A 71,457-nucleotide genomic window follows, 5' to 3' on the forward strand; every position below is an offset into this window, starting at 1 on the left:
GATGGAGCTAACAACAACAACAACAATAACAACAACAATAACAACAACAGGGAAATGGGTAGGTGTGATGAAGCTTTGACACTGGCCAGCATTCACCACTCGAGTCCTACCTTTGTCCACTATTTTAAGGGCTTACTGGCATTGCTGTTCCTTTAAGCAGACTGTGCTTTGCAACAGAGGTATATACAGCATTAACAGGCTGTGTTTGCAGTGCAGGCCCTCTGCGGATGTAGAAGAAAGGACTGCATACTGGTCAACTGTCTCGTTATTGTTTCAAGTGCCACTCCAGAAAATGGGCTGTATCACAGCAGGGAAGGGATGGGACAAATTACAGTGAAGAAGGTACTGAGTCAAGGGAGGTTTCAGGATGGCCTCCTAAACGAAGCAAATCCATTTGGTCTGGAACCAAACACGGCCAGGTGAAGCAAGGGGTCACTTACCCTGTAATGCCCGGCAAAGGAATGATGGCCAAGTGGCCACCCTGCGCAGCCTCATCCGAAAGGTGTTGCCGTGTTGTACAGTGAACTTTAACCTGTCTTGGAGAGAAGCCCCAGAAGCCACATAGCCTTTGTTAAACAACTTTCTGCCTATCTTTAGTTAACAACGGCGTGTCTGTTCCAAAACTGAGGCTAAAAAGCCTAACTGCTCTGTTAACATCTAAAGTAGAATGATGGCAAGACTGGATTTTGAGAATGAAGAAACATAAGTCACCTTGGGCTTAGAGCCCAGTTTTGATTAAAGAACAGCTTTATCCTTAGGATCTGTGCACAAGTTGGACAGATCATGGGTGGAATCCAATGAAGTGTGTATGCCTCTGCTGATTCCTTTCCACCCTGCCAACTCCCATTCGCAAGCAGGACCCACCACTTGCGGAATGAAGATTCTGTGCTTCCTGGGCAACCAGAATGTTTTGGAATGGGGCAGGTCCACCACCCTGTCCTAATCGAGGAATCACCTGTCCTAATTGAGAAATGCTCATTTCAAGGCTTCAACTGGAAAGCCCTAAATGCCCACTGTGCAAGTGGTGAGCCCTCCTCACGCAGCAGAAGCAGTAGGACCCACCACGTGCGCAACAGAATCAGTGGAGGTTTAAGCACCCTTTTGGATTCTGCCACAAGCCCACAACTTGGATACCCTCCTACTCATTGTATTGGCAGTGCTGAAGGCTACCTTTCAGTACAGAAAATGTTGCATTACTGAACAAGGTGGCTTATATGTTGAATGGCACAACCACCAGGTGGCAGTGAGGTGTAGCAGAATTGCACAAATACAGCAGGGTTTCATGCTACCATTCACAAGAATACTAGACTTTGTAAAGCACAGGAGAGACCCTGGAGGATGACAACATCATGTAAAGCATCCTCAAACTACTGCGAGTGAAGATACACAGTTGGCTACAGACTCGGACTCAAACAGTGCTTATCAATGATACCTTCTCAAACTGGGGGGAGGTAACGAGCGGGGTACCACAAGGCTCAGTTCTGGGCCCAGTGCTCTTCAACTTTTTTATTAATGATTTGGACAAGGAGGTGCAGGGAACGCGTATCAGATTTGCAGATGACACAAAATTGGGTGGGATAGCTAATACCCTGGAAGTCAGAAACAAACTTCAAAGTGATCTTGATAGGCTGGAGTGCTGGGCTGAAAACAACAGAATGAAATTTAATAGGGATAAATGCCAAGTTCTACATCTAGGAAAAAACCAAATGAACAGTTACAAGATGGGGGATACTTGGCTCAGCAATACTACAAATGAGAAGGATCTTGGAATTGTTGTAGATCACAAGCTGAATATGATCCAACAGTGTGATATGGCTGCAAAAAAGCACAAATGCTATTTTGGGCTGCATTAATAGAAGTATAGCTTCCAAACCATGCAAGAAGGATACAGACAAGCTGGAGAGTGTTCAGAGGAGGGCAACGAGGATGATCAGGGGTCTGGAAACAAAGCCCTATGAGGAGAGACTGAAAGAACTGGGCATGTTTAGCCTGGAGAAGAGAAGTTTGAGGGGAGATATGATAGCACTCTTCAAATACTTGCATCCTGGCCCTCCCCACAGAAGAGGGCCAGGATGTCTTCTCAATAATCCCAGAGTGCAGGACATGGAATAATGGACTCAAGTTACAGGAAGCCAGATTCCAGCTGGACATCAGGAAAAACTTCCTGACTGAGAGCAGTACAACAATGGAACCAGTTACCTAGGAAGGTTGTGGGCTCTCCCACACTAGAGGCATTCAAGAGGCAGCTGGATAGCCACCTTTCAGGTATGCTTTAAGGTGGATTCCTGCACTGAGGACTCAATGGCCTTATAGGCCCCTTCCATTCCAACTCTTCTATTCTATGATTTTATGTTGTCCTCCTTTTTGGTTTCCAAAATATGATCACCCTAAGATAATAAAACCTTGGCTCCTCTCAACTCAATTATCAATATCAAAAGTTCGTATTGACCTAACTGGAAGGCCTGGTGGGCAAGGCCAGCTGAAGCACGTATGGCAGGTTTCTCGTTCTCCCAGGATCTCTTTCCGAAACAGATCAAATCCTGGCCTTTTATAACACACATGAAGCCAATGACCTCATCCTTAATTTTGGACCTGGTCATACCACTATTCCCATTTTTCTCAATCTAGCCACGACTGCCACTGATACCAGTAACACGAAGATGAAGGTATCCCTGCTAAGCTAAGCTCTGTGCTCTTCCAGTGCTTAACCAACCCATTTGTGGCAACCTTTACGGCCGTTCTATTGCCTCTTAGTCTGGTGAGAAGGAGTTGCTCATCTCAGTTCAACCTTTTCTGGAGATGACTGCAGTCCTCCTAAAGAGTCAGGTTCGTAGTTTGGGGGTGGGGTTGCTTTTGGACCCAGAACTGTCACTTGTGAATTTAGTGGCACGGAGCACCTTTTATCATCTTAGGCTAATAGACCAACTACACCCTTTTCCGGTGGGAGAAATCCTAGCTACGGTTATCCATGCTCTGATACCTCTGGTCTGGATTACTGCAATGCATTATAAGTGGGGCTGCCTTTGAAAATGTAGGAAAACTTCAGCTAGTCCAAAACAGGGAAGCAAATTGTTAACGAGGCTGGCCAACAAGATCATATTATGCCAGTACTTTCCCAGCTACACTGGCTGCCAATTCGCTTCCAGGCTTGATTCAAAGTATTTACATTGAAAGCCCTAAATGGCTTGGAGCCTGGTTACCCAAAGGATCATCCCCTCCCATATGTAAGGTCATCTTCAGGGGTCCTTCCCTGGGAACACCTGCCAGAAGTAGTGATGCCGGTGGCTATGAGGAGAAGGGCCTTTTCTGTTGTGGCACCCTAGTTATGGTATGAGCTTCCTAGAGAGGTTTGCCTGGTGCCTATGTTGTGCTCTTTCCGGTGCCAGGTAGCAGCATGCCAGTTTTTTGCTCTGCTGTTTTAAATCTGCTATTGCATTTTACATCTCTTTTACAAAAATATTAATCAGGTTCATCAAAGCTGGAACCGATAACCAGAGTTTTTACATAAAGAGCTAAAGATCATCAGCATAAAGAATAATGTTAAATTCTAAGCCAGCATGCACAAAACCGTGAATACTAATGATTGGTCTAATAGCACCTGCCAGGGGTTCCAAAAGTAAATTGGAGATCAGTGGGGAAAGTGGACATCCTTGCCTGGTGTTCCACCCAAGTAGGAAAAACAGCTAAAAACTAGGGATGTGCTCCACTTCTAATCGGACCGGCGAATTAGAAGCGGAGCGGGGTGCTTCGCCTCCCCTTAAGGCGGAGGCGAAGAGGATTGGGGGGCCAGCAGAACGTGGTGAAGAGGATCGAGGTGAAGGCGGATCCTTTGCCTCGATCCGGAGCTCTGCCGGAAAGGTAAGTGGGGTTTACCGGGCCCTGCCGCTGTCGCTGTCGCCAATGCAGCGACAGCGTCAGGGCCCGGTAAAAAAAACCCTCCTCTCCCTTACCTGTCTCTGTCCGCGGTCCCTTGGCTTCTTCAATTGAGCCCGCGGTTCAACCAGGAAGTTTAGGCCGCACTTGCGGCCCAGACTTCCTGGTTGAACCGCGGGCTCAATTGAAGAAGCCGACGGACTGCGGACGGAGGCAGGTAAGGCCCCCCTCCCCCTTGGTCCCTTACCGGGCTCTGCCACCATCGCCACATAGGCGGCGATGGTGCCAGGGCCCGGTAACCGCCCCGCCCTCCTCTCCCTTACCTGCCTCCGTCCGCGGTCCGTCGGCTTCTTCAATTGAGCACGGGCGGCAACGGCGGCAGGGCCCGGTAACCCCCCCGCGCCCTCCTCTCCCGGCCTTACCTGGCGCCACTCCTCTCCACTGCAGAGCTCCGATTCGGAGCTGGAGCTCCGCGGCGAAAAGGAGCGGAGTATGGGCGGAGCGGAGCGGGCCAATCCAAAATTTTCGGATCGGCCCGCGGGGCAGAGCGGGGGGTCCATGCACACCCCTACTAAAAACAAGCAGTTAGTCATTACCCTAGCTCCCAGGGCCGAGTATAAAATTTTAACCCATTTCAAAAATTCTGTATTCGCTCTATGATCAGGATGTAAAATTCTCCAAGCATCAGTAAAACCATATCCCATCATATAAGCCTGGAGTGCCAGTCTCACAGCTGTTTGGGTCTTAGGAGGAGGAGTACTCCTATCCAGCAAAGGATCTAAAACCTCATTAAAATCCCCACCCGCTATCAAATAATCATAAGCAATGTCAACCAATTTACTAAAACAATCATGAAACATAACCGAAGAATCATTATTAGGCCTGTATAAATTAATCATAGCAATCAGTTTTTCCATATACATCCCAACCAGGATCAAAAAATGACCCTCGGTATCAAGAATCGCCCACTGAACAAATCTGGAAAATCGCTTATGAATTAAAACCGTAACAACTTTACATCATGTTGAGTTATCTGTTATATAAACCTCTCTGACCCAGTCTTTTCTCAACATATATTTATTTGCAGTCATTGAATGAGTTTCTTGTAAAAAAAAAAAAGAGAAAAAAGTCAACATTAATTTTTTTAAAAGTAAAAAAGGAAGGAAGATCCTTAGATTTAATTTCGGTGGCAACAAGAAATGATTCCACAGGGTCTGAACTTTGAAGCCTCTTCGTTTGGCCTTCCACTGACTGTCAGGCGCAGAATTCCCATTTGTCTCCTGGTGATCCATTCTTCCCCTCACACTGGGACTACTTTTGGATTGTGCAGCAAACCCTTCCCTCCTTTAAGGGCCATTCCTTCAAGCTGCCTGGCTTCCACCAGCGGATGTGGGAATACAGTGGATTGGATCACCCTGAACATAAACCTGCAATGGAAAGGCCAATAAGATGTGTTGGCATGGATGAAATATGCTTGGGGCAAGTGGCCTTTTGTGGAATAGTACTATTGTGAATGAGGACAGAATAGGCTCTCACTACCCAAGAGGCCATAAAGCTCTTTGTCTCCCTCCCCACCGAGAAACTGGAGTTAGATCACAACTCAAAACTACTTAGTCCCAACAATGCTAGTACCATATCATGCTGAAACCAATTAAAAACTGATGTCCAGATAATGGTTTGGGGGATTATGGATGGTCAAGAATTTATTTATATTCTTCTTACCACATCCTGACTGAAAATGTTCAGGATGTAACAAAATCCTGAGATCCTGGCTAGAGCGCGTTGGCGTAAGACATAGGAAAGCCAAAGGCCAAATCCCTGCAAGCTATAACGTTCTTTGAGTGGCCTTTGGCAAATCTCTCTCCCTCCCTCCCTCCCTTGTAAATAAGGTTTTTTGGAGGAAGGGTCCGATACAAACAGTGGTGTAGTGGAACCAGGGATTGTGGAAATGTAGCCCCAGTATTTCTTAATTAGTAGGAACACTGTTGACATCTGTCATTCACACTCTAAGGCCCGCATTGGTACGGGGTGGGGGGAATGTTCTGGAAATTGCATATTACCCCCTTTTGTGCCAATGGCAGCCACCATGATTGCATCAGGGGAAAGGGTACAATTTAATGAGTGGCTGTGGGCAGCTGCCAAGCACATGCCAGGCCAGATACTAATTGCGACAGAGACAAACCCATGGTTGCCATGACGTCCTGAGCCACTTCCGACAAAAGGGCAATAGAAACTTGACAGACCACTGAGACTCCACCTCCCTGCCCTAGTTGCACTAGTGGGAACCAAAGCTGGTGCACCATGAAGAGCAAGGCATAGGGTGGGTAGGGGACATCCTCTGGAGAGCTGATGTTCTCAGGGCTTCCCAAAGGGAAGCATTGGTCTGCGCTCTGGAGAGTCATGCTGCCTACTCTCCTGCTGTGTCTGGAGAGCACCCAGCATAGCTCTCCAGAGAGCCTGCCTGGTGTACATGACTTGCTCTGAGGGGTCCTTCCTCAGAGCTAGGCATTCCAGCAAAGGAGACCTTTGAGATCCCCTGTGCTGCTGCAGCTCAGGCAGTCTCCAGGGCCACCTCCCTGCCAACACCTCACTCTGAGGAAGGACCCCTCAGAGCAAGCCACTGATGGGGGAGCATGCAGCAGCTGCCCGGGGGCAGGGAAGTAGAGGAGGATAATGGTGGCAATGGGAGGTCATTGTTTCCACTAGTTTATCACCATTACTATTAGCGTAATCCAAGTGTTGAAGTCCAGCCTAACAACTGTGATTTTTCCACCACAGAGCTTCATAGGCTTGTCCTGATTCTAATATTTTGAGATTGGGAGAAAAAGATTTCCCTGTGTCCAGACTAGAATAGGCCTCTTCTTCCTGACACATAGCTTTCTATGCAGAGGGATTGATCCTGGTGTGTAAGAAACTTCAATCATGCGATTCCCCACCTGCAGCCTGAAGTGATATAGGACAGGCAAAGGTTAACCAGCTCCATCAAAGCTAGACTTAACATGAGGAAGGAAATCTTCTTGACTTTGACTGGGATAGCTCTTCCTTACCATGTTTCTGAGTCAAAAGGTCTTGGACATTGAGATGGTCTTTTTAAGTGAACACCTAATGTGAATGTAACAAGCAGGCATTTGAAAAGACATCTATTGCACAGGCACACTTAGCAGATGGCCAGAATTAGCTGTGGCTGCAGCTCCCTCTTGAGTTTATATGTAATGGCAAACTCAGGTTTGCTGTTTCATCATATGTGAAATGTTGCTTGCGCCATAGCATAGTGGGTCCCACAAACATGAATTTCTATCTACCCCAAAATGTTTGGTTCCAGAGAAGGAAAATACCTTGGAAGAAGAGCCACGATAACTGTGATGAAGAAGATCAGATACACCACTGGATTAGACATCTGTCTCTCCATAATCCAGTACGGGTTGGCTGGTGGATTGCAGAGGATGCAGGTAGCTCCAAAAGTCCCATTAATAACGAAGAACAAAAGGACGCTACCAGCTAAAACAACCCAGTGTATCCAGTTCTGAAATAAATTAAAAAACAGAAGAACAAACAGAATGAAATCGAATTCTGATGAACCGAAAAGCAGAGTTTTGGGCTCAGACAGACACACACAATTCCTAACCAGTATTGCTTCTCAACCCTCCTAAGAGCTGAGGACTTGCTTAAAAGCTCAATGTTCACCTGCGGTCCTGCACCACTACTTTCGCCGCTTGTGCTACTGGGAGGAGCCAAGCAGGAGGGAATGGGTTGAGTGCACCAGCACACAGCTTGCGATGCTGGGAAATCCTGGCTCACCATTGTGTAGGCACATGGCCTGTGAGGTGATAAATGGTGGCTCAGCCCTGTTTAAGAATAATTTGTGAATTCAGCTGTAGAATAATAAGCAATTCACTCACCAAAGTTTTACTCTCAATGATGAGGTGTAACGTGATGATAAAGAACATGGAAGTGTTCATTACATTACCAAAAGAGTAGATGTCAATGTCTGAGTTAAGGAAGGTCTGCAAAGGAACAATGATTGAAACTGTTATTTATGTACTCCGCGCCTATCTTTCCAACCAAGTCCATAAAGGAGGCTGCTGTAAGAACACAAAGCCCTGTAAGGCTACTGGTTGGTTTTTCATATACAAAAAACAAATATGATTATTCTTGTGAATATGGAGGAAGTTTAAACATACAAATAAAGAGGGGGAAATTGCTTCACCTTGTTTTTAAAAGAAAGGTAAAAGAACAGAGACAGTGGCAAGAGGGGGGAACTCCTAATACTTACAAAGTAAGGGATAAAAAAGCAAACAAAGCTTTGATAAAAAGCATCTGCTATGTTGCCTGCAAAGGCTGATCTCACGTACGGCTGAAAAGGAAACACAGGAGAAAAAAATACATCTTAGCTTTGGCCATTACGGATTCTAGTAATTTTGAGTTATCTGCATGTTCAAAGGCCTGAACCTCCCCCTGGTGAGCTGTCAAGAGGGGTACTTGGCAGCCATGGACAGCATCACCATCTAAGACTCAGGGCTTCTCTACATTTATTTATTTATTTATTTATTTATTACATTTCTATACCGCCCAATAGCCGGAGCTCTCTGGGCAGTTCACAAACATTAAATAATGAACTACATGTGCTTCTTAGTAGTCTTTCTGGGATTACAATGGGCACAATGCACATGCGTTCCCCATTCCCCCACCTTTTTTGGCTGTTTCCTTTGTGGGGAGTTCCATATATTCCAATTATACAGCCAGCAGATGCTGCTGCAACATTGCAGCAATATAGCTCTATCCTGGAAATACACGAGCCCTTTGATGTTGGTGAGTATTCGTTATTTCATTTTCAAGGAGCTAAATCATGGCGGAATAATTCTATAAAATGGATGACAGCGTCATGAAAAGGACCCGCAAACTTAGGGAGTTATTGATCTTGATTGTACTCCATAAGCTCCATGTGAAGGAGCCTCAGTTCTCAGTCTTCAGTGGGAATCTCAGGCCTTAGCTAGATGGAGCTTTATCCCGGGTGAACCCCGGGATCATCCCTGTGCGTCCATATGACGCACAGGGGATCTCGGGATCAGGGAGCGATCTTCCCTCCCTTGCCCCGGGATAGAGCCCTCCACTTTGGGCCTGGTTTTTCTGCGGTCTTGGGCTGAGCATGTCGCCCATTGCTGCAGGTTGACCCATCTCCGTGTGATTCCTCGCACGGGGTGCAGCACTCCTCAGGAGCGCTGCGCCCATCAGGAGTAGGGTGGGGGGAGTTGGGAGATGAAAGCGTTTTTTTTTTTAAAAAAAAAAACTTAGCTTTCAGTGCTGGAGCACTTGTGTCGCTTTAAAAAAAATGGCAGGTGCAACGCCTGTCCTCCTGAGGTCGTCGTGCCTCACATGTAAACAGACGAGGGATCTCGCGATAATCACATCGTGGGATCTTCCCTCCTCTGTCATGGATTAAAAGGTAGGTCTAGCTAAGGCCTGTGTCAGTTGATCTCCTCTATGCCAAACTGCATCATGAGATATTGAAATGAGAGGATGCAAACCAAGTTATCATACCAAGATTCATTGGTACTTAAATGCAAGTTTTAAGCTGCAAAACAGGAATCAGAAAGAGATATCTTCATTTTGAAGGAACCAATCGAACCGTGGTACTCATAATCAAGAACATCTTGTGAAATTTACTTACGGACACTATGCTGGGAGTTACTAACAGATTCTGTGATCTACGTTGCATTCACACCTCTAAAACAGATCTGCTGTGCCACTTTAGACAAATAATTTCACTTCAGATTTACTTATTTGCCTAGTCTGAAGGCTCTCCTTTAGATTTTCAGGCTGACTTTTACAGCATTTCTTTCTAGCACACAGTCTAGAATGAGGGCCACATTTTGCTGAAGATTCCCTCAACATGGTACAGAAAATAGCAGTCAATGTGGCAGCCAGTGAGAACATCAAATGATGCACCAAATTACTGTCTCATATATAATCTCTCCTACCCTCCTAAGGCCACCAACATTTGTACACTGGCAACTTAGCAAAGATTGATGCCTTTCATCTATCCATCCCAATCAGATTATTGAATAATAGGGAATGCATTTAATGCATCTAATAACAGGGAATACATATTCAAATTCAATTTCAAGTGGCAAGGACTGTGTCACCAAGAGCACAGGAGTCACTTCAATAACTTTCAAGCACTTGTGCCAACCTAAGAAATACCTCATTTCTTTGTCCAGCTGTGTAAAGTTCTGGCCTCCGTAAAAGCATTTCAGCTGAGACATCTTTGTCTAACACCCCATAAATGATGGGGGGTACTGATGTGTACAGGAGGTTGAAGAAAATCAAATTCCAGTAATCAGTCATGGAGCTTCCCGAAAATCCACAGAAGAACTGATACCAGAATAGGAGCCCTACATATGCCTGTTATGATGAGACAGAGAAATTCCAGGTGAGTATTTGTGTAGGAAGTCAAATGATTCTACAGGAGTGTAGCATGTTAATGTTTCAAATCTAACTGTGCCAAGCCCATAGCCCCAAAGCACTGGAAATAATTCTGAGCAGTAAAGATTTCTAATATTTCTCAGCACTGAATTCCTACGGTTCTTTGGAGAAGCCATGACAGCCAAGTTTAATAACAGCTGAGAACAGAAGAGAAGAGCTAACCTTGTAATAGCCTATTAAAAACTCGATACACGGTAGCTCAAACTGCTGTAGCCTCCAGCTACATGTAAGAAGAATCTTATACTGCCCCTGCTTTCCTGGAATTTCATATTCAGGAGTCTTCAACCATTTTGGAACAAAGGACACATGTGACATTTTGAGAGAGTGTCATGGGTGCCCTCAAAAAATGGCTGCCACAGGGGATGTCTCATTCATAAAATGGCTGCCATAATGGGCATGGATGGTCACAAAACACACATTTCCCAGAAGGAATATGGTGAGAAGAAAAGAAAAGGACCTTGACCCAGAACCTAAGTACAAGGCCAAGGTGGGCTCTGAGCTCCAAAACAAGACAAAACCTATCTTTTCAACCTCAAATGCAGAGCTGAAAGCATTTCTTTGATTTGCAGCAGGTGAGCATCCCTGTCAACATATAATAATCAATAACACAGTCTTAAGAAATAAAAGGGGAGTCAGGAGGGGCAGAGAGCCTGGAGGGTACCAAGTGAGGTAAACTGGCACCATGCTGGAGACCCAAGGCGACCAGAACGCAGTAATACTCACCTCATTTCCATTGCCAGCAGTTAGAGACAATAAGCATTCCCTGTGGTTAGAGCTATGAATAGGTATATTTTTGAGGAATTACTAAATGGGGAGTGGTCATTTCCAGCCCAGGTTTGTAACATGCTGAAGCTCTTCCTGAGTTCTTACTGCTCAGAGAAGAAAGCCCAACAGTTCAAGGTCATCACCACAGCTGGCAAGACCAGCCTGTTTCAGGAACTACATAAAACGATCCCTTTGATAATTTGTACATTTCAATACAGAGCCAACCTGTCACAATGTCTCATTAATGCTGAGAGATAGCTTTTTGGCCCAGTCCATGTTTAATAGATTTTAAATGCCTCGGGAGCACTGATCCTTAACCCAAGGCAGATGGGCAGACTCCATTTTTGCTACCGGAATATGAATACAGAACCTACTAGTATCATCCTCATGTTTCTAAGCATTAAGGAACTGTTTTCCCACTCTGTCAAAAGTATTATGGCATCCTTGGGTGGCAACATACCAAATTCTTGTAGAAAAAGTAAAGGACCATATTAGCCAATCGGGTGTAGCACCAGTGGCCATGGACAAAGAGCAGCTTGCTGAGTTGTTTGAACTGAGAAATAGCAAAATCGCTTGCCAACACAGCCTGAAAGCAAACACAAAGGAAGTAAAATAGAGCAACCAAGAAGATAGCTAGAGAATGAAGGCTTCCATGGACTTTTGTAGACTAACAGATTGACTATCACTTGTCTCCCTGCCCCCTGCTACCCACTGATGCCAACTGCACGTGGGAGCATAAAACCCAAGAAGAGCCACATTGGAGCAAAGCATGGGGCAATCTAGTTCAGTGTTCTCTTCACAGTGCCCACCAGATGCTTACGGAAAGCACCCTCCTGCTCATGTTCAGCAACTAGCACATAGAGGCATAATGACCAATGCTGGAGGTAATATAAAGCAATCTTTTCAAGCTATCTTGTGGTAGTAAATCCCATAATCAAACTATTTCCTTTTAGCTATCCTGAATCTCCTACCATGCAGCTTCATGGGATGACCCCAGGTTCTAGTATTAGGAGAGGGAGCAAAACATCATTCTACCCACTTTCTTCCTATCTATTCTGCATAATTTTTTATATCTTGATCTTGTCTCCACATCGTCAGTCACAAAATAAAGCTCCACATAGGCTTCGTACCTGGCAATGAGCCAAGCTTTTCTTCTTTTTGACCTACCCTCTACCCCTCAACCTTCTTCTCAATCAGCTGTCCGTCTTTGTTCTGCCCCAATCTCTCCTCTTTTACTTATATTTCCATCCTTTTTGTTAATCATCACTTATTAATTCTCTATTATTTAATGGCCTATTCATTAACAGTTCATCCACTTCTGTTCTTCTGATTTAACGTCAAGATACATTTCAGTGGCCCTGTTTAGAAGACACCTTAAACCACAGCTTTAACCATGGTGCTTAAGCCAAAATGCCTTAAGCATTGTGGGTAAAGCCATGGTTTAAGGTGTTTTCTGAACAGGGCCACTGCCCCACAAATTAAGAAAATAGCTCAGATGAGTAGATAGCCGCTGAGCACTAAAGCAACCCCAGGAAATCCTCTTTAAGTGTCTTGGATATCTAGCCAAGCCTGCTTTAGTGAAGACACCCCATGAAGATACTCATGTTTGGGGACCCTCTGATTTCCAGGCATGTTCTCCTAACACATACTTTATTTCCTAGGAACCTAAAGCTATGGTAGAACCTGATATAGTATTGTACGAGGACATAGTTCTCAAGACCTTACATTTTTATACCATGGCATTTGTCTTTCCAGTAGATGACGTGTTATTGATGCAAGAGATGCAATTTCCAAAGTATTCAGTATTCAGCTTTCAATGCCACTGAACATATATTATGTGACTTGCAAGCCTACCGGCAGATCTACTGGAAACACTGCTTTCATGTACGGATCCATCAAGCCATCCTACCTGCATGCCTTCTTGGCCAGAGATTCCAATTCCAACATCAGCAACTTGAATCATACTAACGTCGTTGGCACCGTCACCTTCCAAGAGAGGCAAAAGAACAGTCTTGCCATGGAATTGGCCTGGAGGAATATTGCTTTGTACACAGACTCAGAGAGTGGGGGTGGGAGCAGGATTGAGCAGAGAATGATGAGAGGAGGGAAGGGAAAATTCATCTCTTTTCCTGCCCATCCTTTCTCTGCTACCATTCGCTAACTCACAACGGTATTTTCCAAATAAGGGCTGAATCTAGGAATGTACGGGAAATTTGTGTTAGTTCATTTTTGGCTAGAATAACTCAATTTGCTCTCTGACTTGAATGCAGAACAAACACAATCTATGGCCAAAGCCTGTAAATTTCCGAGCTTGTGATGTGATTTGCACAACAAAAGAATGCATTCAGCAATGTGTACTTTGATAAAATGTATACAAAAATGGCATATATTTGAATCAATGGGAGAACTCCTGTACAGTTCAAAAAAGGCACACAATAGGTGCCTACTTTGGAAAAAGTGCACAAAAATATGCACGAAATTTGATGCAAAACCAAAAATCTTGCCACTTGATCTGGATACAAGTCAGAGTATCTGTTCTGACTTGTATCCATGGCCTCATCTACACCAAGCAGGGTATTGCACAATGAAAGTGGTATATAAAAGGCAGGAGCCACACAACTGCTTGATAGTGGTATTGAAGTGCACTGACAACCGTTGGGGCCCATGACACATACCATAAACCACTTTCACACCACTTTCATGGTGTTATATCCTGCTTGGTGTAGATGTGTCATGGGCCCCAACAGATGTCAGTGCACTTCAGTACCACTATAAAGTAGTAGTGTACCTCCTGCAGTGTACTTCAATACAGCTATAAAGCAGTAGTGTGGCTCCTGCCTTTTATATACCGCTTTCATACCACTTCCATAGTGCAATATCTTGCTTGGTGTAGATGAGGCCTATATCACGTGTCCTTAAGTCCACATGCCAAAAAGCTGCATGGGGGAGGGTCAGGTTGGGATGGGAAAGGATGAAGCGCTCCGTCCTGTTCCTCCCCCGACTTCTCTGCTCAAAATCCCTCCCTCAGCTACTTTTGCTTCATATGTCAAAGAATAATGTGCTGTTGGTCCCTTCAGAGAGAGTTCAATTGAACTCAGAAATACTTATCTCTGAGCAAATGTACGCAGGATCAGACTGTAAGTCATTTTACTCATCTACCTAAAACATGCTTTCATAGCTGCATTATGCATTCCCCACCCCCCCAGAAGGCAAAGTGTGCTGGAAGGATGAAATGGGACTGTCCATCTGCCAGGTGCAAGGAGATGCCGTCTTCAAATGTGGAAAGTGTGACATAATCTTTATCCTGCTTGTGCCAAGTACAAGCCTGTGAGGGAGATTATGACTCCTCTGGTGAGGAACTGAGGGTGACTTCACATGTTATCTGGAAACGCAAATAAGCTTCTGCTTTTCACCCTTCTCCCAGTCATGTGTAACTGTGGGCTGGATATGCATGCAAACCCACCCCCTTCTTTGCATTTAAATTAGAGAGGATCTTGGGCAAAGAAAGCGTGATGAATTCACAATTCCTGCTGTGGTGATTCCATATCACATGTGAAGTTGCCTAAGATAGGCCATGTTTGGAAGTCACAATAAGCCACGGCTTCTCTTGACAGGAGCAAGCTACAGCGAGCATTGGGCCGGAAGGTAGAGTTCAGAAGGTTTTACTGTGGTCAACACTAACTTTGGTTAATTTCAAATAGGTCCACAGAATATGGGAAACTGTGGTTAACTAAGAGCAGAAATGTCTGAAGTCTTCCTTTCATTTGTAGGAGAAGAACAGAGGAGGGAGAACAGTGGCTTGTGCATGGCTGCGATTATTCCAAATAAGAATTCTGGAATTATCTTGATGTACATGAAGGTCCCGTGTTTACTTCAAGGGAAAGGGGGGCAATTATAGTCTTGAGTGGAAATCCCTAGCAGATGGTAGTGCCCGCTTTGAACATCAAAATGCTGGTATCTTACATGGACTGGAGCAATTTCTATCCATTAGTTATATTGCACCATCCATGCATGTGTTTTTGTTTTTTAGGGTAACATAAAGGTTTGGGGGTGGGAGGACAGGTTCTTGCCTCCAAATTGCATACAGTCTACACAGCACTCTCTCTCTCTCTCTCTCTCTCTCTCTCTCTCTCTCTCCACCCCTTTTCTCTCTCTGATTCTACAGAGCAGCAAGGATTTTCATCAATCAAGTCCTGCTTGGGATCCCACATATTCTACCTTTAGCCTTCTGTCTGTTGGAGCATACTGGTTTATGTCAATACTTTTTAAAGGAAAAACTAAGGAGCATACTTCAAAGGAAACGCAAAGGTCACACAGCATACGTGCCACTCCGTTCGAAGAGAGAAGCAACTCACCGATGGCGAGTGTCATCACCTTCAGCTCCTTCCGTACCAGCTTCACTAGCTGGCCCTTTTGCAGTGGTGCCACTCTGCAGCAGATGACAGCCTGGACACTTTTGGTGAGCTGCAGGAACTTACTCTGCAGACTCAGATGCAAGGCAAACTCTAAGGTTGGCCCATCAATAACGAGTGCAGAGCTGAACTGGCGAACGGTGGTTTGGGACGCAGTGCTTTGCCTGTCCTTGGAAGGAGCATTTGTCCGGATGTCTTCTAAAATGCTCTCCAGCATCTTTCCACAGGCATCCTGGTTGGAAAAAGGAAGGTGGTGAGATGATGGTTTCGTCTTGGTTCTGTTTCTTGCAAGTGCACAGTAAAACATCGCTTTGAAGGCCACATCTAGATGAATGTTGCGGTCTGTCAGGTAAACATGTGTTGTGTGTCGTTAACAGAACGATGTGTCACTTTTAACTTTCAACAGAAAAATAATGCTCTACTAAGGCTGAGGAGGCTGTAAGGGGGAAAGCAAACATCAAGGAGGTCCGGTTTGAACATGACAATAAAATCACAATACTCCTCCTGCCCCTCCACTTTTGGTGTGGTTGTAAGAGGAGATCGGAACATTGGTACTTACCGAGAAGGTTCCTTCTGGGTTGGTGTGCGGAAGGCATCCCACAATGGGTTAACTCCCCCTATCGCCCAGGAAAAGCAGGGACTCACATGACTGAGTTTTAAGCCCTCTATTGGTCTGAAGCTCCTCCTAGCCAGTTCCGTCCATGGCCAAAGCTCGGAAATTGAGAAAGGAAGCATCTCTTTGTATCATAGGTAAGGAAGAACCACAGAGGAACAGATAACTTATTAGTAAGTACTTAGAAATCAATCTGAGAGTACAAACTTTGAGGATCCTTAGGAAAAGGTCTGGCCGGCTAAATGCAGAGACAAGTGGCCTGATAGACTCGGTGGTGTTTCAGGGTGTGGTTGGGATGCCTTCCGCACACCAACCCAGAAGGAACCTTCTCGGTAAGTACCAATGTTCCGTTCTCCAGGTTGGTGTGAGGAAGGCATCCCACAATGGGATATGCAAAAGCTAAAAACCCCTTATCTGGGTGGGAAAATCTTAAGCCGAGTCTATTGTAGTCCTACAACCTGCTGGAGGACTCTCCTGCCAAAGGAGGCATCCGCTGAGGCATATGTGTCTATTTTGTAATGTCTTATGAAGGAATTAGGACTTGTCCAGGTGGCCGCCTTGCAGATTTCTGCCAGAGGGGCATTAGTACTTAAGGCGGCTGATGTGGCTGCTGCTCTAGTGGAGTGAGCTGTGACTCCTAATGGCTTGGGGAGGCATGAGGCCTCATAGGCCGAAAAAATACATGCTTTTAACCACCTAGCTAGGGTAGATCTGGTAACCTTCTTGCCCATAGCCACAGGGTGAAAGGAAACAAACAGTGAATCAGATTTTCGAAAGGACTCTGTCCTTTTTAAGTAAACTTTAATGGCTCTGCGGACATCCAGCTTGTGCCAGGCCTTCTCCTGTGGATGAGAAGGGTTAGGACAGAAAGATGGCAGAATAAGCTCCTGTGACCTATGGAATAGCGTGTTGACCTTAGGGATAAAGGTCGGGTCTGTTCGAAGGACGACAGAATCCTTATGGAAGGTGATGAGGCCTTTTCTGATTGAAATGGCAGATAACTCTGAGATTCTGCGAGCAGATGTTATGGCCACAAGGAAAAGTACTTTTTGTGACAAAATGCGTAGTGGGATAGAGGCAATTGGTTCGAAGGGAGGTTTAGTCAATGCAGAAAGTACAACATGTAGGCTCCAGGAAGGAAACCTATGGACAATGGGAGGACTCTTGAGTGCGGCTCCACGGAGGAATCTTTTGATGTGAGGGTGTGAACTTAGTGGCTGCCTACCAGGCCTGGAAAGGACTGATGACAGGGCTGACGTTTGCCTGCGCAGGGTACCCGGTTTTAAACCCATCTGAAGGCCTTGTTGGAGAAAGGCTAGGAGTTCCTTGACACCTGTTGCCTGTGGAATAAGCTTCTCCCTTTCACTCCACCTGCAGAAGGACTTCCAGGTTGTTTCGTAAATTCTGGTGGTGGAGTCCTTGCGGGATGCCAGCAGGGTGGATATGACATCCTCAGAATAACCCAGAGTTAAGTAGATGGACCTCTCAGCAGCCAGGCGGCTAGTTTGAGCCAATTTGGGTCTGGGTGCAGTACTGGTCCCTGAGACAAGAGATCTGAGATCTTGGGCAGGAACCATGGACCTTGCACTGCTAGGGCTAGAATCTCGGAGAACCAGGGGCGTCGGGGCCAGAAGGGGGCTACTAGGACTACAGTGGCTTGTTCCTTTCTGATTTTTTGTAGAACTCTGGCTAAGAGGGGGATTGGAGGGAATGCGTAGAGCCTCTCTTTCGGCCAGTTGATATATAGTGCATCTATCCCTTCGGCTCCGTAAGACTGGAATCTGGAGAGAAATCTTGGCAGCTTGTGGTTTTGCCTGGATGCAAACAGGTCCAGTGTTAGTGGGCCGAAATGGTGTATGATTCTCTGGAAGACTGCTGGATGTAGGCTCCATTCCCCTGGGTCTATTTGTTGCCGACTCAGATAGTCTGCTGTATGGTTCAGGGTCCCTTTGATGTGTTGGGCTGATATGGAGGCTAAGTTCTGTTCGGCCCATAATAGCATGCTCTGGGCCTCCAGGTGTAAGGAGAGGGATTTGGAACCCCCTTGACGTGTTATGTGGGCTCGTGTTGTTGTGTTGTCCGGTCTGACTAGGACATGAGAATGTTGCAGATGGCGTGAGAATGCTTTTAGACCCAGGTGTACTGCCCTGAGCTCCAGCCAGTTGATGCTGTGGCATTTTTCCTCTGCATTCCATTTTCCTTGGGCCAGGAGAGAGTTGCAGTGGGCTCCCCACCCTTCGAGGCTGGCATCTGTTGTCAGTAAGATCCTCTGAGGCTCCTGGAAGGGGCTGCCCACCTGCAGATTTTGGAGGTCTTGCCACCACATGAGGGAGTCTCTGACGTGCAGAGGGAGAAGTATTGGGAGGCGATCCCTCCTTGCTATTTGAGCTTGGAAGGGCAATAGGAACCACTGAAGGAGGCGAGAATGCAGCCTGGCCCATGGGAGAATGCCGAGGCATGGGATCATTAAACCCAGAAGATGCGCAGCATCCATTAAGTTGGTTATTCTTTGCCGATGAATTGCCCTTGAGCGGTCCTGAAGCTTGACTATTCTCTCTGGGGAGAGGAATATTAAGCCCTTGGAGGTGTCGATGAGTGCTCCTAGATGAGGGAGGACCTGGGTGGGTGTGAGATGGCTCTTTTTTCTGTTTATGACAAAGCCGTGTCTTTCTAGGCACTCGACAGTTGTCTGTAGATCCTGCGAGGCTTTCTGACTGGAAACAGAACGGATAAGAAGGTCGTCCAAATATGGATAAATATGCACGCCCTTTAGCCGGAGATGAGCTATTACTGTCACCCTGATCTTGGTGAAGATGCGGGGTGCCGAGGATAGGCCAAATGGAAGTGCTTTGTACTGGTAATGATAGTTCTGGTACGTGAAGCATAGGAATTTTCTGTGAGGTAGTGAGATGGGAATATGCAGACATGCCTCTGTGAGGTCTATGGAAGTCAAATATTCTGCTTTGTGAAGGGCTTCTTTGATGGTTTGCAATGTCTCCATACGGAATTTTCGATATTTGACAAACCTGTTCAGATGCTTGAGGTCCAGAATTGGTCTCCAGCCTTTGCCCTTTTTGGCTACTAGAAATAAGATGGAATAAATACCTCCATATTTTTCTATGGATGGTACTGGTTCTATCGCTCCTATTTGAAGTAGACGCTGTATGGCGGTAGATAGGATGTGATTCTTGGTGGCGGATTGTGATGTGGGGGATGGGGTGAACCGAGGGGGAGGTTGTTTCCAAAACTCTATGAGATAACCATGGGAGATGGTGTCCAGGACCCAGCGATCGTCTGTGGATTGTTCCCATGCTGGGAGGAAATGTTGAAGTCTCCCCCCGATGAAGGGTTCCCTGGCGTCAGAACTGCTGTCGTCCAGACCTTGAGGCCTGGAAAGTAGAAGGGGGTTTGGCAGAAGCGCTAGAGGAGTTGGCGCTTCTGGACTGAAAGCGGGATCTGGACCATGCTGGTTTAGGAAACCTGTAGCTTTTGGATCGAAAGGAAGATTGGTTAGTGGTCCGGAATGGGCGAAAGGATGTATAAGACCGGATGAGTTTTTTATCTTCTCGCCGGAAGGATGAAGGCATAACTTTTTTCTTATCCTTAGTCTCTATGAGGACATCTTTTAAGGCCTCTTCTCCAAAAAGGTGTGCACCTGTGAAAGGTACAGTCGCAAGATTTCCCCTTGAGGGAAGATCAACATTCCAGTGCTTAAGCCAAATGGAACGTCTGGCCACATTAGCAGCTGCTATGGAGCGGGCTGAAAACTGAAGCGCATCTTGTGTAGCATCAGCCAGGAAGGCAAAAGATTTAGAGAGTTTGAGCAGTCCTCTGTATAAAGTAGGCTGATCTAATTCCTTATTGTTTATTATGTCTTCCACCCATAAGATGGAAGCTCTAGCGAAAAAAGATGATACTGCTGAGGCCCTTAAAGCTAATGCTGAAGCTTCATGCGCCTTTTTTAAAGCTGTATCTGATCTTCTTTCCCCGTGGTCTTTTAGGGGAAAGTCACCGTCTTTTGGCAATACAGCACCTGAGAGCAAGGCCGCCACAGGGGCATCTACTAATGGAATTTTTAATTCTTCCATCACATTGTGAGGAAGAGTATAAAACCTCTGCGCTGTACTGACTCCCTTTTTCCCCTGGAGGGGAGATTTCCACTCCTCCTTCATTAATTTATTAAAGGAACTGGGAAAAGGTACCTCTCTGGTGGTTGGCTTGGGTTCTGGAAACATCGCTGCCCCTCTAGATAAAGATTGCTGTTTGTCGGGTTGTACTGGCTCACTAGCTAGAGAGACAATTGCTTTGGACAATAAAGGTAAAAAATCCTCTTTGTTAAAGAATCGATCAGCCGAGATATGGTCTGTAATTTCTATGTCTGACCATCCACCCTCCTCTCCTTCTGAAAAGAACTCCTGCAGTGACATTATGGAGGAATCACTGTCATGGTGGGGCTCAGCCAAGGGGGTCTTGGATTTGTTAGAGCGACCTTTGGCTATGGAGTGTGGGTCTGGAGAGTCGTCCCCAGAGCCTGCTGATGAGTACAGACTATGGGAAGAATTGGGCTGTTTTGACCTGAAAGCCTTATTTTTGTTTTTTGTTTTATCATTGTTTTTATTTTTGTTTTCTAATTGTGGAGGAGGAGAGGAGGAAGACTCAGAAGTGTGCAAGCCTCTGGTGCGTTTTGCAGAACGGCTTGATCTCAAGGTTTGCTTGTCTAACAAATGGTCAGACAGATTATCCAGTACTGCCTTAGTGATCTGTGCTAAAACAGATTTATCTATTTGAGCCATGCTTAGGATAGGCGTTGGGGCTATCTCATTATTCTGTGGCTGAGCAATGGAGGAGGTGGAAGGAGGAGGGGCTTCCCTTTGCAAGTTGGAATCAAAACTGCAACTCAAAATGGCCGCCCGCTTTGTTTGGCAGGAAACATCCACGTGGGGGAGAAAGAATGGATTTGATCTCACCCTTCATGCTGTTGGAGCATCCAGCTGCCCCGTTGCTTCCTCCTCTTGTTCTGAGTGGAGAGGGTGGTGTGCTGAGCCCCCGACTCCCTCAGTCTCGGCCGCATCTTTTGAGGCCGGGATCGCACCGTTCCTGGTGTGTAAGAGACTCAGCGAGGGGCCTTGGCCTCCGGGCTGGTGATCTCTTTGATCCTCCGGCTGGGAGACTCAGTAGGCAGCCTAAGCCGGCAAACTGGTTATCTCCTTGACCTTTCTGGCAGGTCATCCTTTTGTCTGCTGATGGCTTCCTAACGACTCTCACATGAGTCGTTGTTTTCTTTTTCTTTTGAGGCTTCGAAATGGTTTTCTTTGCCGGAGGGGTCATAGAGAATGATAGGCAAGCGGCAGAGAAAAGGAAGCAGAAAAGCGTTTTTTGTTTGTTTGTTTGTTTGTTTTTGGTAAGAGAAAGAAAGTCAAAGAGGTAAGAAGTTTAAAAAGTGTTAGAAATAGAGATAAGTATAGGCTTGAGATAGGAGGAGATGAGAAGTAGCTCTGTCCTGGGCGAAAAGCAGGGACGAACTGGCTAGGAGGAGCTTCAGACCAATAGAGGGCTTAAAACTCAGTCATGTGAGTCCCTGCTTTTCCTGGGCGATAGGGGGAGTTAACCCATTGTGGGATGCCTTCCTCACACCAACCTGGAGAACAGAAGCTTTTGCTTTCATTATTTATTAACCACCATTTAGCATCATTTCCAAACTTGGTAATTGAGCATTTAGCTCTTGAAAGCATTTTAAGAACATGTTAGTGTGTCAAGTTTTTACCCAAGGCAGGGAAACAAACACAATGAATTCGAAGCACTTCACTGCGTTCCTGGCTGATGCCAGGTTTCAAGTAAGAACTTACCAGCTCACACTCGTAGGCCACAGCTAGACCTAAGGTTTATCCTGGGATCATCCAGGGTTCGCCCCTGCCTGAGCACTGGATCCCCTGTGTGTCACCTAGATGAACAGGTTTGAGCCCTGGACGATCCAGGGATAAACCTTAGGTCTAGCTATGGCCTTAGCCTCTATGTTACACTAGCTGCCACATTCATTAATCATTTTATTTATGTAATGTCCATGTGTAAAATATTGATTTTACAAAGTTCATCCTACAAACAAATGCAGGGTTGGGGGGGGTTAAGCAAAGAAAACGCATCATCTGCCCCACAACTGAACAGCCCAATGTGGAGGCTTAGGTCAACAAGAAATGGGGCAGCAGCAGTGGGGTGTGATGTGGAGGATGACAGACATCCTCATGTACAAAATGAATTACATCGAAGCCACTGGAACTGGCCCAGTGTGGATATGTTTGTTCTTGGAGTTTCCTGGTACAAAGAGGACCATATCCTAGCTACAGCCAAGTCTATGACCTTGAGCCTTTCAATCATACTACAGCACACTTTTCTCTTAGTAAAATCCTGCTGTGAAAAAAGAAATGTTCCACGCACCAGACTATCAGCCACAAGGGTGAAGACATTATCAGCTGAGTCCATTAATTTACAGGAACAGGCAATATTGACGGCTGTCTCACGCTTATCACCTGTCAGCATCCAGATGCTAATCCCGGCTTTTCGGAGTGCCTCTATGCTTTCCGGGACACCATCTTGCAAGCGATCTTCAATTCCAGTGGCTCCTAGGACAACAAGCAGGTCAATGACGCCATACGAGAGCAGTAGGGATGCCCCCGCCCCAGTGTCATGGAAGATGATTCCCTTGTGTGAGCTCCCACCTGTAGTGTGAAGTGGTTCAGCCCAGATGCAAGTTTTACCATGTCTGTGAGAACTAGGCCTGTGTAGGTCCAATTGACTTGGATATGCAGCTCTGGATTTGCAGCTAGTTTTACTAGGCCACTTCGGGTGTCTCTTCATTAAGGAAAAAATCCTGCACCCTTAACAAAGGATTCATCTAATGGAATATACACATTGTCAATTTTGCAGGTAATATATATATATATCCTGCAAATGCCAAATCCCATTAGTTTGGAAAATCAGATTTTGCTGACATTGATTAGATTTGCATCTATATTTTTTTGTATTTAGTCAACAGTATTCTTCTTGACTCACCAAGTAACGTTAAATTGTTCTCAAGCCTCATTGCAGACTCAAGGAGCATCTGTTCCCTGTTTTCAATACTACTTTCTGCTAAATAATGGCCTTTCAGCCACTCTTGGTATTCCTCACTGCTCAACACCTGCAAAATCGGCAAAAATACACACCGGCCAAAATAATGCATATAGAAAACATTTAAAAATCACAAACGAGTTCCAGTCATTTAAGTCATCTATCCATTCTCAGATGATTGAATTAAAAATGCTGATATATAGATAGATATAGATAGATATTGGTCAGGGTTTATATTATTTGGTGTTTCTCTAAAATCAAAGGTGTTCCAGAACAACTGAATACAGGAAGGTCAACGTCTTATGTCCCCCCTGTCTCCAAGTGGAAGCCACCAAGAATAATAGGAAACAAGTGGGGACTCATAACAAAATGTTGCCATGTGTCCTCATATCAGCTCGTAACAGGAGGAAGAGCTAAAGTCAGCCTGGAAGAGGGGCTTTCTTGTGTTCAGAGGCGTTAAAGGAGGAGAAGCTTCAGAGCTACAAAGGACAGCCTTTCTGCTTTCCCTTCCTCCTGAATATCTTCCCATGTTGTTCTATTCAGGACTAAAGGGCTCCGCTTCAGCGCTACAAATGTGAAACACACTATTTAGCTAGAGTGGAGGTTTATGGAGAACAGGAAAGAGAAATATTTGTCTGAATTTACAGAATAAACTTCTGCATTCTTGTAGAGCTCTCCCAATACACAGAAATGACTCCCTTATTTTTGTGGTGCCCCATTCCACTCACAAACTGAGTTGGGTTTTAGAGATCCTGAAAATGATACTGCCAGGATTAGAAGTGGGATAGTTTATATAAAGCAACAGTAATGCGTGTTATCAAGGGATTCGTTATAGAATAATGCAGTGTGACATGATGAGGAATGTTCAGGCCATGTTATCCTCCAGTGCCACCTCTTGAAAGCCTAGAAGTAAAACAACAGGGCAACTTGCTGTTCTTGCTTAAAATTACTAGAAAATATCTCTTCAAAGTAACAGCCATGTTTCTGGTGTGAAAAAAATAGCTAAAAATCCTTCCTAAGAATTCTGCTTATGCACATGGGAGTCCTTATACATAGAGCACAATTTGTGCGCAATTTGCTGATTCATCTCAGAGGAGGGGCCACCTCCATTTGACCATCCCTTTCTATATGCACAATTTGCCCTTTCTGTGAGGTGAATGGGAAAGGTGAGTGGCGAAGAAAAGTCGTGCTGTCAAAGGTGGAGGCTCTGAGTTTATCTTCAAACTCTACCCCAGGCGTCCAGCCATGGTTTGGGCACAGGTCACAACCATGCGTGCCTAGATATTCTGTGTCTGCTGACTGGTGTTGTGCTCACTTTTTACTAAACCAGAAATCTCATTGATCACATTGAGGTTCCCAGAACCTTATAGAGTTGGAGATAAGGAGCATACCAAGACTGAAAGAGTTCCAAGCTTTATTCCTAGAGATAGCAGGTGGGATGGGACGCCCCACTGTCATGGAGAAATTTGCCCATGGCAATGTCTCAGGACTATACACTAAATTTGGGGAAAGGGACCTGTCTAATACAAATAGTATCCAGCTCTTCTGAGCATGAAACATCATTGTGTTCTCAATTAACTATGATTCATTATTACCTTCATAGCTATACAGAGGGTGCGGAGTCCCTTTGTAGCATACTCATCTAAATGCATCTGCGTTCTTTCCTTTATTCTTTTCCTTTGCAGGTCTATTTTTTCAATACCTGGGTTTAAATAAATAAACAAATATATTCATAAAATACTAAAGGTGTGGATCACGCTTGAAAAAAGATTAAAATCTTGCAAAAAGGTTATGGGTTGGATCCAGAGATAAGCCAGCAAAAGAATTTCTGACAGGGGTGCTGTTCTGCAAACTGCACTGCAACATCTAGCAGAACATTTGCCCTGAGATGTCATGAAGGGAAAGCTGATACGGGGATAAAATTGACCAGGACCATTTCGTGCAACACCAGGAAGTTACCCCACAGACCTATACTTTGCAATGAGATTTAGGCAATGAGATTTGTGCTTAGTAAGAGATTGGAGATAGCAAGAGGATTCTTCTTTGCGCCCGTTCCCCAAGCCCTTGGTAGCCTCTCGGACTGGAGGCAGGGCCTGGGGAGGGGAGCGCACAGTTGGAGTCCAAACCTCTACAGGCCAGCTTAGGGCTGCAGGCCAGAACTTCCCCATCCTAGTTTTAACAGATATTGGAATCGATGTAGAAAAAGGCCATGTCTCTTATGAACTACATCAATAGCCAGATATGAATCAACTTTTAAAAATCTGACTTAGACAAAAGACTTTTGTAGTATCCCTTTGGAAAGTAAAAAAAAAGAAGAAGAAAAAAGGCTTCATCCATACCTGTTGGTTTGGTTGTTAGTAAATCCATAATAACAGAATCTGCCCCCTTTGTGTACACCACAATCTGGTTCAAAATTGGGTGCTTCACCACTACGGACATGCATTTCCGGGTAGAGTCAAAAGGCAAGATGCGTAACATCTGAAAACTTTGTATTCCCAGAGGACCCAGGTCTACCGTCACCTGCTCAGGATTCCTAGCCATCAAAATACATTGGTAAGCCCTGGCGGCATGGACTAGTGCCGCTTCATCAGGACTCTCCGCCTCATAAGACACCTCAAGTGGAGTCAATGTTTCACTGGACGATTCAACTTGAGTTTTTTCAAGTGAACATAAGCTTTCATTGGACAAGCTGGCGTCCGTATTCCTTGAGAAACTAAAGGGCTCCACTTCTTCATCCTGAGATACTACAGTGGTTGATGGGCCTTCAGAAGATGTAGAGGTATCAATGGACAGAGGTGTTGGAAATGTCACATGAAGAACAGGCTTTGGTTGTTTCTTGAGGCTGTCAGACAGAGCACCTTCACCTGAGCTTGTAGTTTCAACAGGTAGAGGGCTAATTTTTCTTGAAAATAACTTTTGAAACATGCTTCTAACATCCACCATGGGCAAAACAACTGAAGACCACCGCCTCTGTAAAAGAATAATGATTTGTCAGTCATTATCCATCATTATTGCACAATCCGTTTACCACTGTAGACTGGGAAATAGGTCGTGTTTGGTTTGAGAACAAGCTAAATTAAAACAAATTACTGCTCTGTAGTAGTTTAGGGACTGCCAACATTTTTTTGCCACCACTACAGAGAGGAAGAGTGAGGATTAAGCAAGTTTTGATAACTGCTCAGCAGATTTTCTTTGTGAACAATGCTCTAGTCTAAGCTGTTAAAAAAAACCATTTATCTAAGACCCCAGTTTGGTTCTCCACACCCCAATTTAAATACATATATAGACACACACACGTGCGTGCACACACACACACACACACACACACACACACACACGGGCAAATCAAATGCCATCATCACTGAATGCCAATGTCCAGACCTATTTTTTCTGATTCAGAGAACCAAATATGTATGTATTTATTTTAAATCATTTTGAGTTTAGAGCGAAACCACAATGCAGGTGTCCTGTGACGCAAAGCAGATTTTTCATGTTATTTCTTAGAAATATTTCTAGACTGCCGTTCATCCTTATGGATACCAGGGTGGTGTACAGAAGATAGAAATATAATTGTACTAAATACAACATAATAAAACAAACAAACCATGGACATAAATAGATAATTACGAGGCAATTAAAAGATCAAAACAAGCTGAAACAAGCTCTCCTTTGACAGCTGACAAGGTCTGGCGTGGCCTATAAAATATGACCAAAAGGGGGTGGAATGTACTTTTCTATGGGGGTGCTACCAGCTCATGGTATCTGTACAGCACCATGTACAGCACCTGTACAGCACCATGTACATTGATGGTGCTATATAAATAAATTAATAATAATAATAATAATAATAATAATAATAATAATAATAATAATAAATGGTGGGGTGGACTAGAGGGGGGCACCCCCAACCATCAGGACAAGACTTTAAATCCTGAGCATTACTGGGCTACCTGGATGTGGTTACTTGGCTAACTGCTGAGAGATCAAGGAGAGGAGAATCCACGGGACCACATTCCTTGTGTCTCTCTCCTCATACTGAAATGGACCAGATAATCCTTTTCATCCAGAAATGCCTTGAGTTGAGCTGCCTCCACCCTCTTGAGTACACTGTCCAAACAGAAGATACTAGCAACGGGGCAATACTATTTTCTGTGTCCAGGGAGAGTTTGTTCAGAGTGGCCGCACAAGCCCTTCCTCCCAGGTGGATAGGACCACTCCTTCTTGCTTGGAGCCAGAATGGGCAAGGCTCAAACCAACAGGTGGTTGGCCAAACCCTGTCAAGCATTTAATTTGCATCAAGTGGAAATGATCCCATAGGACAAGACCAGATAACGGCATCAGGTTCAGAGCAAATAGGGCCGATTGTATCCTCAAAGCAACTTGTAGGAGGCCTCAAATATTACGACCACATACCTGCAACGTTCTAGTTATGTTAATTTGTTTATCACCTTGAAACACAGTGCCATACAGCTGCCCAAGGAGGCAATCACTGTCACGGAATAGGGCCATGAATGTGCTCTTCTTGTGTTCAGTCAGTGCCTGGAAGCGTTGTGTGATCTTCACTCTGGCTCTGCTTGTTTCAAAGCCCACAGCTCCTTGGTCAACCAGGAGCTGACCAGGCTCCACAGTCCCAGAGGGTAGTCCTTCATACTCATGCCGTTACTTAAAAAGACTCCACTCCATTATTCTGCCTTAGACTTCTCCCCCATGTAAACCTGACTCTCAAAAAGAAATGGAAAGCTTCCACGTCAACATTTTGTCTAAGTTTTACTGGCTGTGCTTTAGGTAAGAACTCCATGTACCCTGCAGTTCCATCAGAATCGTGGTTTCTTTTCCCAAGCAAGCCAATGGTGAAGAATCTCATCCATCAATGAGAGCTTCTCTTCTCTCAATGCAAAGAAGACTGCAGAGCACCAAAAAGAGCTTTTGTTCTGCAGCAGACGGAGGTGTGCTACAGATACTTACCTTGAGGACTTACCCGGGGACTTACTCAGGGACTTACCTTGAGACGTGGTTGTTCAGGATCGGAAACAACAACCGTGTTGCAAATGGCAAGAGCAGTGAAGAATTCGCTGATGCACACAACCTCTGGCATAGGCGTTGCCGAGTCAAGCAGGGTGTAATTTTTCAAAGCAATTTGATGGAACTTGTATAGCAGTCGGATGTCTGGCACAACATCTGTCTCCTGTCAGTCAAGCCAAAAAAAGGACAGTCAGATTCTTCCATTTTCATGGCATGTGGTCAAGAAGGACCTTTTGAAAGAGCCACACAGCACTGGAAGGTTCAGGGTTTCAGAGCAGACAGTGATTCGGGGGATCCCTGGCTTTTGTGCAGTTCCCCCCCCCCTTCTAAATGGTTGAAATGCCCCTCCTAAGGCCGAGTTACTGGCAAAGAGGGCTTTCAGCTAAAATATGCTGGCGTTTTTGGCCCCACTCCTTTTGCCTTCAGCCCCACACACCACTGGAGTTCAGCCCCTCCCCCACGGAGCTACTCCGAAAGTGGATTTGGCCCACGGCTGAAAGAGGTTCCTCCCCTGCCCCGCCCCACTGTATGACCAGGCAGCTAAGGGTTACATAAAATGGGTGTCTTTCTTCTCTCTTCTAGAGCAAAAATAGCAAACAAAGACTTGTAATAGCAGGTGAGCTAATAGCTTCAGGAGACTTAGGTGTGAGCTGACTTGGATCTGAGGAACACTTACAAGTGGGCTACTGAAGGCCAGTTGTCTCGTGACCATAGTACTGGTGCTGCGAAATACACGGCTCAGAGATTTGCTCGACAGAAACGCACTCGATTTACGGCTGAAAAAACGTGATCTGGAGAGAGGTGGCAAAGAATCATGGGAAGGATTCCTCTGTGAGTCATCCTCGTCCTCATCCTCATCCCCATCCAGATATGCTTCCAGCCTCTTTGCTGGAGGGAAAACGTGGGGAAGGAGAAAGGGAGGGAAGAGGAGAAAAGACCACAGAGCTGTCAGGAAGAAGAAGATTTGAGTCCATTCGCTATCTAATCTTCTCCAACAATTTACAAGGAATTCAGTGTGTGTGTGTGTGTGTGTGTGTGTGTGTAAAAACTACCACCCTAAGCTCAAGGAGTCTGGCCTACATTTAAACTTCTTCTTTTTTCAAAATTTGTATACCACTCCATCCCTGGAGCAGATTCTACAGTGGTGAACATAAGAATTAGAACAGTAAAGGATACAAAAATTTAAAAACCATAATTATACTAAAAAAAAATCCAGTCATTTATTTAGCCATAAAACATGGTGACTTTATGGTCCAGCAGCCAAGTAAGGAGCAGGCGAGTAGACAGGAAGATACTGAGGACCAGGCTAAGCTTATCAGTGAATACCATATGCACAAATATGCTGCATGGACTTGGAAATCCCATGGGGAGGCATGCAACGCAGAAGAAGAGGCCAGAAGTATAGTATTGTTTGCAGCTCTTCCCCCAGCACACACTCCAAAAAGAAGCTAAAGAAAAACAAAGGAAGAATATGGGAGCTACATGGTAAATCCTCTGCAGAAAGGATTTGTACTAGGGCTGTGCTCGGACGGACACACCCCAGATCCGCTCCAGATCCAGATCCCCAACTTCTGGATCACGTCCGCTCCACCCCGGGTCGATCCGCCTATGGTTTGCTCCGCTCTGCTCTGCTGCGGAGCTCCAGATCCAAATCGGAGCTCTGCGGCAGCCCCCTCAAAACTTACCTGCCTCCGTTGTGGTTTGGCAGCAGCTTCAACTGAAGCTGAGGACTCAAACAGGAAGACCAGGCCACACCCGCAGCCTGGTCTTCCGGTTTGAATCCTCGGCCTCAGTTGAAGCTGCTGGCGGACCGCAATGGAGCCAGGTCAGCCGCCCTCCCCCCTGCCCCTTACCTGGCTCTGCCGCCACCGCACACACTGCAGAGGCAGAAGCACCAGGTAAGGCCCCCTCCCTCCTCCCCTCTTACCTGGCTCCGTCACGGTCCAGCAGCAGCTTCAACTGGGGCCAAGAATTCAAACCGGAAGACCAGGCCTGGTCTTCCGGTTTGAATCCTCGGCCTCAGTTGAAGCTGCTGGCGGACCGCAATGGAGCCAGGTCAGCAGCCCTCCCCCCTGCCCCTTACCTGGCTCTGCTGCCACCGCACACACTGCAGAGGCAGAAGCGCCAGGTAAGGCCCCCTCCCTCCTCCCATCTTACCTGGCTCCGTCACGGTCCGGCAGCAGCTTCAACTGAAGCCGAGGACTCAAACAGGAAGACCAGGCCACACCCGCAGCCTGGTCTTCCGGTTTGAATCCTCGGCCTCAGTTGAAGCTGCTGGCGGACCGCAATGGAACCAGGTAAGCTGCCCTCCCCCCTGCCCCTGTGTTTCATGGAAAACACAATAAAGTGCCATGTACGCCCGCAGAAGCCACAGCATGTTTTCGTCTGCTTTGGAGGAGGCGTGGGAGCCCTGTGCACCTCCTGGCATCCCTCTTCGTTTCTTTTTTAAAACTTGGGGGGGGGGAGCTTTTCCCTGTGGCGGAGAGAGGCAGTGGCCATTCAGCTTGCTGGCCCACCCCTCCCCCCTGTCTGGGCAGGTGGCGACCAATCAGGGCTCGCCGTCCACTCAGACATGTCTCCGAAGCAGCTCCGAAGCAAAGTGACAGAAGGTAAACATGCGTTTGCACCTTGTTGAGAGAGAAATGTCGGGGTAAGTGACCAACTTTTTCAAAGCAGAGCTTCAGGGGTTTGCCCCTGGAATGCTTTGCAATGGTGTCTGCATTATGTAGATGAACTGCCATCACTCCGAATCCACCCCAGGGCAAACACTTCATCAAGTCAAGCCCCTGCTCACAGGGCAAGTGGAGTTAATAACCTCTCGGAGGAAAAGAGGGCCTCAATCCCAGCAGATGAGCAGCAGGCAATGGAGAAGGTGGTGACAACTGTTCGCCCCACTGGCTTCTTCTTACTTAGGTGTAGGATGAGGCTGCTAGTTAGACAGTCCATCTATTTCCACCATACGAAAGCAACGATTCATCATTCTGCCTCAGCTTACCATTCTCCTCATGGCTGTGTTCACGTCCTGCAATGGTGCACCTCCGAAAAACCATTTTGTTTTCAGTGAGTGTTCCGGTCTTATCCGAGAAAATGTATTGTATCTGCCCGAGATTTTCTGCTATATTTAGTGATCCACATTGAATCCTGGTGTCTGTGGCTTCATCATATAAATCAATATCATTCTGGATAAAATAGATATGTCCCAATTTGACAAATTCAATAGAAACATACAGAGAAATTGGGATCAAGACCTGTCAAAGCAAAACAGAAGTGGATTTAGTATGGGTTGCTCATGAGACCAGATCCTGCTCACAATTGTACCTGAAAAGGTCTGGAACACTTCCCACAAATCCAGGTTACTCCAGTTTTACAATGATGTACATTAAGTAGCATAGACTGAGCAAGCTGTGAAATTACCTGTAATAAAATAATCATTGTCCAAAACATTAAAAATCCTCCCCAGGTTGGAGAAAGTTGTTTTCCGGTATGGTAGAGAGGCGGATCTGAATATCTGTTTAACCAAAATCCATGACCTTTAAAAAGGAAACACAGAAATATTTAGCAAAAGAGGACTACAAGTGACACTGTTGATTAATACGATGTTACTAGCCTACTAAGTAAAGTACCAAACAACTTCTAAACTACCCCTGGGTTTTCTTTCATCATCTAAAGACTAAACTGTAATCCAAGCTTTGGCTATAATACTATATAGACTTCCTTGGAAATAGATCACAGTAAACTCAGCAAGATTACTTCTGATTAAACATGCTTAGGATTGTACTTGTCATACTTTCAAAAACGTATCACACAATCAAATATGGTTTTGCATCATCTGGACGACGCTTGTGTTAGAGCACAATCCTATTCATGCTCAGACAGAAATTAGTTTTACAATTCCTTGCATGCTCCAGCCAGACAAACAAACATAGGATTGGAGAAAGTTGTTTTCCAGTACTGTAGAGAGGCAGAACGGAATGGAGGCTTAACCAAAATCCATGACCTTTAAAAAGGAAATACAGAAACATTTAGCAAAAGAGGACTACAAGTGGCATTGTCATCTATACTGGATGTGCTTTTATATTGTATTTTACATCATGGTTTTATACTTTTGAATGGCTTTAACTTTTGTGAACTCCCCAGGGAGCTTTGGCTATTGGGCGGTATAAATGCAATAAATAAATAATCAATAAATAAATTTAATGCAATGATACTAGCCTACTAAGCAAAGTACCAAACAACTTCTAAAGTACCCTGGATTTATGGGTTGTTTGAAGACTAAGGTGTAATCTAAGCTATGGCTGTAAACCTGTACACACTTCCTTGAAAATTAATCACTGAAAATTCAGCAGGACTTACTACTGATTAAACATGCTGATTAAACATGGATTGTACTGTACCATTAACTTGTCATACTTTCAAAAATGTATCACATAATCAGATAAGGTCTCTGGTTTTGCATCATCAGGACAATGCTTGCGTTAGAGCGCAATCCTATTCATGTTCGGACAGAAATTAGTTCTACAACTCCTTGCGTGCTCCAGCCAGACAAACATACATAGGATTGTGCCCCTTTTCACTTAATTCATTCACTAGCAATAGAATGAGATACATGTCAGAAATATTAAGGTAGCTACTACAACTATTCTGATACTGCTATATATACCAATATATCTCATTAACACCCATGGGTTAAAAGGTTATTGAATTTATGATGATAGGAAGGTGCTTTGTACCAGGCGAGAACATATTGCCCATCTACCCCAAAGGTGGGCAGATTGTGGCCCTCCCGATGTTGCTGGACTGTAACTTGCATCAGCATAGTCAATGGTTGGAGATCTTGGGAGTTGTGGCCCAACCACATCTGGAGGCCCACCAGTTGCCCACCCCTGATCTAACCCATTGCTGCCAACTGTCTGGCCACAATTCCCCAGGGTCTCCAGCAGGGCTGTTTCGCATCAGCTGCTACCCAGTCCTTTTAGCTAGAGATGCTAAAAAAGAAAAGGAATTGAGAATAAAACTGTTGGTATTATACTTCCTTTCTAAAAATCTATTTTGCAACCACGCTTAGGATACTGTGTACAGTTCTGGGCACCACACCTAAAAAAAGGATATTATAGAGCTGGAAAAAGGGCAACTAAAGCGATTAACGGGCTGGAGCATCTCCCCTATGAGGGAAGGTTACATCAACTGGGATTGTTTTGCTTGCAAAGAAGGAGGCTAAGGGGAGACCTGATAGAGGCGTATAAAATTGTGCATGGTATGGAGAATGTGGATAGGGAGACATTTTTCTCCCTCTCTCAAAATACTAGAACCAGGGGACATCCCATGAAGCTGATTGGTGGGAGATCCAGGACAAATAAAAGGAAGGACTTCTTCACACAGCACATAGTTAAATTATGGAACTCACTACCACAAGATGTAGTGATGGCCACCAGTTTGGATGGCTTTAAAAGGGGGTTGGATAAATTCCTGGAGGCGAAGGCTATCATTGGCTACTATGCCTGACGATTGTGTGCTATCTCCAGTATTCGAGGCAGTAAGCTTGTGTGCACCAGTTGCTGGGGAACATGGGTGGGAGGGTGCAGTTGCACCATGTCCTGCTTTTGGTCCCTGGCCGATGGCTGGCTGGCCACTGTGTGAAGAGAGTGCTGGACTAGATGGACCCTTGGTCTGATCCAGCCTCAGGGCACTTCTCATGTTCTGATGTTCTGATGCAGAGATCAGTTCCAGGATGAAAGATGTGCTCTGCCATTGAGCTACAGTGGCAAAGGAAATCAGTGATTGGTTCACCACATTAGCCAAACACATGGTGTTTTGCAACTGAGCTCTGTGTAAACAGAACTCAAATAGAGGACATTTAGGCAGCAATCCTATACACACTTACTTGGAAGTAAGTTCCACTGAACTCAGACAAACTTACTTCTGAGTTAACGTGGATAGGATTGTGCTGTAAGGCCTTCAAAACTACCAGCAAGGAGGACTGATAGCTACTTTAACAGAACTACAAGGGAGACTAGTGAGAGAAAGATTATAATACATAAAGAGCAAGCACCCACTGTAAAAAGGAATCGTAGTATATTGACATAAAATATCATGAGAATTAATATAAACATCAAAGACGTAACTGCTTCTTCACTCAATGCATGAATGCAAATAGGAAAGGCTTGTGTGGTATTCTGAAGATCAATAAATCAGGATGGTGGCATGCTACGTTAGGCAAAGAGTGCCAAAATGTGGACCTTTTGGCCAAAGATCTTCAGAATTAATCATCCAGGAATTTCAAGGATCATTAGAGGAGGATGGGAATATATTTGTGAGAAAATTACTATAGTAAAATTAGCCAAAAAACCCCAGCAGAATCTTCCACCTCTAGATGGCGCTGTATCAAAAAAACACAATGGAAGTGAACAGATGAGAAGTATTCAATTTAAACCCTTTGTTGCCCCTCTCCTCCCATGTAATTCAGCCCATAACACCCACCCCAAATAGCCAGGAAGCACAAAAGCCCCAGGAATACAATGCGGTTTTCCTTAATATAGAGACACTCTCAAAGTCAGGCATGTTGCAAGGCCCAGTTCAGGGCTAGTCATTTGGGTGCAAGCAGTGATGCAGTTCAGTCCATACCTGAACAAAAAGTTGCAACAGCAGAGATTGTTGCCTGAACAAAAGGTTGCTAAAACAGAGCGTCTCAGACAAACTTAGGAAGAGAGAATATCCTAGTTTGTTGATTGGATGTTAACTCTTAACTTACCAACTGCCACTATAAGGCACATCACAAATAGAAGCAGAACACTCCAGATGATATCGTGGTTCAACTTCTTCTCTAGTTGGCTCCTCTTGTAACGAAACCCGGAGTTGTTTAACATTGCTTTCGTTTCATGACCTTTGGGTGTACAAAGGACATTGCATCTTTTAATGAAATTGAAAGGCTTAAATATATATCCCACAAAGGTTAAGAACAGTAAACACTTAAGAAAATATTTATAATAAATATTATGATTTTGTGCAATTTGTCCCTGGGACTCTTCACGCTAGCTCAATTAAAATGGCCACCTGAATTGCAAAGATGCCTTTCTTGGTCAGTCATGGCTAGCTCAGATCCCATCAGGCTATACTTGGCATTGGGGGAGGGGTTCCCCGACGTGCATCACTTTACACTTGCTTACCATGAACCACACTTGCCAGTTAGATGCCCACTCTCCCAGTTTGGAGAGAACTTTTTGGAACTCATCACAATCCCTTTTTGTTTGAACTACTCTAAATAATGTGGTATCATTGTCAAACTTGGGCACTTCACTGCTCACTCCTAATTCTAGACGATTGATGAACAAGTTGAAAAGCACTGGTCCCTATACAGATCCCTGTGGAACCCCACTATTTACATGTCATTATTGGGAGAATTTACAGTTGAGTTTTATTCTCTGCTTTCTGATCTTTAACTACTTACGGACCATAACAGGACCTCTCCTCTTACTCCATAATTGCTAAGTTTGCTCAGGAGTCTTTGGTGAGGAAATCGGCCAAAAGCCTTTTGGAAGTCCAAGTAAACAATGTCTCCTGAATTCTCAGGCTCTGCAACCCCCAGCACTATCTATCCACAGTACTGACCTGCATACACCACAATGCCAACGACAGCTTCTGTATTTCTGACAGTGCATCCTCGCATCAGCAAGTTTTCCTTATTCAGTCCCACTCGCTCCTTATTTGAATTCTCACTGTAAAGACAAATCCAGCTGTGACTGTTATCTCTCTGGGATAATCCTCAAGAGTCATTCACTCATGCTATCACACCACACTAGGCTAACACTTCACATATACTTCCAATACCTGTGGGTACACTTTTGAAATGATGCATCATAGAGCATCTTTAAAAATTTGGACTAGTGTGTGTCTGGTGCTGATACTGGATAGAAAATTCGGCTGAGGGCACCTTCAATAGAACTGCTTCCTTTTGTTTCATCGTGGGTGACCCAGTTGGGTGACACATATAGTTGGGAATACCATTTTGCACTTTTTAGGGGCAAAAAGTCAATTTTGGGGTCATAGTTAAGATCCGACTTGTCTGATCTGCCCCAAATTTTGCATGTGGATAGCTATGGGAATTTGCTGGTGGATTAGCTAGCTGTGGTCTATAACAAAGTTTATTGTATGGTGTTATAAAGAAGAAGGATTATCCTCCATGTAGGGCTTTAGGGACGGAGATTAGCATTGCCCTTTGAGATACAGGTCTGTGGGGAGTTCTTTTCTACTAGATAGGCTATGGTAGAAATGTTTTTTAAGTGTGAAAATTGAAGGAAAAAAAGAGTGAAAAGACATGGCCAATGGCCTGTCATGCAAAATATAGATGGAAAGACACCAAAATTGCCAGGCTGGGAGACAATGGGCCATCTAGCAGTGAGGTCGAAATCCAGCAATATTGATCAAACACTGGGGAAGATATGAGTTTCCGGGGGGGGGGGGGGCGCCCCCCAAAAACCCTGTTTGTTTCTATTGAGGGGAGTTGGAGGCATGCAGCCAGAGGGGGAGGATTTCAAGTGGCACCTCTGGAGTCCCATGGCAGAGCAGCGTGGTCCAGCTCAATCAAGATTTAAGGTAGTGAAAGGAAATTGGCTGAACCCCTCCCTTGCGGGAATGGTAGTTGATTCACATGTTTGGTTTATTGAAGTTAACATGCTTTTGAAAGGCTGCAATAGAAAGTGCAGGTGCCCTGCCCTCTTTTAAATCTGGTCACTCTAGTATAGCTCCTGCAGCTTTAACTGCTGTGATGAAGAGGGAATTTCACCAGGTTCTCCATATATACAAATGACACCTGCTGAAATTCCCTTTTCTATGCAACTGTTAAAGATACAGGCACCCTGTCCTCCTTTTCATATGGTCACCCTAGTATCCCATATATAGCCCCCCTGAGGCCCACACCAGCACCAACCCTATAGCCAGAAGAGAAGCAGAAGGAGGCACCAAGGACATGTCTTTACCACATATATGGCAAGTGACAAAGGGCAGGAGCCCACTGGGATCCTCATGTGACTCTTGAACCATAGGACTTTGGGATCTATCACTCAACAGCCTGAGTGCTCAGATTTACTAGGATTGGGGCCTGGGGCTGGGAATTGCTAATCCTTGTTTTAAAATCTTACACCGTTATCAACAGGACACAATTGACAGGGTAAGAACTTATCCCAAGGTACTTACAGAAAGCCCCGGAAGGAGTTGAGATCATTGTTAGGGGGCTCACATTCTATTTTGCCTGAGAAGGTTTCCGGATTAAGTTCAATAGCCTATATGCACATGGGGGAGGAGAAGGAGGAAAGAAGGATGTTCATACATGACATGCAGCAGCTTCAAGAAGTAACGAATTCTCTTGTGGGTAACTGTCCCCACCTTTTCCAAAACTCTCTGAAGTTCCCAGAGACCCAGCAGCTTCAAGGCCGAGAGCGGGGAGTGTGAAAACTACTCCCATGGGAACTTCTTACAGAGATAAGCTTGCAGAGACAGCTGGACATTCTCAAACCCTTTCCCAATAAATCTACCCACTAGGTACAAGGCCAGCCTTGTACCTATACCTGACACCACCAACCAAAAACCACTTCGTAAGGAGGTATCCTGGAATGAAATTGAACAACACACTACTGCTTTAAAGCGCTTTATAACTGTTTTGACCACTGTTGGGGCCCAGGATACACACCATATACCATTGTCAAAACTGTTATAAAGTGCTTTAAAGCAGTAGTGTAGATCCAAGTCCCAAATGAGGCACAAATGGCCCTGTTGCTTTCAAGAACAACTGACTTCTCTAAACGTTTCCTGACATCACAAGCCGAACGTGAGTTATGTCCCCACATGTCTTGCAGCTCTCAGAACAAAGGCAATGCCTACCTGCTCTGCATATCCTTTGACCACCTGCCTCTCTTTGAGATTGGTCTCCCCATCAAGGCTTGATGTCTCCAGGTGGCAGATGCCGTCTCCATCGCTAGAATATATCAGCACCATATCGGCTGGAATCTCCTCATTACAAGACAGACGGATAATATCACCAACATGAACATCTTTCCAGAACTTGGCTTTGTATTGCTTTGCTTTCCTGAAAAATAGGGGATCGGGGGAATCAACTCTGACTTTAAAAATGAAGAATAAAAAGGGAAACTCTATAATTATAAAACAATTACAGCATTAAAAACACTCGTGGTGTTTTTTCTAGATGGACATGATGGACTTTGCCGAGTCATGCTCTGACGATTAAGGATTTTATCCCTGGATTTTTTTGGTAGGCCCAATTTCTGAAGGTTTTCTGTTAAAAAAAACAGAAGTGATGTGATGCCGCTGACTGATGTATCTAATGGAATAATTGTAACCTTTTCCTGTTGCCATAGTTCTTCAAGTTTCATGGCCAGTGGTGTATATTTTTCTCTCTTTTCCTCTTCCTGTTCTACAACATTTTTATCATTAGGTATTGCTATATCAATGAGGTAAATGTGTTTTCTTTTTTGTCTATAAGTGTTCTGTTTGGTCGGTTGCAAGGTATTGTCTTGTCGTTATGAATTGTTCTGTCCCACTATATTTTATGATCTGCGTTTTCCAAGATTGTTTCAGGCAAGTATGTATACTACGGTGTAGGTAGTTCAATGAGGTTGAATTTCAAGGGCAGTTGTTGGCAAATGACTTTTGCAGCTGTATTGTGCCTGCCTGTATAGTCCATTGCCGCCAGTATTTTACATCCTCCTGTTACATAATCTATTGTTTCTTCGAACTGATTACATTTTCAACATGAATCTGTTGTTACACTGTTATCTATTCTTATTCTTATTATTATATTATTATTATTATTTCTTTAACATTTTAAAAATACCAAAGAAAACCCCAAAACAAGTTATAAAATAGGGTCATGGTTAATCCATTCCAGGATATGAAAAATTCAATTTTCCCATTTTTTAATTATTATTTTTTAAATGAAGTCAAGAAGCATGCAGGTTTATATCTTCCTTGCACACAAAAATGCTCTGTTTCGATGAGGCTCTGACTGGGCAGAGACTTGCACATAACAGCAAGCCACTGTGGGTGGATTTCCTCGTAGGGCTTGCCGTCTCCCATTTCAAAAGTTCAAGCCATGGGGGTGGCGTGCTGTAGCTGATCATGACATGTAAACCTGGTGAGGGTGGGTAATCATGGTGGTTAACAAGCCACCCAGATCCCGTGGAGTTTTAGGGTTGTGTGTGGCTTGTTAACAACCCCAGCAACCTACCCAGTGACAAGCAGCAGTGCAGCTCCTCCGCAGCTTGAATTCTTGGAATGGCGGCTGGTGCTACAGTGAGAAATCTTGCAGGGAGGTTCACCCATGGTGGCATCTTGTTATGTGCAAACTGGCTCTGTGTGTCTTTAGGGAGCAGGGCTGTTCACCCAAGACTCTCCTCAGGCATACCTTGACTTGATGCCCCATGTGCACAGTGCAGTATATGCAATTCCAACCTGCATTATCACACTCCCTGTCCTCCATGCAGATGTACTGGTCAGATAGGATCTACCTGCACGGGATTCAATGCCTATAGGTCCCTCTTCAAATGTGATGGCCAACCCACAGCCATCGGCTATGGTGCACTGGGAGGGCAACTGAGATCTCGCAGTAAGAGCCTCAACTAGGACAGCCAGAGGCAAGAGAGGACAGAGCTCGTGCCTCTTTAAAAGATGGGGAGGGGGATTTCAGCAGGTGAAGCTAGTCATGCAGGAGTCATGATGGTTCCTTTACCAGAGAGGAGACAAATCAGGTGTCCAGCAGGGCCAGGGACTTTTTCCATGGTTGGGGGGAGAGTTGCCTGTGCAGTCTTCCTCAGATCCAGAACTATTTTTTCAACAAAGTTCAATTGTGGCACATTTGGAACATTTTCTAGTGTTTTATTTTCTCCAGATAATTTCCCAGATAATTTTGTGAATAATGTATGTAAGCCAATTGCAAATACAGTAATAGGCAAGTGTGGCAGTTTCAGAGATGTGCGAGAGAATACATATATATCACTGAAATAGATATATGTCTCTGAGAGAAATGGAACTAAGAAATAGTGACAGTGAACCTGAAGAGACAGCCAGCATGGCCAATGCGGATGTAAACTGTAGTCCAAACATGTGGAGGGTACCAGGTTGCTTACCCCTGATCAATGGTATGGGAAGCCACTAAGCGGTTCAGGAAAATCAACCAGTATTCAATCCTCTTACTCGTCTCCTGACACAGGTCATCCATAGGATGACCCAATCAATTTCAATTCCAAAACTGAGCTGGAAGCCTGATTGGAATAGATCTAAACATTCAGCTCCAGTAAACACTGGAGCTGAGATGTGACCTCACATTCAAACACTGGTAAGAAAGATTTGACAGAGATTTGGCCATTGTCAGAAACAGATTAGTGGATTGCAAGTACTATTAGTCTCATGAAAAAGTGAAGAGACATCATTATTGTATTGTTAAAGGCAACAGTAAGATTGCATCTGATTTACTTACCTACAGTAGACTTGGGTTACTAAGTTGTTTATCTTTCTATCTAATTTGTATTTTGTGCAATCCTCCAGGGCATCTTTGATTGCAATAATGGAGAGAACCACAACAAGAGGGATCATTGTGATTTCTTTTTTAAAGGCTTCCACCGCTGGAACCCAGTTTAGCAGAACGATAAATAAGAAATATAAATTGGCAGCTCTGAAACAAAGCAAAAACACACAGAGGATACAAGTCTCAGCCACTGCAGGTAACAACCATTTCTACAGCTGGATTTTATTTATTTATTTTATTTACAATATTTATATACCACTCACCATCCAAGGATTTTAGAGAGGTGAACAAATAGAACAAACGAATAAAACCAGAATAAAAACACATTGCACTTTTTTTAAATCAAAATGGCAATAAAACCACAGATGGTCATTCAGAGAAAGCTTCCTAGAACAACATTTTCAGGAGGTGCTGGAAGGAATCCAAGGTTGGCACCTGCCTGACCTCCAAAAGCAGGGAATTGCATAGGATGGGGGCCACCACACTGAAGGCTCTTCTCCTGGTGGATTTTTACTGGACCATAGGTCCATGTGGAACCACCAGGAGCAGGCCCTCGGATGTCCTCAGTGACCGGGCAGGCTGGTAAGGGAGAAGGCGCTCTTTCAGGTATCCTGGTCTCAAGTTATTTAGGGCTTTGTACACTTGTACTAGAACCTTAAACCTGGCCCAGTAGTGAATAGGCAGCCAGTGCAGTTCCCTCAGCAGAGGAATCATATGATGAAAAGGGGGCAGCTCCCAACAACAGAGGAACGGCTGCATTCTGCACTAGCTCCATCTTCTGGAGCAGCTTTCAGGGCAGCCCCACATAGAGCACCTTGCAGTAATCCAGCCTTGAGGCTACTAATGCCTGTACCACCATGGCCAACCTACCCCTGTCCAGGAAAGGCTGTAGCAGGCAAACCAAGGGAAGCTGGTAAAAGGCACTCCGAGCTGCCACGGCCACTTGGGACCCCAGCAACAGAGATAGATCTAAGAGTACTTCCAAATTACAAACCCGATCTTTCAGAGGGAGTGCAAGCCCATCCAGAATAGGCCATGAGCCTATCTCCCAGAGTTGGGATCCACTCACCCACAGGGCTTCCATCTTGCCAGGAATCAGTTTATTGGCCCTCATCCAGCCCATTCCTGAGTCTAGGCACTGGTCCAGGATTTGCACAGCCTCGCCTTATTCATATGTCACAGGGAGACAGAGCTGCATGTCATCAGCATACTGGTGGCATTTGGCTCCAAATCCCCTAATGACCACTCCCAGTGGCTTCATAGAAATGTTAAACAGCACTGAGGACAAGATGGTGCCCTGCGGAACCCCAGGAACCCCAATTTTTGGGTAGGGGTAGATCCCAAAGTAGATCGCCTTGCCTAGGGCGCAAAGTAGTCTGGCACCAGCCCTGTCCATTAGTCTCCTGGAGCGGATCATCTGAATGTGTCTTCCACCCCTGCATGGTCTCACCATGACAATGAGGTTTCCTGGGGGACCCAATCTTCAGACTGCCCATCTCACAACTTGGAGAAAACACCAGATCAAGAGTATGCCCTGCTTCATGTGTTGGGCTGACAACAAACTGAGACAGCACCATGATTGTCATGGAGGCCACGAAGTCCCAAGCTGGAGCTCTAGAGACTCCTCATCATGGAAGTTGAAATTACCCAGAACCTCTGTCTTGGGTTCCTCCAACACCACACTTAAGACCACCTCTGCCAGCTCGGTCTCGGAGGATGGTGGGCAGCAGGGACGGTGGTACACCAGCAGCATCCCCAATCTGCCTCAATGGCCCAACACCAGGTACAACCCCTCAAGGCCTGCTCCAAAGTGGAATGGTTTCCTGGTGATAGAAATGGAGGTTCTATAAATCACGGTGACTCCTCTCACCCAGCCCTCCAATTTATGTTGGTGCTGCACTGGGTACCCATGTGGGCAGAGCTGAGTCAGATCAACCCCACCAGGTACATGAGAGCTGGAGGAAGGGGTTAGAAGAGGAACAGTGAATAGATACCTGCGTTGATGTCCCAAACCCCTCCTCCTACCATATCTCCTTCTGCCCCAAATCACTGGACTAGTGGAACCCCCTCCATGTGTACTTGTGTCAGGGTTTCCCAAGCACATCCCTACCACACCAAGACCACCTACACACTCTCAGCATCCACTCAGCATTCAAACATACCCTCAAACATACACCCCACTCATAGAACAATAACCCCCCACCCAAACTAACACAGTCAGAAGTTGTAGCTTGTGGTTAACCAGCCACTGGTCACATTCAAGACACCAGGCCTGCAACCATCCAAGCAACAAAGAGAATAAAGTGCTTTTTCCTAGCCGTTCAGTCTCCTTCCATTAGTACCTGCTCATTCCATTGACCACCTGGAGTGTGTCCACACTTCTCCCCATGGCTCTCACCCAAGAAATACTCTTACTTCAACTACCACAGGCTCCTACCCTGGTCAGACGAAGCAGCTCTCACACATGAAGCCCCTAACCTCTGCCTCTCACTCAGGGTATAAGCAATAAGACATAACTATAGCTATTGTGAAGAGATCCCTGCTCTCACTCAGGGAAACCCCACTGATCACAAACCAGGTGATCAATAAACAAGCAGAAAGTGAACAACCCGAGAAAGAGAGAGAAAATGTGAGGCACCCTCGCTCTTGTGGCATCCCTGAAGGGGCAAACAAAAGGGGCGTGCCACCTTTGGTGGCGCTGCCTTTGGGGACACCTCTACTGGGGTGGTCCACCAGTGGTGGTCCGCCACCTAGTAGCCAGGCAGTTTAAATCTCTCTCTGGTGAGTCTGCTACAACACACTGACATGGCGATCATTGTGGAAGTTGTAACGCTTCTACTTATTTTCACAATTGCATGCTTTTACCTGTGAAATTGCTGAAACAAATTCTTTGGTATAAAGTTCCATAACCTGTACTTTGTCGTCCGTATCCTGTTGTTCTGATACAGGTTAGAGACTTTGTCGTATTCTTCCTTACAATGCTCCAGGCATGGTATGACTGTCCTGCATCTACTGGGTTTCTCCTGCAAACGGTCCAGTCCTGATGAGGAGGGTCCTGGAGCTGGTTGTGAAAGAATCCTGGACCTGCGATGGCCTCTGCCCACAGCAGACATCAGGCGCCTCCAACGGCTCCTGGCTTTCCCATGTTTCCTGAGTAGCATAATAAAATTCACCACAAAGAAAGGAAGAAAAATAAACTTGGTGATGTGTTAGTTGAAATACACATTACAAGCAAATGCCATTTTGTGTTGAGAAAATCCAATGTATACAAAGGCAGTTTTTAACCTTATGATAAGGAATGATCATCTTTCAACTTCAGTTACTAACCATTTCAAAGAGACTAGAAATCTTTGACTTAATTAATGTAACGGCACAATGACATTAGACAACTATTTACTTGGGTTTTATTTACATTTCACATCAGAGGATAGCTACTTCTCCTTTGTTATGGACATAAAATCAGAAGACCTCACACACAACACACTTTTCGAATGGTTCACTGTCAATTTCTGTGCTGGACTGGAGAGCTCTATGCATCCCCAGGCAGGGTACAGGAGCAGTGGCCTAAAATCCCAACACTAAAATGCTCATATAGCCGAGAGTATCAAGATACACCCAGCCTATAGCTGCCAACCCCCAGAGTGGCCTCTCACACAACTTAGTCTTATATGCAATATCATAGTGACCAGAGATGGGAAAGTGTGAAAAAGAAAAGGAAAAAAGCAGAAAGAAGGCATTCTGTGACACTCAGGTGACCTGAGCCTCAAGTAACAAGATGGCTGTAGCAGAGCCCCCAAGTGATGAACATAACAGTCAGAGGGAAATGTAACCCCTCCAGAACAGGTTGAGAATCCTCCATCTGGTTGGAAGTCCCACCCACTAACAGCATGTTAATGTTGTCTGGATTGAGTTTCAGTTTATTAGCCCTTGTCCAGTCCATTGTCACAGCTGGACACCAAACTAGCGCATACACAGCCTCACCTGTCGAAGGTGAATAGGTGAAATAGGGTGCATGTCATCGTGCATTCCAAAACTCTGAAGGATCACATGCAATGGTTCTACAAGAGACAAAACCAACCCTTGCAGAACCCCATATTGGAGAGACCACAGGGCCATGCAATGTTCCCAAGCACTACGCTCTGGAGCTGCCCATCAAAATAGGAGTGAAACCACTGCAATGCTGTGCCTCCCACTCAACTCAGCAAATCGTCCCAGAAGCGTATCAAAAGCTGCAGAGAGATCAAGGAGAATCAACAGGCTCACACGTCCCCTGTCTCTCTCCTGACATAGATCATCATACAGGGCGACCAAGGCTGTTTACCCACCTGAAGCCCGGAGATGGATCCATTTTCCTCCAAGACTGCTTGCAGCTGCTTGGCAACCACCCGCTCAAAGGCCTTGCCCAGGAACACTTGCCATTATCCTAAAATCATTAAGATTTTCCAGAGATTCTATGGTAAGAAAAATGGTGAAAGCGATGGAAAATATGGAAGGGTTACAAGTGGAGGAGTTTGCCTGGACACCCCATAAAATCCTGTGAATGAGGCAGGACAACTGCACAATAAAAGCCTCGTCTGGAAGCACTCATCCTAAATCAGTGGCATCATATGACAGGGCAACAGTGGGGCACCACTTAAAAAGGAAAATTACTTTCCACGGGGAAGTGTGACACCCTCAAAACAAATCTGCACTGGAACTTTTTGCTCTGATTTTCTCAATCAATCTGTCCCATATGTGCCCCCACCCTGTATTAAAGAACACTGTGGTCTACAGCGCTGCTCCTCAGTGCGCAAAGAGGAACAAGAAAGGCAGCTAGCAATCCTCCTGCTCAGGATGGATTGGCTCCACATGACAAGTGTCACTGTTAATAAGTGCATACAGTTTCCACCTTTCTCCTAATGGCAGCTCTGTGTGCTTAAAAACATAAGAAGCTGCCTATACAGAGTGAGACCAAAGGTTCATCCAGCCCAGTATTGTCAACACTGACTGGCAGCAACTCTCCAGGGGTTCAGACAGGATTTTTTCCTGCCCCACCTGGAGATGCTAGGGCTCGAACCTGGGACCTTCAGCATGCAAAGCTGATATTCTACCATGGAGCTATGACCCCTCCTCTAAGGGCCCCTTCAATTTAAACAGCTCAGCAACAGATAGAAAATCAAGTGCTGCATAAGGAGATGCAATGAGGGCAAGCTGCACCTGTTGAATTTCTGCCAGAAATAAAACTGTTAAATGATCTGGGGCACTGTAAGTGACAGCCACATTTGAATGTGACAACTACTTATTTTTCACCCACTTGATAAATGGAATAAAAGTTTTCTGCTAAAAACCCTCTCGCACAATACAATTTCTAACTAGAGTCCCCAAACAGCCTTAAGCTAAGCCCAAAATGCAGCCTTGTCTACCTTCCTCCACCTTCACTCCACCCCAAAAGGGACAATACTCAGCCCAAATAGGCAATGTGAAGGTTGTTCTTTGATGATGAGACATCTGGGGGTGACAGCTGGGGCAAACAAGGCTTCCCACATACATGTGAAGCAGTCCTACGAGCCCCACAAAAGGTTGGAAGTTTTCCCGATACTTAGATGCCAAGATCAAATGTTACTTCTCCAGACACCCAGTCCTGTTAACTTCTGTAAGAAAAGGTTATCCTACTATTTATTTATTTATTTTAAAAGCAGCATTTTACCTGTTTGGGATCCACTCAGGTATTCCTTGTTTGAGATCCACTCAGTATTATGCCTGGGTATGGATGCCAGTTGAGGTAGGAGAGTGAAAGAAGCAGGAGCAGAGAGGGGGGAGTCCTATGGGAGGCAGGGGAGAAGTGTGGGGGTCTGGTGAAGAAAGAAAGATAACTAGAGAGGGGACTCTGAGGAGATGTAGAAGGAGAAGCAGCAGCAAAGCAGTGACTAGTAACTCTCAACCCTTAAGGGCATGAGGCTGTCACCAAAGCTGGTCACTCGGAACACTGTGCTACAGTCTCCTTTCTTATGACATGCGTTTGATTCTCTTTGCTTGAACATTCTAGAAGAGCTGGAAAGAGAGCCCTGTGGCTGCCCTAGAGTTCCACAGGTCCTGGCTTATGTCAACCCAGTCACACACATCAGACACATGTTCCCTCCCTCTCTCTCTCTCTCTCTCTCTCTGTATCTGGATGGGGACGAGGATGACACACCGAGAAATCCTTCCCATTGCTCTTTGCTGCCTCTCAACAGATTGCATTTTTTCAGCTGTAAATCAAGTGTGTTTCTGTCGAGCAAGTCTCTGAGCCGCGTGTTTTGCAACACCAGTACTGTGGGCACGAGACAACTGGCCTTCAGTAGCCCACTTGTAAGTGTTCCTCAGATCCAAGTCAGCTCGCACCTAAGTCAAAAGGTGATGCATGCATACAATTGACACCTGCTGAAATTCCCTTTTCAATACAACAGCTAAATGTACAGGAGCCCTGTTCTCCATTCTATATTATCACCTTAACTAACAGAATAATTGCAACTTTTTCCCTGTTGTCATAGTTCTTTAACTTCCCAAGCCAGTGATGTATATTTTTCTCTTTTTTCCTCTTCCTTTAATGCACCGTTTTTGTCACTAGGTATTGCTATGTCAGTGAGGTAGTTGTGCTTTTCTTTTTGGTTTATGACTGTTATGTCTGGTCAATTGCAAAGTATTGTCTTGTCCAGAATTGTTCTGTCCCAGCAAGATAATAGGTGAGTGCATAGCGTGGCTCGTCTTGACTTGTCTGAGTATGTCAGGATCTCCTAGGCTCTGAAAGCATCTTTCTGGAGAGCACCTGCTGGTTGCATGATCCAAGAGGCCAGATTCTAGTTAGAGCATAGTTCTTCTTGACAGGAGTGGCTTGCACTTGCTAGAGTAAGGTGAACAGATATGAAAAGGCTGCAATCCTATATTCATTTACATGGGAGTAAGCTTGCTACTGACCATGTTCTTGTTTACACGGCTAATGTTCCAGAGGTATAATGACACATTTTTAGATTAGTTTCTCATTGATAAACCAGAGTTGAATCAAGCTAAGAAGTGCTAGTGAGAAGTGACTGCAACAAGCCTTTAGTCCATTTTGTACCATGGCTAACTTTTGCAGGTTATTTTATGCTCTTTCTGAATGCTAGGTTGCTAGTTTGTTGTACTAGATTTTTTTTTGCATTTGTCAGCTGCTTCATTTGTTCAGTAGTAGCAGTTTGCTGAATCTGTAAGTATGGATATGAGAAAGGTTATGGGGAAAGAGAGTTAAATGTTATGAAAGGGGAGACTATTGACACCCAGTGAAGGATTTGCAGTAAGAAAAGTTATATGAAGGAGGGGGAGCCTCTACCACACGTAGCATAGCAAAAGCTGCAAAGTATAGCCAAAGCTACAAAAGTAGCAGTGAGTTCAGTTCAGTTCAGATATACTGAATGTCTCATTTGTTCTTTATTTCCGTGATTTTTAACATGAAGAAGTTATGTAGAACAGGTGTCTTAATTGTGTGCTGTAAAATCAGACATGCGACCAAGGCTACGTTTGGGTGGGGCGTGCCCCCTGGGGCTTGTCATCCCCCCCTGGGGGGGCAGTGGCCATGTTGTTGGGAATGCCCCCTGGGGGCTGGACATGTGGGTGGGCACGCCCCCTTTGGGAGCGGCCATGTTGTCCTCCTTTTTGGTTTCCAAAATATGGTCACCCTAGTTTCAGTCAAAACCAGCAGGAACTCTGAAGGAGCTAATCAAGGTGTGGAACCTAATTTGGTAGTTCCGGGTTTCAGTCAAAACCAGCCAAAGCACTAAAGGAACTAACCAAAGTGTTGCACAGAATGGATTCATAGACCCGCTGAAATCGGAGGCACTGCTAAATACCCCAAACAAACACACACAGAAAATCGAAATAAAAGCATTTTAAGAGGGAAATAAAAAGAAGCATGAGGAAAATAATCAACAGGAGATAGATATTTTTTCTCTGAGATGATTTTATTTTAGGATGGTGATACCCAAAACAAAAATAAAAAGTAAGAAATTGGGGTGGGGGGGCAAAAATGACCCCCTTGCCAAGCCCCGTGTTGCCTCCATAGTTCTTGGTCAGGGGGTCCTTTTGCACCCCCCGATTTCCCTGAAGGGAAGATTCATGGACCACCAAGCCTCTCCGCTGCCAGTAAGGGCTGCCTTCTCCCTTCTCCCACAAGACATTGAGGGATCATTCACGATACCTTGTCGGACGTGCAGGTGCCGCGCGGCTCCTGAAAGGGGAAGAAAGCCATTACAGGCAGGGTGTGGGCCCAGGTCTAGAGGAGCAGCATGGGGGGACGGGACGGGCTTATGGTCACTCTAACGTTGGCTCAAATTCCAAACAGCCAGGAAATGGGAAGCTGATGCCCTAACAGATGTGCCCCATGGTCAGTGATGATGCGGTGCAGTGTCACAATTTGGGCATGCTTACAACTTACACCCACACTTCCCCTTGGCCTTTCAGGCCCAAATCCAGAATCCAGATGGGAAGGATGGCAGGCCTGGGACCAGCCAAGGTGGCCCATGCCTTGTTCGGCATTCTTACTGCCAGGGAGGGGAAAGAGGCCCTTGTAGGATTTTCTGCTTCAGTTGCAAAAATAATGTTAGTGGTTTTGTGTACTGTGGCTTTTGTAGAGGCAGGTGGGACCTTTTGCTGCTCTGGCACAGGCAGCAAACTGCCTTGGCGGACCCTTTTAGAGGCTACCACCAGCCCAGCATCAAGCTAGATGAAATGATGTACTGTCTCATCCTGTGGTCTTGAATCCAGGTTTGTATGCTGCCCTGCCCTGCAGGCAGGCTGCTTCCCTTGGGGATGTGGGATATAGCTTTAAGAGGAAGAAATGCACAACACCTCTGAGGCCACAATGCTCTGGGTTCCAAGTGATGTCATCACCTCAGTGATGTCATTCCGTATCTAACAGCCGTTAGGACAGCTGAGGAGCCTCAACAGAGGGATGGGTCTAGGATCTGCCTGCTGCTCATGGAAAGCCCCTCTGCCTAATTGGGGGGGGGAAATCTCCACCCCCAGATCGCAGATCACCTCCTTGAGCAGGGGCTTCTGTGCCTCTGTGTAGTATTTCCAGGGGCCTGGAGGACTGTCATGGGAAGGAGGGGCCATGGAAACCCACTTCCCTCAGCGCAGTTGCTCCAGTGTGAATCTGGATCCAACCCAGAGATGGTCACTTTTGAAATATTTCAGTACTGCTTTAATTTGGTTATATATTTGAATGCGTTAGCTGCTGAGGTTCAGAGTTAGTTTAGTTAAGTGTTACATTGACAGATAGGACTTGCTTCATGTTTCATTGAGATATTGATAATGCTATGTAAGAGTATTAAAAAATTGGGTAGAAAGGTTAGGTAGGTTAATATTGTACATTTGACGGTGTTCCTTCATGCAGGCAAAACCATTTGCCAAGTAGGAGGGGTACTTGTAATGATGCTTGTATTGTAGCTTTTCTGTCAAGATGAGGCCTAAAAGCTTTTGGGAGGCTTGGGTCCTCAGACCACCCATCCCAGCTCACGTGGACTGTTCATTTCTCTTGACGTTCATCAGGGAAGGCTTACTTGATCTGCGTAGCAATGTCTCTTCCACCACCGCCCCAGCCGCCCCTGAGACCCTGGCATTACCAGCCCTTTCCACTGGCCCTGTTTATCTTGGGCTCCATATCTGGGCTCGCAACTGGTGGTTCTTGCTCCTTGCCTTCTTTCTCTGTTGCTGATGGACTTCTGAACCACAAGTTTGGTTTTCCTCCATCCCTTCATTTTTGGTTTCAGTAAGGAGTGTGCCTGCCTTCCTGAGTTCCCGCTTGTCTTCTTAGTCTTCTTAGTCTTCTAAGTCTTCTTAGTCTATGTGTTCAATTTAATTTCCTGGGCCGTTCTGACAGTGCAGAGATTTGTCATGAAGTCCTGTGCCCAGTTCCTTTGCTTTTGGGCTCTCCGTGGCACTTCTGTTATGCTGTATCTCCTCCCTTTGAGGTCTTGGAACAAGTGCAATGCAACATTCATAGCGGAGAGGGCCCTGGGCACTCGCCTTCCTGTCTTGAAGCACTCCTGTATCGCCTTGAAGCCTTGAGACTTCATCCTCAAGGAACCATAGCTCCATTCTTTTTCTTTTCGGGTTTCATTTCGCCATGGCAGCTTTGTTACAGACCACAAATAATTTTTCTTGAACCATGAGAATGGAATTTGGGCAATCCTGTTCAGCTATGGCAAATTACAGTTGCCTCCAGGTCATCAGAGGAGAAAACTCTCTATTTCACTACCATTCTTTACTCTCTCATTCTATTCTAACGTCTAACTTCTCTGTCATGAGGTCACTCAAAATCCAAGTCAAAGTGGGCCGATTCACGTCCATCTTACCCCAAATTCGGTACGGGACCCGATTGGGCCAGCTGGCCAGCTGCTGCTCCCCACCTGCTCGCCCGCCAACGGGACTTCCCTGAAGCCTCTGTGCACGCCCAACATCCTAGTGAGCCACTCTGTCCTGCCGTAGATCTACTGTTGTAAACTAAGTGGCCAAAATTGGACATTTCCAGCTGCTGTCGATTACCACAGTAGATCTACAGCAGGTCAGAGTGGCTCTTTAAGAGGACAGGCTGCATGTGGCGGCTTCAGGGAAGTCCCGCGGTGTCAGTGGGCAAGGATGAGGGAGGTGGCAAGCAGGTGGGGAGGGGCCAGCAGCTGGCCATCAGGCCGAATTTGCCATCTGGCTGAATTAGCTGAGTCAGGCCAAGGCGTCCCAATCGGGTCCCATACCGAATTCAGGGTGAGGTGGACTTGAATTTTGACTTGGATTTTGGGTTCAGACCCAAGGCGAAGCACATCCTTGTTCTTCACCCCTGTAACTGACACTACACTTCGGATATGGTTCTGAATTTGAAGCGGCCAATTCAGCCTAATGGGCAGCTGCTGCTCGCCTGCCCACAGGACTTACCTGAAGCCTCTGTGCATGCCCATCATCCTAGTGAGCCGCTCTGTCCTGCCGTAGATCTACTGTTGTAAACTAAGTGGACAAAAATTGACATTTCCAGCTGCTGTCGATTAGCACAGTAGATCTATAGCAGGTCAGAGTGGCTCTCTAAGAGGACAGGTGGCTCACCTGTGCATGTGGAGGCTTCAAGTAAGTCCTGCGGTGTCAATGGGCAAGGACGAGGGAGGAGGGGAGCAGATGGGGAGGGGAGCCCATTGCACTCCTGGTTGGCCTTGCGCCCAGCTTTCCGGAGTGCCTGTGGGCACCCATGGGTGCCTGGGAAACCGCAAATAGCTGGCCCACTTCAAATTCAGAACCAGATCCAAAGTGGGCCGAGTTGCCATGAGATGACAGGTTGGTTGCAGAAACTTCATGTGGCCTGCTGAGAGGAAAGAAGGGCCCAGCCAGATAGTCCCTCATCCTTGTGCTAGTTCTCCCATGTCTGGCACCTGCCCGCTGCCCGCAGAGAACAGTGTGAGCCTGGCTGGTGGCCAATTGTTTGGGGCCTTGTAGGAATTTTTTTCCTGAGTGAGTCCTGATTGGCCAGGAGCCCATGGGTTTTTTTTCCTGCCCACTCTACACTGACCTGGAATTGTGCAGCCTTCCTGGGCAGGCAGCCAATAATAAAACTTGCACCATTGGATTAGGAGGTGCATATATAGGTACGGCATGGGTAAGATGGGTGAAGTGTAAAGGTGTGCTTTACCTGGGGTCTGAGCCCCATATCTGAGTGAAAGTGGGCCGATTCAGCCCGCCATGCTGCGAATCCGGTTCGGGGCCAAAATGAGCTGTCTCGGTCTGACTCAGCTGAAGCACTTTGAGACAATTTGGCCCCATGACCAGCCGCTGCCCCTCGCCTGCCCACGGGATTTACCTGAAGCCTCTCGGCACACCAATGAGCCACCCATCCTCCAAGGGAGTCTGACCTGCTGTAGATCTACTGCTGTAAACTACGATGGCCCAAAATGGCCATTACCAGCTGCTGTAGTTTACCTCAGGGCAGAGCGGCTCTCAATAAGGATGGGTGGCTCCTCTGTGCCTGTGGAGGCTTCAGGGGCGAGCAGGAGGGGAAGGGATGAGTGGAAGGGGAGGGGAGGGGGCAAGCAGCGTCAGATATGCCATTACAATTTAGGAGATTGCAATTCCCAATTCGATTGGCGTTTGCAATCACCATCAACAAAGCTCAGGGCCAATCTTTAGAATTGTGCGGTTTACATCTAGACACGGATTGCTTCTCACATGCACAATTATATGTTGCGTGTTCTAGAGTCGGCCAACCAGACAATTTCTATATCTGCACAGACAATGGAACAACAAAAAATATTGTATACCCACAAGCATTGTGAAATTAAACATATTAGAAACGTGCGCTTTCTTTTCTTTTCTTTCTTTTCCATTTAACCAGACTGAGCCACAGCAACGCATGGCCGGGTACAGCTAGTGGTAAATAAAACAGTAGTCCTTATTCAACTAAAGCAGTGTTGTCTTTTGTCTTCATTTCGGGGTCTGGGCGCATCACCGCCGGCTTACTTTCCTCTATTCAGAGATTTCTATCCCAAACTCAACAGAGCAATAGTCCTGGGAGTGGGGGGGGGGGGCACCATTAAGTGCTTTAAAACACTTAAGACACAACCCGATGCATGTTTAGAGAGAGAAAACATTTTTCAACTCCCGGCATGTCCCAGGCAGTACAGTTGTCTGGGGCATGCTGGGAATTGTAGGACTCTAGTCTGTCTAAACATGCATAGGATTGCGCCCCTAAACGGAATAGTGTACCCACTTGGGGTACAATATGGCGGGCCAGAGAAATCAGAGAAATCTTTCAACTTTGTGTGTGGGGAGCTCCGAGCAAAAATCCCGATGCTTTTTGGAATTTTTGGAAGCCCCAAAATTACGATGGAACACGTAAGTGGGTTGGGGCTTACCTGGCAGCAGGGCCAGGTAGGAGGGGTTGGGGTTTCTTACCTGCTCCGTCCAACACCTTTGGAGGGCACCAGGTTGGGGAAGGGCTGCTCTAAACAAAAAAAGAAGTAGGTGGCTCTAAGTTGTTCATCATCAGTTTTCCACAACCCCACAGTCACCTCTGCATATCCTATTCTCCATCCTGTCCTCATGGTTTATCTGCTTTGGCAGAATGAGAATTTCACTGGTACTTTCTGCCTCCTTAGGGAGGATGTGGCGTTAAGGCTGGCGAGCCTTAACTCCCAATTTCCCCGCTTTTTGGTGCTTGGTGGAAAAGTGTACGTCCTTAACGTTGTTTTATAAACCGTAGGTTTTTTGTTCATTGAATTTCATGGCTTTTTGTAAAGGATGACGAGAGCCCTGCCCTCTTTTAAATGCGGTCACTGTAGTATGGCTCCTGCAGCTTTCACTGTTGTGATGAAGAGGAGATTTCACCAGGTTCTCCATATATTCAAATGACACCTGGTGAAATTATTATTATTATTATTATTATTATTATTATTATTATTATTATTTATATAGCACCAAGAGCTATACTAGAGTAATCAGATACAAAAGAGGTCAGGGCTTCTGCAGCTTACACTGTTGTGATGAAGAGGGGATTTCACCAGGTTCTCCATATATACAAATGACACCTGCTGAAATTCCCTTTTCATCACAACAGTGCAAGCTGCAGGAGCTATACTAGAGTAATCAGATACAAAAGAGGTCAGGGCTTCTGCAGCTTGCACTCCCTCGCCCGCCGCGCGCTCACTTACCTCCCTTCACTCACCGCCCGCTCCAGGCTTCGAAGCCAGGATGCTGGGGTTGGAGGCGGAGGCTTTAGAGTAACGCACCCGCAAAAAGACACTGACAATATTTGCTAGAGGAGGCAGCCATTTTCTCTCAATGTTCCAATATAGCTGATATAGTAAGAATGATGGAGACAAGCTGGAGAGGTTCAGAGGAGGGCACCCAGGATGATCAGGGGTTTGGAAACGAAACTCCATGAAGAGACTGAAACAACTGAGCATGTTTAGCCTGGAGAAGAGAAGACTGATGGAGCCAGTTACTTAGGGAGGTTGTGGCCTCTCCCACACTAGAGGCCTTCAACAGGCAGCTGGAGAACCATCTGTAACGTATGCTTTAGGGTGGATTCCTGCATTGAGTAGGGGTTGGACTCGATGGCCTTATAGGCCCCTTCCAACTCTACTATTCTATGATTAAAAATGAATTGCTGTGATTCAGGGGGCTATGACAGTTTTGTTCGTTTATTTATAAGGGTGGAAACGGTACAGTAATTTTCAGAATTGTATCAAACTTATTCTCAGCAGCTATTCAGTGCCCCAATGTATAGCTGAACACCTAGAAACTTATTCCATTGACAATGTGATCCAGACATCCCATGATAAAAAGTTGGCATGAAATATTTTTTGCAAAACTAGCAATAAATCATTATTTATTATTACATTTATATACCTCCCCATAGACAAAGCTCTCTGGGTGGTTTACAATACATTTACCTCATTACTTGAATATAAGGTTTAAATAATATCTGAACCTGGCCCAATGGTGCAATCCTATGCATTTTTAGACAGAAAAGTAAAAATCCTACAACTCCCAGCATTCCACAGCCAGTCTTGCGGGTTGGGGCATGCTGGCAGTTGTAGGCCTCACCCCATCTCAACATGCATAAGATTACACCCTTATGGACTTAAGAGTATTTCTTCATCTACCCCAGTGATGCTTCCAGTAACAGGATGCAAAAAGAGAAAATATTTTCAATGTATTATTTTAATTATTATTATGCCCAACATGTTTCAGAATGAAGAGCTCATTAACTTTTGTAAACTGCCCAGAGAGCTTTGGCCATGGGGCAGTATGTAAACACAATAAATAAACAAATAAATTAATCAGGGGGTAATCTTTACAATCCCAAATTCTAGGAAGCGGATAAAACAGCTTCTAGAGATGTGATCCAGACCTCTTCAGAAGGGGGAATAGTGTTAATCCAGACCTCTTCAGAAGGGTTTTGGTCTGTCTAAATTGTCTCCAGGGTTCTCTTACTCAGTTCCTCAGATCACAAAGAGCGCTTTGCCATGGATTCCTATGGACAAGTATGGTTCCTCTATGGAGCTCAAACATGTCTAAAGTGTCCTATTTTTAAAGAAAGACTGTATTTTAAAGAAAGCCATCTCAAACCTTAGAGAAACAGCCTTTTTTTTAATCTTTAAAATAAAAAAGGCTGCAAAGGGAGTCTAGAAGGATCACGGTGGTCTATGAAGTAATGTTTCCTGAAGGAAGAATATTGCCACAGTTAAAATTGAAGTTCTTAAATAAATAAATAATAATATTTTAACTTAATTGCTTTTCCTTCACCTAAGCAAAGATGAGGTTCTAATACAATCTCCAGTGGAAAAGAAAGAAACTGCCACTATATTCCTGCATTGAGCAGGGGGTTGGACTCGATGGCCTTGTAGGCCCCTTCCAACTCTGCTATTCTATGCTTCTAAATACTGATATTTCTGCTGCAAACTAATGTCTGCTTTTGTTTGTTTTAAAAAGAAAGTCTGAATCATTTTACTTATAATAGAAAAGGATGGAACTGCAAATAGCCTAAAACTGTTTAAAATTAATATCTAGACACACAGAACCATAGAATAGCAGAGTTGGAAGGGGCCTACAATAGGGTGACCATATTTGGGAAACCAAAAAAGAGGACACCTAGTGTGTGTGTGGGGAAGCAGCTTTCTGAGTCCTGCAGAAAGTATGTTATTAAAGAACCCAATTGGAGTGGAGGAGGGGAAAGGATTTCATTCTGCACCACCACCATCCACTCCAATTGGGGCCTTTTCTATAATGTCCACGAATGACCAACTTTCCCCTTTAAGACCTCAATTGGAGCTCAGGGTGGGGGAATGATGTGCCTCAAGAAAGCATGTCATTCCCTCCTGCCTTGCTAATGGCAGCCTTAAAGGGGAAGGTGTGTCATTCCAGGACATTATTGAAAATTATTGAAAATCCCCCCTGACACCATGGAAAGAACAAAAACCAGGACAAATCCGGGAAAATCCTGACAGTTGGTCACCCTAGCCTACAAGGCCATTGAGTCCAACCCCCCCGCTCAATGCAGGAATCCACCCTAAAGCATCCCTGACAGACATCCCTGACAATGTCTTAAGAGAAATATTTTTACAGAGTTTTATCCATACACACACCCAAACTTCCCCAGTAAGACTTCGAGATTAACACTGCAAAGGCTGGAATCTGTACAATTTTCAAGCGTGCAAGTTAAATACAGTTCACACCAGCACCCATGTACCTGCTTTTGCAGTTGTCTTGCTACTGCTGCTGCAGCACAGAGCTACCAGCTTTAGACATTGTTGTTTTGCAGCAATCCTTTGCAAACCACCATGTGAGTTTAAGGGGGAAATTGCAATTTTTTTTGCAAATTAAGCACAATTAAAGCAGGATGCATGAGAGTACTTCACAATAAAAGCTGATTTTAAGGTGGAAAACTTCTGAGTCCTTTGCATGCAATTTGCAGTGATTGCAAGGTATAGCGCTGGTGCAATAAAGCTCTTAAGCAGCCAGCCCCCTACATTCACCTAGCCACCATCCCCCCCACCGACCCCCCTCAGTCTTACCTTCTAATTGCTTCTTCTCCTGCTTGCTTGCAGCTTTCTTCTTCTTCTTCTTCTTCCCTTCGGCCTAGGCAGGGAGTGGGGGGGGGATGCTTCCAGGAAGTCCCAGAATGCGTCCGCCAGCCCCCTCCCTCAGCGTCAATGGGGCCTTGTACTTGCTCTGCACGATCTTGCAGGCAAAGTACAAGGCCCCATCGAGGCAGGGAGGGGGCGGAGATGCTGGGAGGAAGTCCCAGAATGCGTCCAGCCCCCTCCCTCAGCGTCGATGGGGCCTTGTACTTGCTCTGCACGATCTTGCAGGCAAAGTACAAGGCCCCATCAAGGCAGGGAGGGGGCGGAGACGCTGGGAGGAACTCCTTGCGCGGCTACAGGCCCGGGTGCTAGAAGGAGGTCCTGCCCCTCCAGAGGATGGCCTTGCTTGCTCCCAGACTCTCTCCCACTCACTCCCTTCTCCCCCTCCTTCCTTGGAACCTGAGGCGCATGCGTGAGCTTATCGGAGTCCCATAGGCTAACACTGGACTCAAATAAATTAATAAAAAATCAACGGAAGCAGATATTTTAAAAAGAAAGGCCATTCCATCAATGAGGAGGACAGGGGAACACAATCCCATCAATGGATTGGAAGGTAAGGGTCCCAAATTGGCGCTATTAGTGCGCAAAAAAGGGGTCGCCAAACAAAGGAAGTGGGCCTGATCAGTTTGAAACAGAGATGCTTCCCCCCCTTTTTCAACTTTAAATTGCCATCCAGGCCTCAATATACCAGCAATCTCCCTGAAACGCACAGGGAATGTAAACCCAGCATTTCTTTCTGGCAGTACCGCGTTTCAGAAAGATTCCTGAAATATTTTTTTATTTTACGCTGCTAGGTTGACCCACCCCCCAGCAATTCCATTTAACATGGCTGAATGCGCGTTTTATTGACGGCCCATAACTACAGGAATCACGACTGTGATTCCTGTAATATTAGGGAGTGATTGCCACAATAAGTGGCACAAGCATAAGGGGGCACAAGCAATGAATATGCTCTACAACCACTTTGGAAGACTGCAAAGTTGAACAAATTAGGGCTGTGCTCCACTTCGCTTCAGATCGGAGAAGCGATAGCGAGACCGCCTGATTCACCTCTGACGAAGGCAGAGATGGATTGGGTTGGGGGAGCTGCAGATCGAGACCAAGCGGATCCTTTGCCTCGATCCGGAGCTCCAAAAAAAAGGTAAGTAGGGGCTTACCTGGCGCTGCCGCAGTCTGTGTGGCAACGGCAGCAGAGCCAGTTAAGGGGCAGGGGGAAGGGCAGCTTACCTGGTTCCATTGCAGTCCGCCGGCAGCTTCAACTGAGGCTGAGGATTCAAACCGGAAAACCAGGCCTGGTCTTCCGGTTTGAATTCTTGGCCCCAGTTGAAGCTGCTGCCGGACCGTGACGGAGCCAGGTAAGAGGGGAGGAGGGAGGGGGCCTTACCTGGCGCTTCTGCCTCTGCAGTGTGTGCGGTGGCGGCAGAGCCAGGTAAGGGGCAGGGGGAGGGTGGCTGACCTGGCTCCATTGCGGTCCGCCAGCAGCTTCAACTGAGGCCGAGGATTCAAACCGGAAGACCAGGCTGCGGGTGTGGCCTGGTCTTCCTGTTTGAGTCCTCGGCTTCAGTTGAAGCTGCTGCCGAACCACAACAGAGGCAGGTAAGTTTTGAGGGGGCTGCCGCAGAGCTCTGATTTGGATCTGGAGCTCCGCAGCAGAGCAGAGCGGAGCAAACCATAGGCGGATCGACCCGGGGTGGAGCGGACGTGATCCAGAAGTTGGGGATCTGGATCTGGAGTGGATCTGGGGTGTGTCCGTCCGAGCACAGCCCTAGTACAAATCTTTTCTGCAGAGGATTTACCATGTAGTTCCCATATTCTTCCTTTGTTTTTCTTTTAGCTTCTTTTTGGAGTGTGTGCTGGGGGAAGAGCTGCAAACAATACTATACTTCCGGCCTCTTCTTCTGCGTTGCATGCCTCCCCATGGGATTTCCAAGTCCATGCAGCATATTTGTGTATATGGTATTCACTGATAAGCTTAGCCTGGTCCTCAGTATCTTTCTGTCTACTCGCCTGCTCCTTACTTGGCTGCTGGACCATAAAGTCACCATGTTTTATGGCTAAATAAATGACTGGATTTTTTTTAGTATAATTATGGTTTTAAAATTTTTGTATCCTTTACTGTTCTAATTCTTATGTTCACCACTGTAGAATCTGCTCCAGGGATGGAGTGGTATACAAATTTTGAAAAAAAAAAGTTTAAATGTAGGCCAGACTCCTTCAGCTTAGGGTGGCAGTTTTTACACACACACACACACACACACACACACACACACACTGAATTCCTTGTAAATTGTTGGAGAAGATTAGATAGCGAATGGACTCAAATCTTCTTCTTCCTGACAGCTCTGTGGTCTTTTCTCCTCTTCCCTCCCTCTCTCCTTACCCACGTTTTCCCTCCAGCAAAGAGGCTGGAAGCATGTCTGGATGGGGATGAGGATGAGGATGAGGATGACTCACAGAGGAATCCTTCCCATGATTCTTTGCCACCTCTCTCCAGATCACATTTTTTCAGCCGTAAATCGAGTGCGTTTCTGTCGAGCAAATCTCTGAGCCGTGTATTTCGCAGCACCAGTACTATGGTCACGAGACAACTGGCCTTCAGTAGCCCACTTGTAAGTGTTCCTCAGATCCAAGTCAGCTCACACCTAAGTCTCCTGAAGCTATTAGCTCACCTGCCATTACAAGTCTTTGTTTGCTATTTTTGCTCTAGAAGAGAGAAGAAAGACACCCATTTTATGTAACCCTTAGCTGCCTGGTAATACAGTGGGGCGGGGCAGGGGAGGAACCTCTTTCAGCCGTGGGCCGAATCCACTTTCGGAGTAGCTCCGTGGGGGAGGGGCTGAACTCCAGTGGTGTGTGGGGCTGAAGGCAAAAGGAGTGGGGCCAAAAACGCCAGCATATTTTAGCTGAAAGCCCTCTTTGCCAGTAACTCGGCCTTAGGAGGGGCATTTCAACCATTTAGAAGGGGGGGGGGGAACTGCACAAAAGCCAGGGATCCCCCGAATCACTGTCTGCTCTGAAACCCTGAACCTTCCAGCGCTGTGTGGCTGTTTCAAAAGGTCCTTCTTGACCACATGCCATGAAAATGGAAGAATCTGACTGTCCTTTTTTTGGCTTGACTGACAGGAGACAGATGTTGTGCCAGACATCCGACTGCTATACAAGTTCCATCAGATTGCTTTGAAAAATTACACCCTGCTTGACTCGGCAACGCCTATGCCAGAGCTTGTGTGCATCAGCGAATTCTTCACTGCTCTTGCCATTTGCAACACAGTTGTTGTTTCCGATCCTGAACAACCACGTCACAAGGTAAGTCCCTGAGTAAGTCCCCGGGTAAGTCCTCAAGGTAAGTATCTGTAGCACACCTCCGTCTGCTGCAGAACAAAAGCTCTTTTTGGTGCTCTGCAGTCTTCTTTGCATTGAGAGAAGAGAAGCTCTCATTGATGGATGAGATTTCTCCACCATTGGCTTGCTTGGGAAAAGAAACCACGATTCTGATGGAACTGCAGGGTACATGGAGTTCTTACCTAAAGCACAGCCAGTAAAACTTAGACAAAATGTTGACATGGAAGCTTTCCATTTCTTTTTGAGAGCCAGGTTTACATGGGGGAGAAGTCTAAGGCAGAATAATGGAGTGGAGTCTTTTTAAGTAACGGCATGAGTATGAAGGACTACCCTCTGGGACTGTGGAGCCTGGTCAGCTCCTGGTTGACCAAGGAGCTGTGGGCTCTGAAACAAGCAGAGCCAGAGTGAAGATCACACAACGCTTCCAGGCACTGACTGAACACAAGAAGAGCACATTCATGGCCCTATTCTGTGACAGTGATTGCCTTCTTGGGGAGCTGTATGGCACTGTGTTTCAAGGTGATAAACAAATTAACATAACTAGAACGTTGCAGGTATGTGGTCGTAATATTTGAGGCCTCCTACAAGTTGCTTTGAGGATACAATCGGCCCTATTTGCTCTCAACCTGATGCCGTTATCTGGTCTTGTCCTATGGGATCATTTCCACTTGATGCAAATTAAATGCTTGACAGGGTTTGGCCAACCACCTGTTGGTTTGAGCCTTGCCCATTCTGGCTCCAAGCAAGAAGGAGTGGTCCTATCCACCTGGGAGGAAGGGCTTGTGCGGCCACTCTGATCAAACTCTCCCTGGACACAGAAAATAGTATTGCCCCGTTGCTAGTATCTTCTGTTTGGACAGTGTACTCAAAAGGGTGGAGACAGCTCAACTCAAGGCATTTCTGGATGAAAAGGATTATCTGGTCCATTTCAGTATGAGGAGAGAGACACAAGGAATGTGGTCCCGTGGATTCTCCTCTCCTTGATCTCTCAGCAGTTAGCCAAGAAACCACATCCAGGTAGCCCAGTAATGCTCAGGATTTAAAGTCTTGTCCTGATGGTTGGGGGTGCCCCCCTCTAGTCCACCCCACCATGAGCTGGTAGCACCCCATTCTCATAGAAAAGTACATTCCACCCCCTTTTGGTCATATTTTATAGGCCACGCCAGACCTTGTCAGCTGTCAAAGGAGAGCTTGTTTCAGCTTGTTTTGATCTTTTAATTGCCTCTTAATTATCTATTTATGTCCATGGTTTGTTTGTTTTATTATGTTGTATTTAGTACAATTATATTTCTATCTTCTGTACACCACCCTGGTATCCATAAGGATGAACGGCAGTCTAGAAATATTTCTAAGAAATAATATGAAAAATCTGCTTTGCGTCACAGGACACCTGCATTGTGGTTTCGCTCTAAACTCAAAATGATTTAAAATAAATACATACATATTTGGTTCTCTGAATCAGAAAAAATAGGTCTGGACATTGGCATTCAGTGATGATGGCATTTGATTTGCCCGTGTGTTTGTGTGTGTGTGTGTGTGTCTATATATGTATTTAAATTGGGGTGTGGAGAACCAAACTTGCTCCAATGTGGCTCTTCTTGGGTTTTATGCTCCCACGTGCAGTTGGCATCAGTGGGTAGCAGGGGGCAGGGAGACACGTGATAGTCAATCTGTTAGTCTACAAAAGTCCATGGAAGCCTTCATTCTCTAGCTATCTTCGTGGTTGCTCTATTTTACTTCCTTTGTGTTTGCTTTCAGGCTGTGTTGGCAAGCGATTTTGCTATTTCTCAGTTCAAACAACTCAGCAAGCTGCTCTTTGTCCATGGCCACTGGTGCTACACCCGATTGGCTAATATGGTCCTTTACTTTTTCTACAAGAATTTGGTATGTTGCCACCCAAGGATGCCATAATACTTTTGACAGAGTGGGAAAACAGTTCCTTAATGCTTAGAAACATGAGGATGATACTAATAGGTTCTGTATTCAGATTCCGGTAGCAAAAATGGAGTCTGCCCATCTGCCTTGGGTTAAGGATCAGTGCTCCCGAGGCATTTAAAATCTATTAAACATGGACTGGGCCAAAAAGCTATCTCTCAGCATTAATGAGGCATTGTGACAGGTTGGCTCTGTATTGAAATGTACAAATTATCAAAGGGATCGTTTTATGTAGTTCCTGAAACAGGCTGGTCTTGCCAGCTGTGGTGATGACCTTGAACTGTTGGGCTTTCTTCTCTGAGCAGTAAGAACTCAGGAAGAGCTTCAGCATGTTACAAACCTGGGCTGGAAATGACCACTCCCCATTTAGTAATTCCTCAAAAATATACCTATTCATAGCTCTAACCACAGGGAGAGCTTATTGTCTCTAACCGCTGGCAATGGAAATGAGGTGAGCATTACTGCGTTCTGGTCGCCTTGGGTCTCCAGCATGGTGCCAGTTTACCTCACTTGGTACCCTCCAGGCTCTCTGCCCCTCCTGACTTCCCTTTTATTTCTTAAGACTGTGTTATTGGTTATTATATGTTGACAGGGATGCTCACCTGCTGCAAATCAAAGTAATGCTTTCAGCTCTGTATTTGAGGTTTTGTCTTGTTTTGGAGCTCAGAGCCCACCTTGGCCTTGTACTTAGGTTCTGGGTCAAGGTCCTTTTCTTTTCTTCTTACCATATTCCTTCTGGGAAATGTGTGTTTTGTGACCATCCATGCCAATTATGGCAGCCATTTTATGAATGAGACATCCCCTGTGGCAGCCACTTTTTGAGGGCACCCATGACACTCTCTCAAAATGTCACATGTGTCCTTTATTCCAAAATGGTTGAAGACTCCTGAATATGAAATTCCAGGAAAGCAGGGGCAGTATAAGATTCTTCTTACATGTAGCTGGAGGCTACAGTAGTTTGAGCTACCGTGTATCGAGTTTTTAATAGGCTATTACAAGGTTAGCTCTTCTCTTCTGTTCTCAGCTGTTATTAAACTTGGCTGTCATGGCTTCTCCAAAGAACCGTAGGAATTCAGTGCTGAGAAATATTAGAAATCTTTACTGCTCAGAATTATTTCCAGTGCTTTGGGGCTATGGGCTTGACACAGTTAGATTTGAAACATTAACATGCTACACTCCTGTAGAATCATTTGACTTCCTACACAAATACTCACCTGGAATTTCTCTGTCTCATCATAACAGGCATATGTAGGCCAGAACTTTACACAGCTGGACAAAGAAATGAGGTATTTCTTAGGTTGGCACAAGTGCTTGAAAGTTATTGAAGTGACTCCTGTGCTCTTGGTGACACAGTCCTTGCCACTTGAAATTGAATTTGAATATGTATTCCCTGTTATTAGATGCATTAAATGCATTCCCTATTGTTCAATAATCTGATTGGGATGGATAGATGAAAGGCATCAATCTTTGCTAAGTTGCCAGAGTACAAATGTTGGTGGCCTTAGGAGGGTAGGAGAGATTATATATGAGACAGTAATTTGGTGCATCATTTGATGTTCTCACTGGCTGCCACATTGACTGCTATTTTCTGTACCATGTTGAGGGAATCTTCAGCAAAATGTGGCCCTCATTCTAGACTGTGTGCTAGAAAGAAATGCTGTAAAAGTCAGCCTGAAAATCTAAAGGAGAGCCTTCAGACTAGGCAAATAAGTAAATCTGAAGTGAAATTATTTGTCTAAAGTGGCACAGCAGATCTGCTTTAGAGGTGTGAATGCAACGTAGATCACAGAATCTGTTAGTAACTCCCAGCATAGTGTCCGTAAGTAAATTTCACAAGATGTTCTTGATTATGAGTACCACGGTTCGATTGGTTCCTTCAAAATGAAGATATCTCTTTCTGATTCCTGTTTTGCAGCTTAAAACTTGCATTTAAGTACCAATGAATCTTGGTATGATAACTTGGTTTGCATCCTCTCATTTCAATATCTCATGATGCAGTTTGGCATAGAGGAGATCAACTGACACAGGCCTCAGCTAGACCTACCTTTTAATCCATGACAGAGGAGGGAAGATCCCGCGATGTGATTATCGCGAGATCCCTCGTCTGTTTACATGTGAGGTACGACGACCTCAGGAGGACAGGCGTTGCACCTGCCACTTTTTTTAAAGCGACATGAGCGCTCCAGCGCTGAAAGCTAAGTTTTTTTTTAAAAAAAAAATCTTTCATTTCCCAACTCCCCCCACCCTACTCCTGATGGGCGCAGCACTCCTGAGGAGTGCTGCACCCCGTGCGAGGAATCACACGGAGATGGGTCAACCTGTGGCAATGGGCGACATGCTCAGCCCAAGACCGCAGAAAAACCAGGCCCAAAGTGGAGGGCTCTATCCCGGGGCAAGCGAGGGAAGATCGCTCCCTGATCCCGAGATCCCCTCTGAGATTCCCACTGAAGACTGAGAACTGAGGCTCCTTCACATGGAGCTTATGGAGCACAATCAAGATCAATAACTCCCTAAGTTTGCGGGTCCTTTTCATGACGCTGTCATCCATTTTGTAGAATTATTCCGCCATGATTTAGCTCCTTGAAAATGAAATAACAAATACTCACCAACATCAAAGGGCTCGTGTATTTCCAGGATAGAGCTATATTGCTGCAATGTTGCAGCAGCATCTGCTGGCTGTATAATTGGAATATATGGAACTCCCCACAAAGGAAACAGCCAAAAAAGGTGGGGGAATGGGGAACGCATGTGCATTGTGCCCATTGTAATCCCAGAAAGACTACTAAGAAGCACATGTAGTTCATTATTTAATGTTTGTGAACTGCCCAGAGAGCTCCGGCTATTGGGCGGTATAGAAATGTAATAAATAAATAAATAAATAAATAAATAAATAAATAAATAAATGTAGAGAAGCCCTGAGTCTTAGATGGTGATGCTGTCCATGGCTGCCAAGTACCCCTCTTGACAGCTCACCAGGGGGAAGTTCAGGCCTTTGAACATGCAGATAACTCAAAATTACTAGAATCCGTAATGGCCAAAGCTAAGATGTATTTTTTTCTCCTGTGTTTCCTTTTCAGCCGTACGTGAGATCAGCCTTTGCAGGCAACATAGCAGATGCTTTTTATCAAAGCTTTGTTTGCTTTTTTATCCCTTACTTTGTAAGTATTAGGAGTTCCCCCCTCTTGCCACTGTCTCTGTTCTTTTACCTTTCTTTTAAAAACAAGGTGAAGCCATTTCCCCCTCTTTATTTGTATGTTTAAACTTCTTCCATATTCACAAGAATAATCATATTTGTTTTTTGTATATGAAAAACCAACCAGTAGCCTTACAGGGCTTTGTGTTCTTACAGCAGCCTCCTTTATGGACTTGGTTGGAAAGATAGGCACGGAGTACATAAATAACAGTTTCAATAATTGTTCCTTTGCAGACCTTCCTTAACTCTGACATTGACATCTACTCTTTTGGTAATGTAATGAACACTTCTATGTTCTTTATCATCATGTTACACCTCGTCATTGAGAGTAAAACTTTGGTGAGTGAATTACTTATTATTCTACAGCTGAATTCACAAATTATTCTTAAACAGGGCTGAGTCACCATTTATCACCTCACAGGCCATGTGCCTACACAATGGTGAGCCAGGATTTCCCAGCATCGCAAGCTGTGTGCTGGTGCACTCAACCCATTCCCTCCTGCTTGGCTCCTCCCAGTAGCACAAGCGGCGAAAGTAGTGGTGCAGGACCGCAGGTGAACATTGAGCTTTTAAGCAAGTCCTCAGCTCTTAGGAGGGTTGAGAAGCAATACTGGTTAGGAATTGTGTGTGTCTGTCTGAGCCCAAAACTCTGCTTTTCGGTTCATCAGAATTCGATTTCATTCTGTTTGTTCTTCTGTTTTTTAATTTATTTCAGAACTGGATACACTGGGTTGTTTTAGCTGGTAGCGTCCTTTTGTTCTTCATGATTAATGGGACTTTTGGAGCTACCTGCATCCTCTGCAATCCACCAGCCAACCAGTACTGGATTATGGAGAGACAGATGTCTAATCCAGTGGTGTATCTGATCTGCTTCATCACAGTTATCGTGGCTCTTCTTCCAAGGTATTTTCCTTCTCTGGAACCAAACATTTTGGGGTAGATAGAAATTCATGTTTGTGGGACCCCCTATGCTATGGCGCAAGCAACATTTCACATATGATGAAACAGCAAACCTGAGTTTGCCATTACATATAAACTCAAGAGGGAGCTGCAGCCACAGCTAATTCTGGCCATCTGCTAAGTGTGCCTGTGCAATAGATGTCTTTTCAAATGCCTGCTTGTTACATTCACATTAGGTGTTCACTTAAAAAGACCATCTCAATGTCCAAGACCTTTTGACTCAGAAACATGGTAAGGAAGAGCTATCCCAGTCAAAGTCAAACAAGAAGATTTCCTTCCTCATGTTAAGTCTAGCTTTGATGGAGCTGGTTAACCTTTGCCTGGCCTATATCACTTCAGGCTGCAGGTGGGGAATCGCATGATTGAAGGTTCTTACACACCAGGATCAATCCCTCTGCATAGAAAGCTATGTGTCAGGAAGAAGAGGCCTATTCTAGTCTGGACACAGGGAAATCTTTTTCTCCCAATCTCAAAATATTAGAATCAGGACAAGCCTATGAAGCTCTGTGGTGGAAAAATCACAGTTGTTAGGCTGGACTTCAACACTTGGATTACGCTAATAGTAATGGTGATAAACTAGTGGAAACAATGACCTCCCATTGCCACCATTATCCTCCTCTACTTCCCTGCCCCCGGGCAGCTGCTGCATGCTCCCCCATCAGTGGCTTGCTCTGAGGGGTCCTTCCTCAGAGTGAGGTGTTGGCAGGGAGGTGGCCCTGGAGACTGCCTGAGCTGCAGCAGCACAGGGGATCTCAAAGGTCTCCTTTGCTGGAATGCCTAGCTCTGAGGAAGGACCCCTCAGAGCAAGTCATGTACACCAGGCAGGCTCTCTGGAGAGCTATGCTGGGTGCTCTCCAGACACAGCAGGAGAGTAGGCAGCATGACTCTCCAGAGCGCAGACCAATGCTTCCCTTTGGGAAGCCCTGAGAACATCAGCTCTCCAGAGGATGTCCCCTACCCACCCTATGCCTTGCTCTTCATGGTGCACCAGCTTTGGTTCCCACTAGTGCAACTAGGGCAGGGAGGTGGAGTCTCAGTGGTCTGTCAAGTTTCTATTGCCCTTTTGTCGGAAGTGGCTCAGGACGTCATGGCAACCATGGGTTTGTCTCTGTCGCAATTAGTATCTGGCCTGGCATGTGCTTGGCAGCTGCCCACAGCCACTCATTAAATTGTACCCTTTCCCCTGATGCAATCATGGTGGCTGCCATTGGCACAAAAGGGGGTAATATGCAATTTCCAGAACATTCCCCCCACCCCGTACCAATGCGGGCCTTAGAGTGTGAATGACAGATGTCAACAGTGTTCCTGCTAATTAAGAAATACTGGGGCTACATTTCCACAATCCCTGGTTCCACTACACCACTGTTTGTATCGGACCCTTCCTCCAAAAAACCTTATTTACAAGGGAGGGAGGGAGAGACATTTGCCAAAGGCCACTCAAAGAACGTTATAGCTTGCTGGGATTTGGCCTTTGGCTTTCCTATGTCTTACGCCAACGCACTCTAGCCAGGATCTCAGGATTTTGTTACATCCTGAACATTTTCAGTCATGATGTGGTAAGAAGAATATAAATAAATTCTTGACCATCCATAATCCCCAAACCATTATCTGGACATCAGTTTTTAATTGGTTTCAGCATGATATGGTACTAGCATTGTTGGGACTAAGTAGTTTTGAGTTGTGATCTAACTCCAGTTTCTCGGTGGGGAGGGAGACAAAGAGCTTTATGGCCTCTTGGGTAGTGAGAGCCTATTCTGTCCTCATTCACAATAGTACTATTCCACAAAAGGCCACTTGCCCCAAGCATATTTCATCCATGCCAACACATCTTATTGGCCTTTCCATTGTAGGTTTATGTTCAGGGTGATCCAATCCACCGTATTCCCAAATCCGCTGGTGGAAGCCAGGCAGCTTGAAGGAACGGCCCTTAAAGGAGGGAAGCGTTTGCTCCACAATCCAAGAGTAGTCCCAGTGTGAGGGGAAGAATGGATCACCAGGAGACAAATGGGAATTCTGCCCCTGACAGTCAGTGGAAGGCCAAACGAAGAGGCTTCAAAGTTCAGACCCTGTAGAATCATTTCTTGTTGCCACTGAAATTAAATCTAAGGATCATCCTTCCTCTTCTGCTTGAACCTGGCCTTCTGCCAGTATTTGGTTGTTAACCATGATTTGCACATTATGTTTTGCTTTTGCACAAATCCTGCTGATATCAAATCTGGGCCTCCTGCCAGAGTTGATTTCATTGCATTCTATTTCCCCTTCCCCCCTTCATTTCTTCTCCTTTTCCTATTCCTTTTTCTTTCTTTATTTGCCCCTCCCCTCTCTCTTCTATTTTGGTTATATGTATAACCACACACACACATATTCTTTCTTTTTTATTTTATTTTCAAATTCAATTATTATTCATACGTTTGTGTAATGTTAAAAGTTTTCTCAGTTTCAATGCTGAGAAATATTCTGATGCTTTCTGAAATTCTTCTAAATGGAAACTAAGGATGTATTTATTATGTTACTTATGTTACGTATGCTGCTCAAATTTTGATATTGTTTGCAAAGCCAGAAAGATTGTGCAGCAGGGCAAATAAAATTAATTTTGTTTGATGCTTAATGTGATTTCATGGGATGTCAAGGGGCTATGAAATGAAATAAGCAGAAAAAAGTACTTTTTTACTTTTAAAAAACTTAATGTTGACTTTTTTCTCTTTTTTTTTTACAAGAAACTCATTCAATGACTGCAAATAAATATATGTTGAGAAAAGACTGGGTCAGAGAGGTTTATATAACAGATAACTCAACATGGTGTAAAGTTGTTATGGTTTTAATTCATAAGCGATTTTCCAGATTTGTTCAGTGGGCGATTCTTGATACCGAGGGTCATTCTTTGATCCTGGTTGGGATGTATATGGAAAAACTGACTGCTATGATTAATTTATAAAGGCCTAATAATGATTCTTCGGTTATGTTTCATGATTGTTTTAGTAAATTGGTTGACATTGAATCAAAAAACAAAATAGCCTCAGCAAACACTGAGAGTCCACTTAAAATGGTATTTAATTCCCTAGCTAAGCACTTGGAGGATGTGACTATGATCATGAAGTCAAGCTATCTGAACTCCACTCATCCAGTGAGCACAGTCCACCATGCAAGGGCCAATGGAAAAATGGAACCAACTGAGCTTAAAGCAGAGTGAGCCCACTCTAACACCAAAACATCTGTTTATCCTCAGGATCCTCAGCCACTACCACCGCTCTCGATCAAGGGAAACACTACATCTTTGATGCCCCCTGCACAAGATCATAGGGTGACTTCTCTTTTGGTGAATAATCCCTGGCAGCTACAACTAATAAAGCAAAACCTGGTCTTCTCCAACTACCCTAAGCCTAAGGGCTCGCTGACTCAGACGGAACGCACAAAACATTTCGTGCAGTTCATATATGATCACTTAGAGATTCAGATTGACTCTGGCTCCATCCAAAGGATTGAATATCTTTTCTATAACTATACTAATGCCCGTGCTATTGTAACCTTTGATTCTTGTGACATAGCTGCAAAAATCCTAAGTGCCAGAGAGGTACTACTCAATAAGGATGTAATTGTAAATAGACACTTTGTTAACACCGTCCCAGCTTTCCACGTACGAGGTTTGAGAAGAGGTATAAGCCCTGTCAATGCACCTAGCAGAGAACCTCCTGTTGGAGACCTAATTGATCTCAGCATGCCCTCAAATTCTTCTCTTAATCCCCCATCCCAGTCATTCAAAGATACTCTAAATCCTGGAATGCCCCATAAATCCCCAGCTGCTGAGAATCCTCTAATAATCAATACCAATGCCCTTCTTGTAGAGGAGAGATCACTGATTGAGAGTTTTGGAGCCCTCCCTGCGATGGACCAGAATGCGATTGTGTCCAGACTCTCAGCTCTGACAGCACTATTACTGAACAGCCACCAACAGGGCCCTGAGCTCAATCAACATAACAATGGTCATCCCATCACCGATCCCTCAAAAGAGGAGCAAAATATCTGGACTAGGATGGGGTGCACAACTCGTGTAGAAAACTCCTCAGACAATAATCAGAGAAAACTCAACCTCAAGGGGGCTTCAGCCCTAAGTCCCAAGATTACAGTTAAACATCCACCAAATCTGGGCCAACAGACTGTCTCCCCTAACCACGGAAGGTGTGGGCTTCTGTCTGCTCCATCTGGAAACACTTCTACTGCAGCAGGATCCTCTCCCATAAAGCAGAAATGCTCCAGCTACAACACACCGGATTGGATTGTCATGCAGTCCCTGGACCCTCATGAGATTGGTTCACCTAAGACCAAGAATTCTGCCAGGCAAATTGCATCACCCTTCAACCCCCATGCTTTTGCATCCAATTGCTGTGTTCTGGGAGACCAGAAGGGAGGCATGGACACGATATTTGAATCAGATTGACTCTGCCTGGGCCATGCCAACAGACCACTAAAAATCCTCTCCTGGAACATTGCTGGCTGGAAATCTAAATGCAGAGACCCTGACCTCCTAACTTACCTCAACAGCTTTGATGTGGTCGTGCTCCAGGAGACCTGGTGTGATGACCATATCTATGCTAATGGTTTTGTGTCCTATT

At 45.4% G+C, this 71,457-nt stretch overlaps 2 protein-coding genes across 2 annotated transcripts; one reads left to right on the forward strand and one right to left on the reverse strand.

Moving 5' to 3' along the window:
* Positions 1-5,173: 5,173 nt before the first annotated feature.
* On the reverse strand, positions 5,174-51,255 carry LOC134404410 (phospholipid-transporting ATPase VD-like). Its single transcript, XM_063135096.1, has 24 exons — positions 51,151-51,255; positions 48,993-49,022; positions 43,670-43,827; positions 40,757-40,951; positions 38,146-38,350; positions 37,462-37,547; positions 35,878-35,984; positions 35,021-35,152; positions 31,687-31,802; positions 31,268-31,520; positions 28,949-29,160; positions 28,253-28,435; positions 25,590-26,220; positions 24,846-24,952; positions 23,194-23,320; positions 22,579-22,763; positions 15,477-15,765; positions 13,031-13,107; positions 11,582-11,707; positions 10,075-10,275; positions 8,147-8,227; positions 7,773-7,877; positions 7,209-7,396; positions 5,174-5,300 (listed from the first exon to the last, which is right to left on the reverse strand). Exons 1-24 carry the CDS (start codon positions 51,253-51,255, stop codon positions 5,174-5,176), a joined length of 4,026 nt encoding a protein of 1,341 aa, XP_062991166.1.
* A 9,375-nt stretch (positions 51,256-60,630) lies between these two features.
* LOC134404411 (phospholipid-transporting ATPase VD-like) lies at positions 60,631-68,824 on the forward strand. The gene is made up of 6 exons (XM_063135097.1): positions 60,631-60,723; positions 62,518-62,643; positions 65,772-65,852; positions 66,122-66,226; positions 66,603-66,790; positions 68,698-68,824. Exons 1-6 carry the CDS (start codon positions 60,631-60,633, stop codon positions 68,822-68,824), a joined length of 720 nt encoding a protein of 239 aa, XP_062991167.1.
* Positions 68,825-71,457: the final 2,633 nt, after the last annotated feature.

The sequence above is a fragment of the Elgaria multicarinata genome, chromosome 10 (genome assembly GCF_023053635.1).
Source record: "Elgaria multicarinata webbii isolate HBS135686 ecotype San Diego chromosome 10, rElgMul1.1.pri, whole genome shotgun sequence".
NCBI classification, from domain to species: domain Eukaryota; kingdom Metazoa; phylum Chordata; class Lepidosauria; order Squamata; family Anguidae; genus Elgaria; species Elgaria multicarinata.

Excerpts from the sequence above, each read along its gene's own strand:
- LOC134404410 (XM_063135096.1), bottom strand. The coding sequence starts at position 51,255 with ATGTTGGGCGTGCACAGAGGCTTCAGGGAAGTCCCGTTGGCGGGCGAG. Across the intron at positions 37,548-38,145 it reads TCAAAGGATATGCAGAGCAG|GCTATTGAACTTAATCCGGA; the intron begins GTAGGCATTGCC and ends ATGTGCATATAG. Across the intron at positions 35,985-37,461 it reads AACTCCTTCCGGGGCTTTCT|TGAGAATTCAAATAAGGAGC; the intron begins GTAAGTACCTTG and ends TTGTCTTTACAG.
- LOC134404411 (XM_063135097.1), top strand. The coding sequence starts at position 60,631 with ATGCCAGAGCTTGTGTGCATCAGCGAATTCTTCACTGCTCTTGCCATT. Across the intron at positions 62,644-65,771 it reads ACTTTTTCTACAAGAATTTG|CCGTACGTGAGATCAGCCTT; the intron begins GTATGTTGCCAC and ends TTTCCTTTTCAG. Across the intron at positions 66,227-66,602 it reads TCATTGAGAGTAAAACTTTG|AACTGGATACACTGGGTTGT; the intron begins GTGAGTGAATTA and ends AATTTATTTCAG.